Genomic DNA, 50,670 nt, shown 5'->3' on the forward strand with positions numbered 1-50,670 from the left:
TCTGGTTCCCTCCCAGTCCCCAGAGCAACTACCTGCTTCCGATTTTCCCGCCACTAGCCGGCGGCTCCACCTCCCTGGCTCTCACCATCCGACCCGACCCCGCCCTCTCCCGGGCGCGGACTGTGGCTCTCCCCCTTCCCCTCCTAGACTCGAAAAGCCGCGCCCCTTATGCAGGCCCCGCCCCGTCTTAAGACCACGCCCACCCGAGGTCCCCCCGGCACTGGCCCCGCCCCGCCCCTCCCAGCTCAGCCTTCGCGCCGCACTCGCCAGGGGGCGCCCCGCAGCCCTCCGGCCGGCGGGTCCAGCGCCCTTCGCACACACCCCCTCCGCCCCGCGCGCCCGCGGTTCCCAGCCCGCTACGCCTCTGCTCCAGCCCGCCGGGCGGGGCCGGGGGTCCCCGATGGCTGCGGCGGGGCCTCAGAGGCCGAGCGTGTGAGCCGACAGGCGTCATGGAGGCGGAGCAGCGGCCAGCGGCGGGGGCCGGCGACGGAGCGACCCCCGGGCTGGAGGCGGCTCCCCCGGCTGGCCCGGCGCCCGCGGCCTCGGGTCCGACCCCCGGGCCCGCGCCCGGGCCCGAGCCCAAGAGGAGGCAGCTCGGGACTCTGCTTCAGCCCACGGTCAACAAGTTCTCCCTGCGTGTGTTTGGCAGCCACAAGGCAGTGGAGATCGAGCAGGAGAGGGTCAAGTCGGCGGGGAACTGGATCATCCACCCCTACAGCGACTTCCGGTACCGAGGGCCCCGCAGGGAGGGCCGGGGACACAAAGGCCACCCCCGCGGCCCGCCCCACCCTGCACCGCCACTTCAGCGCCGGACCCGGGCGCCCCCGGCAGGGCGAGTCCCGCCCCCAACCTGGGCTGGGAATTCTGAGGCCAGCCTCCCCCCAGCCAGGGGTCCTCGGTGACTTCTCAGGCTGGGGGCCCGGGAGGGCCGGCCCACATTGGACACCTGCAGTCCCCATGGCAAGGACCGGCACCCCACCTGGACCACGGGGACTCCTGGAGTTGGGCAGCCCTGCCTCCTCCAGCCCTGCACGCTGGGGACTGGGAGCTCACGCCACATTTAGGCTCGGGGTCACCAGCGGGGGTAGCCATGCCCCTCTAGCTCCCACCCCACCCCATCTCCTTCCCTCTCCTGCACCTGCTTAGTTCTACTGGGCTGGCTGCAGGGGAGATAGGGGCGCGGGGGCGGGTGTCCTGCCCGCAGGCTGGTCCCTGTCCCTGGTGCTGAAGGTAGGACGTGGCGTGGTTGGGCAAGGGCTGAGCCCGTGAGGCTGCGCTGCAGGGGCGCGGCCACCGCCCAGGTGACTGCCGGAGAGGAAGGGACAGAAGGTGGGGGTGGGGCCATGTCACAGTCCCTGCCAGACTGTGCCTCTACATCAAGGTCGCTAGGGGAGGTGAGCTGGCTGTCCTTGGGGAGATGAAGGACGGCTTTGGGAGGAGGACAGGGTGTGTGTGCAGAGCAGCTCACCTGGGGAGCAAAATGAGCAGAGAGGGAAAGTGAGCCCCAGCTGGAGACCTAGCCATTATCTGAAATCCACCGGCAGAAAAACTCCCTGACTGTCCCTCTTTCTTGCACTGGCCCTTCCACTGCCCCTTCTTTGCTGGCTCCTTCCCTGTCCACCATGCATGCGCCTTGTGTGGTCTTCTGCACAGCCCCTTCTCTACCCTCCCCAACCCACAACCCCCAGATGGAGCCCCCTTGCAAGACCTGTGTCTCCAGTGTGCATCACCTGCTGGGCTTGTGACTGCCTGCGAGTCAGGCTGTGAAGATGCTCTCTGACTCCTCTAGGCAAGCCTGCTTCCCCAACTGCTCTCCTGCTTGCTTACAGTGCCACCATGCTCCAGCGGTAGCCCAGGAGGGAGAAGAAAAAGGCGGCACTAGGATCTGATGTGACACAGTCTGAGGGGGCTCCACAGTGGCCTGGACTGAGGGAGGATAACCAGGCTTCTTCCAGATACTGCAAGGCTTGATGTTCTGGGGTTGGAAGAGGCTGGGTGGGTGTACAATTTTAGATATGTCCTGGAATTAAAAGTCCTATGGGTGGCTGGGCCTCTCAGATGGTACCCTGATTTCTCTCTTGATTTTACCCTGCCCTTCCCCTTTGTTATCTTGTTTATTTTAATGAAAGATATACAGAGGGAAAGATACACACAGAGAGAGAGAGGGGGGGGGTGGTGCAAGGACACTGCTCAGCTCTGGCTTCTGATGGTGCCTGGGATTGAATTTAGAACTTTAGAGCTCCAGGCATGAAAGTTTTTTTGGTGTTTGCTTCTTTGTTTCTGTCACCTTTAAGCTGTCACCCCAATCCTAGCTCCCCCTCTCTCTTTGCATAGCTTCTTTTACAGTGGTGTGATTCTTCCCTGCTTGGGCTCAGCTTGAGTCAGTGTGGGAGTGGAGGCAGGGAAAGGAGTATAGCGCCTTAAGTCTTGCTGCTTTGGACGCCCATGGGTCATGTCTGTGTGTGCACTGCTGTCTGAGGGGACAGATAAACTTAGCTAGGTGGGAGCCAGAGTGGGCCACCACCAGTGTGGGACACAGAGAAGCAGCTCTCAGCAGGAAACACAGGTCAAGCTGTGCTAGGGAGAAGGGTTGGGGTGGTAGGCTGGGGGAGGGTGCCAAGTCCCAGACTAGGAATGGGCAAAAAGCTGGAGATGGGAGTGTGCTGGGCATAAAGGGCGGGTGAGTCACTGTGCCAGCCAGCGCCTTCCAGCACTGTCACATCCATTGTCTCAGGGTGTATTTTTCTCAACAACCCTATGAGATTAGCACAGGGTAATTGTTTGGTTCCTTTTCTTTCTTTTTAAATATTTAATAGTGCTGACATAGATAATATACACACACACATATATATATATATATAGTAAAACTACCATATTATTATATAAATTAAGAATATATAGGAGGTCAGGAGATAGCTCATCTGGTAGAGCACACACTTTACTATGTAGGAAAATTTCAAGCCTATCACCACCACCTGGGAGCAGCATACAAAGGGGAAACTTCACTAGTGATAGAGCAATGCTGAAGTGTCTCACCTCTCTCTCTCTCTCAATAATTTATTTATTTACTTATTTGATAGAGACAGAGAAATCAAGAGGGAAGGGAAAGATAAACAAGGAGAGATCTGGGAGTCAGATGGTGGAGCAGCGGGTTAAGTGCACATGGCACAAAGCACAAGGACCGGTGTAAGGATCCCAGTTCGAGCCCCGGCTATCCACCTGCAGAGGAGTCACTTTACAGGTGGTGAAGCAGGTCTGCAGGTGTCTGTCTTTCTCTCCCCCTCTCTGTCTTCCCCTCCTCCATTTCTCTCTGTCCTATCCAACAACAACAACAACCACAACAATGTTAAACAACAAGGGCAACAAAAGGGAATACATACATATATATATATATATATATAGATGAGATCTAGGGACCAGACAGTGGTTCTTCTTCTAGCGTTTGTCCTTCTTCCGTAGCCAGTCAACAGCGTCAGGTTGAGCCTGATGTAAAGTTTCGAGACCTCCTTTGAATCTGGAGAGGTGGCAGTCATTGACTATGTGGGTCATAGTCTGTCTGTAGCTGCAGGGGCAGTTCGGGTCGTCTCTGGCTCCCCAGCGATGGGACATAGCGGCGCACCGGCCATGGCCTGTTCAATAGCAATTGAGGAGGGCCCAATCATAACATGCTAGGTCAAAGCCGGGTTGACGCTTGCAGGGGTCTGTGACGAGGTGTTTGTTCTTTACCTCAGCTGACTGCCAACTCTGTTTCCAAGAGTCTGGAACAGAGAAGTTCAGTGTAGGCGTAGGAGACCAGATTGGATGACGAGACGTCAAGCGTTGGACAGGGTGGGCGAAGATATCCGCGTATATTAGCAGGTCCGGTCGAGCATAGACGTGGGAAATGAACTTAGGTGATGCCGCATCCTGACGAATATCTGGCGGGGCGATGTTGCTAAGAACTGGCAGCCATGGAGCCGGGGTGGAACGGATGGTTCCAGAAATTATCCTCATGGAGGAATATAATTTGGAATTGAACAAGTGGACATGGGAGCTACGGAACCATACTGGGGCACAGTATTCTGCAGTGGAATAGCATAATGCCAGAGATGATGATCGTAGTGTGGAAGTGCTCGCGCCCCATGAGGAACTGGCCAGTCTTGCAATGATGTTATTCCTCGCACCCACCTTTGCTGTTTTTATGAGATGTTCGTGAAATGACAGAGTGCGATCGAGAGTAACGCCAAAATAGACTGGCTGGGCTTCATGCCGGATTCTCGTATCGTCAAGTTGCACATTAAGCTCACGCGAGGCTGAGGCATGGTGTAGATGGAAAACAGATGATACCGTTTTTGCAGTGCTAGGGATTAGTCGCCATTTTTTACAGTAATCAGATATCAGAGACATGTCTTTCGTGAATGTTTCCTCGAGGATGTCGAACTTGGATGCCTGAGTTGCACAGCAGATGTCATCGGCATAGATGAACTTCCTTGAAGAAGTTTCTGGAAGGTCATTGATGTAAATATTAAATAGCGTAGGAGCTAGAACAGAGCCCTGGGGGAGGCCACTTGAGACAAGTCTCCATCTGCTAGACTTGTCACCCAGATGCACCCGGAATCTTCTGTTTTGGAGAAGAAACGATATAGTGTTGGCCACCCATGGAGGCAGGCATCTTGAGATCTTGACTAGGAGACCACAATGCCAGACCGTGTCATAGGCTGCTGTGAGATCAACAAAGACAGCACCTGTCTTTAAATTATTCTGGAATCCATTTTCAATGTAAGTTGAGAGGGCCAGGACTTGTTCGCAGGTAGATCTTCCTGGGCGGAAACCAGCTTGGGCGGGTGATAGGAATTTCTCTGTAAGAGGAGAAATTTGTGACAGAAGCAGCCTCTCAAGGAGTTTGTAACACACGGAGAGGAGAGAAATTGGTCTATAGCTGGCGGCCAGTGTTGGGTCTTTCTTTGGTTTCAAAACTGCTGTTATCTTCGCACGATGCCAAATTTTGGGCATAGATTCGGATTCCAAGATATGGGACGGGAATGTAGTGAGCCACTTCTTTGCCGCGGGGCCCAAGTTAAGAATGAGTTCTAGGGTGATGTTAACATAGCCAGCAGCCGTTCCCGGTTTAACCCTCTTCAAAGCGTCTTCCAGTTCAGACAGTGTAAAGGGAGAGAGTTTTGGAGATGGACAAGATAACCGGAAGTGGGATGACCCCTCATGGGAAATTTCTCTTTTCCAAACTGGGTCGATCTTAGCACGTCCAACTTGAGTTAGGTGACTGGCCACTGAGTTTGGAGATACGGGAGGATGGGAGACGGGAGAGGGTTGGCTACCGGCACCCAGACTATGAAGAAGCTTCCAGGCCTTCCTACTTGAGTGGGTGAAGTTCAGACTTTCCGTGAGTTGTTGCCAGCGGGCTTGGCGTGCTGCATCCAGGAAGGCAATGAGATGGCCGGCCACATCTGGGTCGCCTGACTCATCATACTGCTTTAGTAGTTGCTTGCATTCAGACAAGGCGTATAGTTAGCACGTCTCCCGTGAGGAATAGCTTGGGAAGCTGCTTTGAAGATGGCTTGGCGGAAGCGCCTGTAGGAATCTTCAGAGGGGATAGAGTTAATTGGAATTGCAGGAATAGATTTGTTGGTAAGATCACTGAACAGACGCCAGTTTGCTTTCCGAAAGTTCCATCTTAGTTTCTCCGAGCACAAAATCAGTGGGAGCTGGAGACCATTGTGGATGATAGCTGGGCGGTGATGACTGTGCGGGAAGTCCTTGAGAACTTGTCTCGTAGCGGGAAAGGCTTGGCCGTTGACTGTGATTCTTCTTCTAGCGTTTGCCCTTCTTCCGTAGCCAGTCAACAGGTCAGGTTGAAAGCTGTCAGGAGCTGCTTGTTGCTGGCTTTGAAAGTGACTGGGATCCATGTGGATTCAGTCGGCTAGGAAGGATCGTCAGTTTCCCCAATAAATGGGTACTCACGGGATGCACCACAAGAAGGTCAATTCAATGCATCCCAGTGGTGCACCTGGTTAAGTACTCAGACTCAGTGAGCAAGGACCTGGGTCGAAGCCCCTCGTCCACACCTGCAAGGGGAAAGCTTCACGAGTGGTGAAGCAGAGCTGCAGGTGTCTCTCTGTCTCTCTCCCTCTTTATCTCCCCCTCCCCTCCATTCTCCTCCCCATTTCTCTCTGTCTCTAGCCAATAATAAATAAACAAACATTTTTTAAAAGAGAGAACGAGGGAGTCGGGCGGTAGCACAGCGGGTTAAGCGCATGTAGCGCAAAGCTCAAGGACCAGCATAAGGATCCCGGTTCAAGCCCCCGGTTCCCCACCTGCAGAGGAGTCACTTCACAGGCGGTGAAATAGGTCTGCAGGTGTCTGTCTTTGTCTCCCTCTCTCCATTTCTCTCTGTCCTAACAACAACGACATCAATAACAACAACAATAATAACTACAACAACAATAAAAAGACAACAAGGGCAACAAAAGGGAAAATAAATAAATAACATTAAAAAAAAAAACAGAGAGAGAGAAAGAGAGGCTGGGTGGTTGCACAGTGGGTTAAGCACATGTGGTGCAAGTGCAAGCACCAGCGTAAAGATCCTGGTTCAAGCCCCCAGCTCCCCACCTGCAGGGTGGTCACTTCACAAGCGGTAAAGCAGGTCTGCAAGTGTCTATCTTTCTCTCCCCCTCTGTCTTCCCCTCCTCCCTCGATTTCTCTCTGTCCTATCCAACTACAATGACAGTAATAACAACAATAATGGCAACAAAAGGAAAAAAAATAGCCTCCAGGAGCAGTGGATTCATAGTGCAGGCACTGAGCCCCAGCAATAACCCTGGAGATAAAATAATAATAGTAACAATAATAAGAGAGAGAGAAAGGAGAGATCTTGAGAGACACCTGCAGCACTGCTTCACTGCTTGAAAGCTTTGCCCCTGCAGGTGTGGTTTGGGGGCTTGAACCCAGGTTGTTGTACATTATAACATGTGTGCTCAAATACCCAGCCTCTTCTCACCTTCTCTTTCTCTCTCTTGGTCTCTTATACTGTATCTAAAACCAAACAAACAAAAGAATCCACCAGGAGTGGTGAAATCTTGCAGACATGAAGCCCCAGCAAAAACACTGGCAGAAAAAATGATATATAGGGATATAAATGTATACATACACATATGTGTTGACATATATGTATGTTTATGTTATAAAGCAAAGCAAATGGTAAAACAGCTCACTTGGATAGTGTGCTGCTTTGCAGTGTTCACAACCTAGGTTCAAGCCTGCCACATCCAAGGAAGCTTTAGTGCTGTGGCCTCTTCCCCTTGCTCTCTACTCTATTAAATAAATAAATAACCCATGTAACAACTCTCTAGGTCAAGTGAGAGAGCATAGCTTTTAGCGCAGAGCTCCCCCCCCCCACTGCTCTCACATTAGTTCCTCAAATTTGCTATTCTACCTTCCATGGGCTTCTGGTTCTCATTTCCTTACTTGTCTTTCATAGTCTTGTCACTTTCCTGTGAGTCCCTAACTTGACCTGCTCCTGAACTTGGTACAAGTGAAGCCATTCAGTGTGTATTCTTTTATTTCTTTTGCCCAACACAGAAATTCATAGGAATTTGCTAGACTGCCAGAACCTGCTTGCAGTTGGGGGACTTCACAGGCGTAATATTCTAGGGCATGAATACATTACAGTGTATCTAACTGCTATATTTAGCTTAGTTATCTGCATCTCCTCCTGGTGGACATTTGGGCTTGTCTCTAGACTGAAGGTTCCTATTCCCGTCGCTGTTTCCTAGAATGGGTATATACCTAGGGATGGGGTTGCTGGGAATGAAAAGATCTAACTCATTTATTCTTATTGTATATGTTTATATAATAATATACACAAAATATATTTCTCTTTACTACTTTATTTGATAGGACAGAGAAAAATTGCGAGGGGTGGGGGAGGGAGAGAAGGAGAGAAATAGGTAGATACCCATAGACCTGCTTCACCACTTGGGAAGCGTGCTCCCTGAAGATACAGAGCAGGTGCTCAAACATGGGTCCTTGCACATGGTAACCTGTGAGTTTAACTGGGTATGCCACCACCTGGCTCCCTATTATATATTTAAAACATTTAAATTTATTTATTAGTCGGAGAGAGAGGAGAGAGGAAAGAGAACCAGAACTTCACTCTAGTACATACATTGTTGAGATGGAACTGAGAACCTCATGCTTGCGCGTCCGAGCTCTGCGCCACCTCTCAGACTCAGACCACTGTCATTATTTTTTAATATTTATTTTATTGTAGCCCAGGAAGCATTGCAGTGGCTAGAATTATGGACCTAAAAGTATGAGATCCGGTGGCCTAGGAGGTGGCACAGTGGTTAAGTTGTTGGACTCTCAAAAATGAGGTCCTGAATTTGATCCCTGGTATCATTCTGATGCCAGAGTGACATCTGAGTTCTCTTTTTATTGCTATTCCCCTGTCTCTCCATTAATACATAAAATCTTTTAAAGAAAAGCATGAGATCCTGAGTTCTCTCTCCCATAATGTATGTGCCTGAGTGATGCGCTGTTTCTCTCACTGTCATGTTTATGAATAAATTTATGTGAGAAGGAGAAAGAAGAGAGAATCAGAGCATCGTTCTGACATATTCAATGGGGGTGGGGGGTAACTCAGGACTTCATGCTTGAGACTCCAGTGCTTTATCTCCTGTGCCGCTACTAACTCACTTAAAACAAACAAAAAAAATTTTTTTTTTCCTTTTTCTTTCCACATCACTGCTCAGCTCTGGCTTATGGTGGTGCTTGGGATTGAACCTGGCACCTTTAGTGCATCAGGCATGAAAGTCTTTTCACATAGCTACTATTCTGTCTCTCCAGCCTCACTCTTTCTTCTGCATCCCAGCGCTGGTGGTCTTGAAGCCAATTCAATGGGGGCATCGTGGCTTGGGAAGCTCAGGCCTCCCTCCCTCACTACTCTTCACAACCACAGGTTCTACTGGGACCTGATCATGCTCCTGCTGATGGTGGGGAACCTGATCGTGCTGCCAGTGGGCATCACCTTCTTCAAGGAGGAGAACTCGCCACCCTGGATCGTCTTCAACGTCCTCTCCGATACCTTCTTCCTGCTGGACCTGGTGCTCAACTTCCGGACGGGCATCGTGGTGGAGGAGGGCGCCGAGATTCTGCTGGCCCCGCGCGCCATCCGCACGCGCTACTTGCGCACCTGGTTCCTGGTGGACCTCATCTCCTCCATCCCGGTGGACTACATCTTCCTGGTGGTGGAGCTGGAGCCCCGGCTGGACGCAGAGGTCTACAAAACCGCGCGGGCCCTGCGCATCGTGCGATTCACCAAGATCCTCAGCCTGCTGCGGCTGCTCCGCCTCTCCCGCCTCATCCGTTACATCCACCAGTGGGAGGAGGTGGGGCGGGGAGGTGGGCAGGGGGGCTCGGACTGGGGAGGTGGGGGCGCCCTGAGGGCTCTAGGTGACTCATATAGTGGGAGGCTGGGAGAGAAGAAAGACCAGCACCAGGTTTAGGGCCGGGGACCCAGAATGTGGGTGGTGGAGCAGGAGGTCGGGGTGCTTCAAACCCTGGCAGCAAGGTGGGGAAAGGGGTGGCTTGAGGGAGGAAGGGGGTGCTGCAGAGGCTGGGGTTCAGCTTCCCCAGAAGTAGAACTCTGAATGGGGACCCAGCATATTCTCTCTCTCATTAATATTTATTATCATCATTATCATCATCATTATTAATGGGGTAAGAGGACTAGAGAATCACTTGGGCACATGTGATGCAATGCCAGGAACTAACCTGGGTCCTCATGCTTGAGATCTACTGTGCCACTTCCCTGCTGGATCTGGCTTTCTCATTGCCTGTGGTCAGGACCCAATTTTTTTTTTTCTCATTCTTTGTGGCTACTAGTAGGTTATAGGATTGTAAGGAAGCTGTTTGTATTATAGCCACCACCAAAGACTCAGGTTTTTTGTTTGTTTGTTTTGTTTTTCATCTGAGCACTGCTCACCTAACTCTGAGTGATGGTGGTGCTGGGGACTGAACCTGAGACCTCAGAACTTCTGGCTTAAAGTCCTTTGCACAACCACTATGCTGTTTTTCCAGCCCAAGGTCACAGTTTTTACTGGTTTACTCTGTGGGATTTGGTTTTGTTTTGCTCTCTGATAGAGTGTCAGAAAAAAAAAAGAGAGAGAGAGAGAGAGAGAGAGAGCCATATATACTAAGATAAGGTGGAAGGCCACATATATAATTATTCATGTGAATAACATGCTTGCTTTGTCATGGGCACTACCCAGGTTCAAGCCCAGCTCCCACCATACTGAAGAAAACTTTGGTACTGGGGGCTGGGCAGTGGTGCACCAGGTTAAGCACACATAGTACAAAACACAAGCATCCTGGTTTGGGCCCCTGCCTCCCCACCTGTAGGGGGGTCACTTCACAAGCAGTGGATCAGGTCTGCAGGTGTCTGTATTTTTCTCTCCCTCTATGTATTTTCCCTCCTCTCTTGATTTCTCTCTGTCCTATCCAGCAACAATAGTCCTGGAGGCAAAAAAAAAAAAAAAAATGGTACTGTGGTGTCTTTCTCTCTTTCTCTGTCTTCCTATATGAAATAGTCAGCCTGGACTTTTTTCTTTTTTTTTTTACAAAGAAAAAGTAAAAAGGACTTGGGAAACAGCATAGTTGTTATGCAAACAGTTTTCATGCCTGAGGATGTGAGTTCCCAAATTCAATTCCCAGCACTACCATCAGCTAAAGCTGAGCAGTACTCTGAAAGAAAAAAAAGTAAGATGAATTAATAAAAATCAAGGTGGAATTGATACCTATAAAACACTAAGAAAAGACCCTGATACATAGTAAGTTCTTGGTAGATGACTTGATATTAAAATATAGATTTATTTCCTTATTAAAGAGAGAACCAGAGCATCACTCTTGCACATGTGATGCTGGGGAACAAATGCAGGACCTCATGCTTGAGAGTCCAATATTCTACCCATGATGGTATTCTACCCATTCTGGGTGCTTTTAACTTTGGGGAGCTGGGGCCAGACAGACATCAAAAGAGTCTTCAAGGCTGGGAGTGGAAGAAGACCAGTAGGGAGGACTTCCCATCCACAGCAATACCCCCTTGGACTCCTCTCAGATCTTCCACATGACCTATGATCTCGCCAGCGCAGTGGTCCGCATCGTCAACCTCATCGGCATGATGCTACTACTGTGTCACTGGGATGGCTGCCTGCAGTTCCTGGTCCCCATGCTGCAGGACTTCCCTGCCGACTGCTGGGTCTCCATCAACCACATGGTGGTGAGAATTCCCCCAGCTCAGCCAAGCTGGATGTCCCATACTTCTCCAAGAGTGGCAGAGAGGAACCCAGGGGACAGGAGGTGGGAGAGGATGGAGAAGCATTCAAGAGAGCAGACAAGAGTGAAGAGCTGGAGAGGGGAGAAGAGATGTGGGAGAGACTGAAGAATTTGCTGGCAGGAGCAGACAGTGAGAAAACAGAGGCAAAAACTGAGACCCCCCCACCCCCCAAGGAAAAAAAAAACAAACTGAAAAGGAGGCTCTGGGGAGCCTAGAACCAAATTTATGTCTTCTGGTAGGCAGATCTGAAGGGGAAATGTGGCACACATTGCCATATGGGAAAACCCTAATTCAAGGTAGGTGAAGCTTCATGAGCATTGAAGCAATATTGCAAATGTCTCTCTTTCCTTCTGTGTTTCTGTCTCTATCAAAAAAGAAAGAAGGAAAAGAGGCCTGGCGTGGGTGCACCCAGTTGAGCATACATGTTACAATGCTCAAGCAGCCAGGTTCAAGCCCTCAATCATCACCTGCAGGAGGGAAGCTTCAGAAGCAGTGAAGCAGTGCTGCAGGTGTCTCTCCCTCTCTCTCTCTCTCTCTCTCTCTCTTCCCCCACTTCCCTCTTAAGTTCTGTCTATATCTAATAAATTATAATAATGAAAATCTTTTTAAAATACAGAAGAAAGAAAAAAGGAAAGAAAGAAAGGCAGAAAACCTGGAAGACAGAAGAAAGGAGGCAGGGGCAGAAAGTGGCTCCTGGTACCTCCACTAACCTCCATGTTGCTCTCTGCTCCTGCAGAACCACTCATGGGGACGCCAGTACTCCCATGCCCTGTTCAAAGCCATGAGCCACATGCTGTGCATTGGCTATGGACAGCAGGCACCCGTGGGCATGCCTGATGTCTGGCTCACCATGCTCAGCATGATTGTGGGTGCAACGTGCTATGCCATGTTCATTGGCCATGCCACTGCCCTCATCCAGTCACTGGACTCTTCCAGGCGTCAGTACCAGGAGAAGGTCAGTGTGAGCAGGAAGATGAGAGGGCCCTGGGTGAGTGTTCACCTTGATGCCCATTCTGATGTATATTTTTGTTGGGTCTGTGTCCTTTCATGTCCTGTGCCTCTGTTTGTTTGTTTGCTTACCAAAGCACTGCTCAACTCTGGTTTATGGTGGTACTGGGGATTGAACCTGGGGCCTTAGAGCCTCAGTCATAAAAGTCTGTGTTCATAACCACTGTTTATCTCCCCAGCCCCATTTCCCTCATTTATACCAACATTCCCATTGCTTGCCACCCCCTTCTCCTCAAATCTGGGGTTTCCTGTCTGTACCTTGTGCCCATCATCATTTGTATGTTCCTCTGTGGTTCTCTGTCTCCATCTGTTTCATGTTTCTCCACCTCTTGGTCTGGCCTATTTCTGTGATTTACACACACACAGAGACCCCACCTGCTGTAAGTGACTCGTGTGTCCTGCTCTAGCCTTCGGGCCATCAACTGCAGTACAAGCAGGAAGCAGTGCATGCCCTCCCATAAGCTTGGGGGGTGAGGCTCCCGGTACTGACCTACCCCTGTCTCTGCCTTCCAGTACAAGCAAGTGGAGCAGTACATGTCCTTCCACAAGCTACCAGCTGACACAAGGCAGCGCATCCATGAGTACTATGAGCACCGCTACCAGGGCAAGATGTTCGATGAGGACAGCATCCTAGGCGAGCTCAGCGAGCCACTGCGGGAGGTGGGCCTGGCTTCTGGGTCTTCAGGGGCCACCCAAGGCCCTGGGCTTCTGGGGTGCCATCCAGAGAGGGGCTGCTGGTCAGCAGGTCCTCCAGTGGGGAGTGGAACTTGCAGAGGGAGGACTTTCCAGGGTGGGGTACTTCTGGAAGGTCTTGGGGAAGTGGCTGGGGGGATCTATGTGGGGGGTCCTATGAGAGCTACAGGAGAGGTTAGCCCTGGGCTGGGGCTTCTAGAAATGGGTGAGCTGGATGGGGGGGAGACATAGCCTGAAGGCACCCCCGCACACACACCTAGGAGATCATCAACTTCACCTGCCGGGGACTGGTGGCCCACATGCCGTTGTTCGCACATGCCGACCCGAGCTTTGTCACGGCTGTGCTCACCAAGCTGCGCTTTGAGGTCTTCCAGCCAGGCGACCTGGTGGTGCGTGAGGGCTCGGTCGGCAGGAAGATGTACTTCATCCAGCACGGCCTGCTCAGCGTGCTGGCGCGGGGCGCCCGGGACACCCGCCTCACCGATGGCTCATACTTTGGAGGTCTGCATGCATGGAGAAGGGGGATGAGTAGCAAAGGATAGTGGGTGCCCCCTCCTGTCTGTGTTCCAGCTCTCAGTTCTCTCAAACCCCCGGGGTCAGACTCTCTGGATCTGGAGCACTGTATTTCTTAAATTTCTTTTTTTTTTTTTTAAAGAATTTATTTATTTACTCATGAGAAAGACAGGAGGAGAGAAAGAACCAGACATCACTCTGGAACATGTGCTGCCAGGGATCGAACTCAGGACCTCATGGTTGAGAATCCAATACTTTATCCACTGCGCTGCCTCCCGGGCCACCTTAAATTTCTTATTAAGAGAGAGAGAGAGAGAGAGAGTGCTTTATCCACTATGCCACCTCCTGCGCCTCTGCTCTATGTTTTAAGTTCTTGAGTGATTCTGATGTACATCTCGCACTAGGCCAGTGGGCCTTCAAGAACCTTTGGCAGTGAAATCCCAGGACCTGTGAGAGGAGGGGAAGATAGGACAGGTGTAGTGCTGTCCCAGGGCAGGTGTTCTGAGGTTCCCTGGCAGCAGAACTCAGGGACCCTGCCTGTGCAGTGGGGGCAGTTCATCCAACTACCCAGAGCAACCTGAAGCTCAGGCAACCCTATAGTCCACCCTCCAGCACTTCCTCTGCCCCCTTCCCCCATTGAACTGCCTTTCTTCTGCAATGTCCTTGGTTGGGATTCAAAGGGTGTGAGGAAGCTGCACACAGAGGGAGAGGTCCTGGGCCTCCCCCTGGGGATAAAGTAATGAAGGTGGGGTGGGGACTAAAGTGAAGAACATGTGGGGGAGGGCATGAAATAACTCACTAGGATAGTGCACTGCTTTGCTATGTGCACAACCCAGGTTTGAGCCCAGCTGCTGCCATATTAAAGGTAGCTTTGGTGCTGTGGTCTCTTTTACTCTGTCTCCCTGCCTCTATCTAAAATGATAATGATATAATAATAAAGAGTAAGAAGAACTAGGAGGCCAGTGAGGTAGCAGGTTCTATCCCTGGCACCACAAGAGAGCAGCAAAGACCAGACAAATGGCACTTTACAAGGTGAGCTATGCTGTGGTCTCTCTCCCTCTCTCTCTCTCTTGCTGGGAAGGTGGCTCGGTGGCAGGAGCTCTAGCCTTGCATATAACATCCTGGGTTGGATCCCTGGAACCAGGTGAAAAAAAAAAACTGGTCTGGGGGCAATGTCTCTGCAAAGATACATTGGGGAGTTACCACCCTATTACTGTGCTCAGAACACATTTTGGACCTGAGGATTCAGCTCCAGGTGCAGTGGTGCTGAAGGCCATCCCCACTCCTACCCCACAGAGATCTGCCTACTGACTCGTGGGCGGCGTACGGCCAGTGTGCGGGCTGACACCTACTGCCGCCTCTACTCGCTCAGTGTGGACCACTTCAACGCTGTGCTGGAGGAGTTCCCCATGATGCGTCGTGCCTTTGAGACTGTGGCCATGGACCGGCTGCGCCGTATTGGTGAGGCCTGGGGGCTGCAATCATTGGGATCCCCCAGCCCACTGTCAGCCCTGTGGATTCCCCCACTTAACGCTGGTCTAACCTGTCCCTAAGCCATCTCTTCATCTCCATCTCCTTGACCTTCACCTCACTGCCTCCCCGCCACCTACTTACTTATCAGATCACTGCTCAGTTCTGACTCGTGGCGGTACTGGGGATTGAACAGCAGACTTCAGAGCTTCAGGCATGAAAGTTTTTTCACAAAACCATTATGCTGTCTCCTGTTTCCTCCACCCCATCTTACCTATTTATTTAGTTTAAAATATATTTCATTTATTTTATTTCTTAATGAGAGAGTGAGAGAGATGCAGAGTGAAAGGTAGAGAGAGAAAAAGAGAGACCAGAGCACTGCTCAGCTCTGGCTTATGGTTGAAGCTGGGACCTCGGAGCCTCCTGCATGAAAGTTTTTTGTTTTTTTTTTTTTACCAGAGCACTGATCAGCTCTGAATTTTTGGTGGTGCGGGGGGGATTGAACCTGGGACTTCAGAGCCTCAGGCACGAGTCTCTTTGCATAACCATTATGCTATCTACCCCTGCCCATGATAGTATTTTTACAGAACCACTATGCTGTCTCCCCAGCTCCCTGCACCCCATCTTGTGAGCCCAAGCTCTGATATCTGGCCTCCCTCCTGACTCCTCCCTATCCTGATCTTCTCTCTCCTGCTCCCCAGGCAAGAAAAATTCCCTGCTGCAGCGGAAGCGCTCGGAGCCCAGTCCAGGCAGCAGCGGGGGCATCATGGAGCAGCACCTGGTGCAGCATGACAGGGACATGGCAAGAGGGGTGCGAGGCCTGGCCCCAGGCACAGGTGCCCGGCTCAGTGGGAAGCCCGTGCTGTGGGAGCCCCTGGTGCATGCACCCCTGCAGGCGGCTGCCGTGACCTCCAGTGTGGCCATTGCCCTGACTCACCAGCGGGGCTCCCTGCCCCTGTCCCCCGACTCTCCAGCCGCCCTCCTGGCTCGCTCTGCTCGGCGCTCAGCGGGCTCCCCTGCCTCCCCGCTGGTGCCTGTCCGAGCTGGCCCTCTGATGGCCCGGGGGCCCTGGGCCTCCACCTCCCGCCTGCCTGCCCCCCCTGTCCGAACCCTACATGCTAGCCTGTCCCGGGCAGGGCGCTCCCAGGTGTCCCTATTGGGCCCACCCCCTGGAGGAGGTCCAAGGCGACTGGGACCTCGGGGCCGCCCCCTCTCAGCCTCCCAGCCCTCCCTGCCTCAGCGGGCAGCGGGTGATGGCTCCCCAGGCCGCAAGAGCTCAGGCAGTGAACGCCTGCCCCCCTCAGGGCTCCTGGCCAAGCTGCCAGGGACAGCCCTGTCCCCTAGGCCACCAGTGCCAGAACCAGCCACCCCCCGGGGCCCCCAGCTCTCTGCCAACATGTGAATCCCCTGGGTAGATTCTAGGGGGCAGTAGTGTGTATCCAAGGGCGAACACCTCTTGAGGGAGGCTCAGGGGACCCTGCAACACTGTCCTATGGGAAAACCTCCCCTTACTGCCAAAAAGGGGGTCCCTGGCCTTAGCCTGCCTCACAGCCTCCTAACCATTCTAGTCATCAACCGTCCCGAGTGCTTCCCATGTTCCAGGCACTATAAGTCCCCACTGCCAAGTAGAAGTGATTTCAAGCCCCCCCCCCCCAGCAAGGGGCCTCCCCCACCCCTGCTGCCATGGGCCTGCAGGCCCAGGCCCAGGCTCCTACCGTTCTAAGCACAAGTACTTGCCACCATCACTGCCAAGTAGCTAGGTGTGTGTTTTCTTGCCCATGACCCTCTGGGTCAGTCTGGGAGCTTCCCTTCTCCAGGGTAGCCAGGCACTGCCAGTCACCTGTGTCTCTCCATCTGGGGTCCCTGTTGTGTACCCTGCCTGTAGCCTGGGGGTGGGGACATGTTGCCAGGCCCCCTATTGTCCATCACCGCTGGATCTTTCTGTAAACTGGGGGCCACCTCCTTCCTGAAGTGCCCCAGTGGTGACCCCCTGGTAGCTAGAGGAAGGTTGGCATCTCCTTGTGTAGCGTGCCAGCCTCAGTTCCCTGGGAGGAGGTCAAGTGACTGAGTCTTTAAGTGACAATTTTATCTTCCCTCCCTATTTATTCAATCATTTAATAATCATATTTATTTATTTATTTGCTATTTTTTGTATGATCAGTTCATTTTAGCCACTTCTATCCACTCTTCTCTCCTCCAGTGAGGAGCCAGGCAACAGCAGGCCCCCTGTGCCGGCCTGGGCCTTGCTCTCTCTGGTGGCAACAGCAGCACTGGGAGGGTGCCCTTTTCTGGGAGAGGCAAGGGACCAACTGTGAGGGGAGGGGACAATTCTTGCTGTGAAGGTTGCTCTTTACATTAGCTATTGGCAACAGAGTAAAAGGCTGGCCAGGCACACTTCCACCTTTTCAGGGACAAGAGAAACTCTCCCCTGTCCCTCCATGCCCATGTCTAGGCCCCAGCATCAAAGAATGTGGGGTCAGGACTTTTAAATCTCTTTTCTTCCTGGGCAGGGTGGGCTGAGGTTCTGAGGATGTGGGGGAAGTTTTCTAAGCTGCCAAACAGCTGGGCTTAAAAAGAAAATAGAGATATTCATTCTGACTGCTGTTGGGGGAGGGGGTGGAGGGAGGGCAATGGGGACTAGCTCCCACACTTGGAAGAAATGCCTAGGTGTAGAGGGGCACCAGGCCATAGGAGCCAGAAAGATGGCATACCCCTTCAAGCAGCAAGGCTGGGTGGGCCAGCCCATATAGGCTGCCAAAACAGTAATAGGTGAGATACCTGGCTCTTAGTTCCCCACCCCACTCCATCCCCACCCTGGCCAAATCAGTCTACCCTAGCTCCTTCAAGTGTCTCTGACAGTTACAACTGAGGCCACCCAGTGTGGTATGCTCCCCACGAATTCCCAGATAAGCAAAAGGGCCACAGATGAGAAGCTATGAGAGATTTTTTAAAAATGTATTTACTTATCAATGAGAGAACCAGAGCATCACTCTGGTACTTGTGTTGTGAGGGATTGAACTCAGGACCTCATGCTTGAGAGTAACATAGGCAACCTGTCACCATTCTTTTTTTTTTTAATTTTTTTTGTAATTTTATTTATTTATTTTCCCTTTTGTTGCCCTTGTTGTCTTTTTATTGTTGTTGTAGTTATTATTGTTGTTGTTACTGATGTTGTCGTTGTGGGATAGGACAGAGAGAAATGGAGAGAGGAGGGGAAGACAGAGAGGGGGAGAGAAAGATAGACACCTGCAGACCTGCTTCACCGCCTGTGAAGCGACTCCCCTGCAGGTGGGGAGCCAGGGGGCTCGAACCGGGACCCTCACTCCAGTCCTTGCGCTTTACGCCACCTGCGCTTAACCCGCCGCGCTACTGCCCAGCTCCCCCTGTCACCATTCTGTGGCTACTGGACAGTGCCACCTGGTTCCCCCTCTCCTGTACCCAGGTGTGGGAAACCTAGGAACACAGAATCAGTCACGTGAGCTGGGAATAAAGGCTCAGAGCTCAGGTGAAAGCATGGCCAGTACTCAAGGACATGGCTTTTCACAGCCTGCTTGAGAGCTGGGAGCTGAGACTTAGACATGGGGCCATGGAGGGGGTGTGGGGGTGCAGAGCTGGGGACCCAGGCTGGCCATGGCTGAGGAATGGCTTCTCAGGGCACACTCAGCACCCTCATGATGTTGGTATAGCCGGAACCAGGTCTCCAGCCAGTCACCACGATCACCAGATCCCCAACTTGGAGGAAGCCACGGAGCTTTCCTGAGGGTGAAGCAGTGGGGGACAGTCACTACCTTGGAGTCTAGGCCAGCTTGGGAATGTTAGCCAGCCACCACCCTCCATTTCTGCAGTCACCCCAAGGAATGGGGGGGCCTGGGGTAGTATGGGCTTTGAAGCTGAACAGTAAAGTGATTTATGCATCAGTAGGCAGCGACAGGAAGTGATCATATGCCAATTGTATATATATATATATATATATATATATATATATATATATATATATATATATATATATATATTAACAGCACTGCTCAGCTCTGGTTTATGAGGGTGCTGGAGATTGAACCTGTGACTTTGGAGCCTCAGGCATGAAAGTATCTTTGCATAGCCATTATGCTGTCTTCCTGCCTCCCTCAATCATGAATTTCATTTAGCTTCAACTGTATCTCACCCCCACCCCCTCAGTTCCCACAAGCCTTTTCTTCCTCATGTCTGGCTGGGTTCCAGCCACTTGGAACAGGAAGCACACAAATTGTTCTTCTTTTTTTTCTTCTTTATCATATCAAAGGACTGCTCACCTCTGGCTTGTGGTGGTGCCATGGATTGAACCTGGGACCTCAGAGCCTCAGGCATGAGAGTTCATTGCACAAAATTCTATGATACCTTTCAGGCTACAGACTAGTTTCTATGGGATGGCTGTGACCTTTCTCCCTCCTCTCACCCAGTCCTCCCTCCTCCCTTGACCTCTACCCTTGTGCCTGAAAGCTAGAGTATCTCTGAGTTTTAGTGAACCCCACAGAGAAAACCTGGGGTCAGAGACAAAAGGCATGGTCCTCTGGGTGGATGTGGGAGTGGAGGGGCATGGGGCACGACACGGAGGAAGTTGCCAGGGCTCACCAGTGTCAATGCCAAATTGAACTCGGCGGTCCACATCGTCAGCCCAGATAGCCTCTGGAGGGTCTCGGTAAAGCAGAGGGAAGACTCCACGATACAGGTGAGCTTGGCGGGCAGCCTGGGCTGAGCGGGTGACTGCGATGACAGCTGCCCTGGGTCGGTACTGCGACAGGAGCTGCGCCGAGCTGAAGGAGGCAGAGAAATCAGGCCAGAACAGTTTCACTAGATTTTAGGTTCTGGTTTTAGGTGTCACCAATATAGTGACTCTGAATCAGTCATCACTCACAGCCGTGGTTTTCTCATGTTAAAATGGGTATAAGAGGGGGCTGGGCGGTAGTACAGTGGGTTAGGCGCACATGGTGCAAAGCGCAAGGACCTGGTCAAGGATCCTGGTTCGAGCCCCCAGCTCCCCACCTGCAGGGAGGTCGCTTCCCAAGAGGTGAAGCAGGTCTGCAGGTGTCTATCTTTCTCTCTCCCTGTCTGTCTTCCCCTTCTTTCTCAATGTCTCTCTGACCTATAACAATAACAGTAACAACTACAACAAGGGTAACAAAATGGGGAAAAATGGGGCCTATGCGGTGGCACAGCAGGTTAAGTGTACATGGCACGAAGCGCAAGGACCAGCTCAAGGATCCCAGTTCAAGTCCTCAGCTCCCCACCTGCATGAGGTCGCTTCACAAGCGGTGAAGCAGGACTGCAAGTGTCTATCTCTTCCCCTCTCTGTCTTCCCCCCTTCTCTTGATTTATCTCTAACCTATCCAACAACAACAATAATAACAAGGGCAACAAAAAGGGAAAAAATAGCCTCTAAGGAGTAGGGCGGTAGTGCAGTGGGTTGAGTGCAGGTGGCACAAAGTGCAAGGACAGGCCTAAGGATCCCAGTTTGAGCCCCCAGCTTCCCACCTGCAGAGGAGTCCCTTCACAGGTGGTGAAGCAGGTCTGCAGGTGTCTCTCTCTTTCTCTCCCCCTCTCTGTCTTCCCTTCCTCTCTCCATTTCTCTCGGTCCTATCCAACAATGATGACATCAATAACAACAACAACTACAACAATAAAACAACAAGGCCAACAAAAGGGAATACATAAATATTTTAAATATAGACATAAAAAATAGCCTCTAGTGTATTCAAACCCCAGCAATAACCCTGGAGGGGAAAAAAATATCACCCTCCGTGATCTTAAAAAAAAAAAGTGGGGGTGAAATAGCCTCCAGGATCAATGGATTCGTAGTACAGGCACCAAGCCCCAGCAATAACCCTGGAGGCAACAACAACAACAACAACAAAAATGGGTATAAGATTGCCTGCCCTTCTTGGGAGTCAGGCTGTAGCACAGCGGGTTAAGCGCAGGTGGCGCAAAGCACAAGGACCGGCATAAGGATCCCGGTTCGAACCCGGCTCCCCACCTGCAGGGGAGTCGCTTCACAGGCGGTGAAGCAGGTCTGCAGGTGTCTATCCTTCTCTCCTCCTCTCTGTCTTCCCCTCCTCTCTCCATTTCTCTCTGTCCTATCCAACAACGACGACAACAACAATAATAACTACAACAATAAAAAAAAGGGCAACAAAAGGAAATAAATAAATAAATATTTAAAAAAAAGAAAAAAAACTTTAAAAAAAAAATTGCCTGCCCTTCTTAACCATACTAGGAAGATACGAGAGGTTGAAAAACTATATCATAAGCTGAGATGAAACTCGAGGCAAGGTAACTCCTCTCTTTCTTATTTGTTTGTTTATTTATTATTATCAGATAAAGACAGAGAGAAATTGAGAGAGGAGGGGGAAATAGAGAGGGAGAGAGACAGAGACACCTGCAGACCTGCTTCACCACTGTAGGTGGGGAGTAGGGGCTTGGACCTAGGTCCTTGTGCACTGTAGTGTGTGTGCTGAACCAGGTGCACCACTTCCTGGCCCTTCTTATTTTTTCTTAAAGACAGAGAAAGTGTGTGTGTGTGTGTGTGTGTGTGTGTGTATGTATGTGTGAATCAAAGAGGTCACAGTATTGAAGCTTCCTCCAATGTGGAATGGGCCAGATTCAAACCAGGGTCACACACATGGCAAAGCAGCACACTATCCAAGTGAGCTATTTTGTTGGTCCAAGACAGTAAACAAACTTACAAGTGTCTTGTCAATTCTTGACACCCATTGGTCCTGTATGATGTAGCCCAGATGTCAAAGATAAGGTTCAGGGAAGAGACTTGAACTTAGGTTCTTCATGAGCTCTGGGCCCTTGTAACAATCAAAAGGTTTGGGTGAGACAGTGGCCCAGGAGTGGGAACAGTGGATATGTCACTGGATTCTCAATACAGGGTCCTGAGTTTGAGTCCCAGCACTATATGTGACAGTGATGCTTGGGTATCCTCTCTCATAAATAAAGCTTTTATAGAATATATATATTTATTTATTGAATATATAGAGAAATCAAGAGAAAAAGAGTAGAGAGGGAGCTTCACCACTTGTGAAGCTTCCTCCTTGCAGGTGAGGACCAGGGGTTTGAACATGTACACTTAACAAAGTACACTGCCTCCCCCCTTTTTTTGTTTTAATCAGCGTTATTGCTGGGGCTTGGTGGGTGCCTGCACTATGAATCCATTGCTCCCAGCACCCCCATTACTCTCCCTTTCTTTCTTTTTTTTTTTTAATTTATTTTCCCTTTTGTTGCCCTCGTTTTTTATTGTTGTTGTAGTTATTATTATTGATGTTGTTGTTATTGATGTCGTCGTTGTTAGATAGGACAGAGAAAAATGGAGAGAGAAGGGGAAGACAGAGAAGGGAGAGAAAGACACCTGCAGACCTGCTTCACCGCTTATGAAGCGACTCCCTGCAGGTGGGGAGCCGGGGGCTCAAACTGGGATCCTTATGCCCGTCCTTGCGCTTCACGCCATGACTCCCCCTTTCTTTTTTTTTTTAATTAATTAATTTATTTATTTATTCCCTTTTGTTGCCCTTGTTGTTTTATTGTTGTAATTGATCTCATTGTTGTTGGATAGGACAGAGAGAAATGGAGAGAGGAGGGGAAGACAAAGAAGGGGAGAGAAAGATAGACACCTGCAGTCCTGTTTCACCGCTTGTGAAGCGATTCCCCTGCAGGTGGGGAGCTGGGGGCTCGAACCAGGATCCTTACACTGGTCCTTGTCCTTAGCGCCACCTGCGCTTAACCTGCTGTGCTACTGCCCGACTCCCTCCCTCCCTTTCTTTCTTTTTTTTTTAATATTTATTTATTTTCTCTTTTGTTGCCCTTGTTTTATTGTTGTAGTTATGATTGTTGTTGTTATTGATGTCATTGTTAGACAGAACAGAGAGAAATGGAGAGAGGTGGGGAAGACAGAGTGGGGGAGAGAAAGACACCTGCAGACCTACTTCATTGCCTGTGAAGCGACTCTCCTGCAGGTGGGGAGCCAGGGGCTCGAACCAGGATCCTTTCGCCAGTCCTAGCACTTTGTGCCACCTGTGCTTAACCTACTGTGCTATCGTCGACTCCCTCCACCTTTCTTTTAAGTTCATAGAACAGATGTAGGGAGAGAGAAGTGGGCTGGGTGGTGGTGTACCTGTTTAAATGCAAATAGTACTATGCATAAGGATCTTGGTATGAGCCCCCACTTCCCACCTGCAGCAGGGAAGCTCCACAAGTGGTGAAGCAGGTCTGCAGGTATCTAGCTTCCTCTCTCTCTACTTCCCCTCTCCTCTCAATTTCTCTCTGTTCTATCATATAAACTGGAAAAAAGGAGGAAACAGTTGTCAGGAGCGGTAGATTTATAGTGCTGGCACCAAGCTCCAGCAATAACCCTGGAAGGCATACATAAATAAATTAATTTAATTAAATAAAGAGAGGGAGAGAGAAACAACACTAATGAAACTTTCCTCCTGCATGTGGGGAGCAGAGGCTTGTTGGATAGGACAGAGAGAAATGGAGAGAGGAGGGAAAGACAGAGAGGGGGAGAGAAAGACACCTGCAGACCTGCTTCACTGCCTGTAAAGTGACTCCCCTGCAGGTGGGGAGCCGGGGCTCAAACCAGGATCCTTTAGCCGGTCTTTGCGCTTTGCGTCACGTGTGCTTAACCCGCTGCGCTACCGCCAGACTCCCCCCCCCCTTTCTTTAAATAAGGTTTGGTAAGGCAGAGGACTTGAGAGGCCAGGTGGAAGCACCCTGGTTGAGCACACATGTTACAATGCCCAAGAACCCAGGTTTGAGCCACCAGTTCCCATTTGCAGGGGGACAGATTTGCAAGTGGTGAAGCAGTGCTGCAAGTGTCTCTCTGTCTTTCAGCCTATCTCCCCCTATCCTCTGGATTTCTGGCTGTCGCTATCCAATAAATAAAAGATAATAAAAAAATTAATTTTTTATGTTTATTTATTTTCCCTTTTGTTGCCCCCTTTTTATTATCGTTGTAGTTATTGTTGTTGTTGTTATTGATGTCATCGTTGTTAGATAGGGCAGAGAGAAATGGAGAGAGGAGGGGAAGACGGGGGGGGGGGGGGGGAGATAGACACCTGCAGACCTGCTTCACCACTTGTGAAGTGACACCCCTGTAGGTGGGGAGCCAGGGGCTCGAACCGGGATCCTTACGCTGGTCCTTGCACTTCACACCACATGTGCTTAACCCACTGTGCTACCTCCCAACTCCCAATAAAAAAAAAATTAGGGAGTCGGGCTGTAGCGCAGCGGGTTAAGCGCAGGTGGCGCAAAGCACAAGGACCGGCATAAGGATCCCGGTTCGAACCCGGCTCCCCACCTGCAGGGGAGTCGCTTCACAGGCGGTGAAGCAGGTCTGCAGGTGTCTATCTTTCTCTCCTCCTCTCTGTCTTCCCCTCCTCTCTCCATTTCTCTCTGTCCTATCCAACAACGACAACAACAATAATAAATACAACAATAAAACAACAAGGGCAACAAAAGGGAATAAATAAATAAAATAAATATTTTTAAAAATTATTAAAAAAAAATTAAACAATGGCAGAGGGGGGCCAGTTGGTGGTGCACCTGGATGACAGCATGTTACAATGCTCAAGGACCCAGGTTCTAGCCCCTGGTCCCACCTGCAGGGGGGAAACTACACGAGTGGTGAAGCAATGTTGCAGCTGTCCCTTGGTGTCTCTCTCCCTCTCTATCACCCCCTTCCCTCTTGATTTCTAGTCGTCTCTACCTAATAAATAAATATAATTAAAGATTAAAAAAAAAGTAAAGCAGAGGACTTATCATTGAGTCCATGGAGCCCACAGGCCTGGCAGTGCCCAGTGATGCCCCCCTTGCCCTGCCATCTCCTCGGAGCTCACTGGCAAATCTCCTGCCTGTCCTGGCCTCAGCTCCTCTCCTCCTGGAGAAGAATGATACTCCTTAATCTTTGATGATGAGACAAGACCCCGTCTAGCCCAACCCAACCCCGCTGACCCACAGGCCCGTCGTTGAGCTCCAGGCGCCCCCTACCGGCCGGTCTTGGTCAGTACGATGATGGCAGCCGCACAGCACTTGAAGGCCGCCTCCACCGCGCCGATGGCAGTGACCTCAGTGGGGTCGCGGCTCAGCGGTGCTGCCCGGCGCAACTCCTCAAACAGCTGCCGGTGATAGACAGCAGCCTCGGCTTCCCGGGCGATCTGCGGGAGCCAGGAGGTCAGGCCGGGCAGGGCCGTGGGGGCCCAGCCTGCCTGCAGCCCGCCTCCGCACCCAGTTCCTACCGCGTGCTGCATCCGGACAGCCTCCACCGGAAAGCTGCCCTTGGCGGTCTCCCCTGACAGCATGATGCAGTCCGCCCCGTCCAGCACGGCGTTGGCCACATCACTGGTTTCTGCCCGCGTCGGCCGAGGCTTGCTGATCATGCTCTCCAGCATCTAGGGGACAACGAATTGTCAGAGCTGTCCCGGAACGAGAGACAAGGCCCAGGCCACTTCTCTGAATCCACACTGGAGTCCGTTCAGTTGCTCATCTCAAAATGGGGGTGACAGTTGCTCTTTCTTTTTCTTTTTTTTTTTTTTGAAGTGACCTTTTTTTTTCTTCTTTAATTTATCTATTCCCTTTTTGTTGCCCTTGTTGTTGGATAGGACAGAGAGAAATGGAGGAGGGAAGACAGAGAGGGGGAGAGAAAGATAGACACCTGCAGACCTGCTTCACCGCCTGTGAAGCGACCCCCCTGCAGGTGGGGATCTGAGGGGGCTTTTCTTTTTCTTTTTTTTTTTTTAAGAATTTATTTGTGGGGCGGGGGAGACAGCATAATGGTTATGCAAACAGACTCTCATGCCTGAGGCTCCTAAGTCCCAGGTTCAATCCCCCGCACCACCATAAGCCTGAGCTGAGCAGTGCTCTGGTGTTTCTCTCTCTCTTCTCTCTCTCTTCATCTCTCTCAAAAATAAAATTAATTTAAAAAATAAAAAAAAAAAGAATTTATTTGTGGTCTGGGAGGTGGCACAGTGATAAAGCTTTGGACTCTCAAGCATGAGGTCCTGAGTTTGATCCTAGCAGCACATGTGCCAGAGTGATGTCTGGTTCTTTCTCTCTCCTCCTATCTTCCTCATTAACAAATAAATAAAATATTTTTTAAAAGATTTTATTTATTTGTTAATGAGGAAGATAGGAGGAGAGAGAAAGAACCAGACGTCACGCTGGTACATGTGCTGCCAGGGATTGAACTCAGGACCTCATGCTTGCGAGTCCAGTGCTTTATCTACTGTGCCACCTCTCAGACCACACAGTTGCTCTAAGTTCATTCTTTGAGGCCCAAACATCAGACAGCAAAAGGTGCTCTAAGTCTGGGCCAGAGATAGGGTGTACATTTCACCATGTGAAACGAGCATGACAGGGGAGATGCAATACCACTGGGGTGAGCTCTTTGTTTCTATCTGAATGAAAAAAAGCCTATAGCAGTGGAGTTGCTAGAGCACTGAAGTATAGGGTCAGTGGCAGGGAGATGGTGCAGTGGATAAAGCATTGGGCTCTCGAGCATGAGGTCCTGAGTTCAATTACTGGCAGCACAAATATCAGAGTAATGTTCTGACCTTTTTCTCCAATCTCTCTCATTAAAAATAAGAAAAAAAGGGGTGGGAGTGGGGGGAATCGGGCTGTAGTGCAGCGGGTTAAGTGCACATGGAGAGAAGTGCAAGGACCAGCATAAGGATCCCGGTTCGAGCCCCCAGCTCCCCGCCTGTAGGGAAGTCGCTTCACAGGCAGTGAAGCAGGTCTGCAGGTATCTATCTTTCTCCCCCCTATCTTCCCCTCTTCTCTCCATTTCTCTCTGTCTTATCTAACAATGATGACATCAATAACAACAACAACAAAAACTACAACAACAATAAAAAACAAGGGCAACAAAAGGGAAAATAAATAAAACACATAGTGGTTATGCAAAGAGACTGTTATGCCTTAGGCTCTGAAGTCCCAAGTTCAGTCCCTCGCACCACCATAAGCCAGAGATGAACAGTTCTTTGGTGTTTCTCTGTGTCTTTCTCTCTCTGCAGCTCTCTCAAAAATAAATAAAATACTTTAAAAAAAATTTTAAAAGGGGGGTGCTGGGGAAACAGTATAATGGTTCTGCAAAAAAACTTTCATTCCTGAAGTTCAGTCCCCAGCACCACCATATTCCAGAGCTGAGCAGTACTCTGGTGTTTCTCTCTATCTTTCTTACTAAAATAAAAAACTAAAAAAAAAAAAAAAAAAAAGGATGAGGTCCAGGGGCAGGAAGACAGCATAATAGTTATACACTCAGGTCCTATGTTCAATTCCAGCTCACCATAAGCCAGAGTTAAGCAGCACTGTGGCTGAAATAAAAAGATTTTTAAAAAGAGAGAATTGGGGGCCGAGTGGTAGCTCAGCAAGTGAAGCGCACATGACTTAAAGTGCAAGGACCGGCATAAAGATCCTGGTTCACGGAGTTGGGCGGTAGTGCAGCAGTTAAGCGCACGTGGCGCAAAGCACAAGGACCAGCGTAAGATCCCCATTTCGAGTCCCTGGCTCCCCACTTGCAGGGGAGTCGCTTCACAGGCGGTGAAGCAGGTCTGCAGGTGTCAAAGAAAAAAAAAGGATCCTGGCTCAAGCCCCCGGCTCCTCACCTGCAGGGAGGTCACTTCTAGCGTTTGCCAGGGAGGTCACTAATCTTTACTATTACTAATCTTTTGTGAAGCAAGTCTGCAGGTGTCTATCTTTCTCTCCTATCTGTCTTCCCCTCCCCTCTCCATTTCTCTCTGTACTATCCAACAACGATGGATGACAGCAATAACTACAACAATAATAATAATAGAAAGGATGAACAAGGGCAACAAAAGGGGAAAAAAAGAGAGAATCACTAAAAAGAAGAAGAGGAGGGAAGAAAAATGGCATTCAGGAGCAGTATATTTGCCAAGCTCTAGCAATAACCCTGGCGGCAATAACATTTTAAATATATATTTATTTAATAAATGTAAGGAAGTGGTCCAGGAGGTGGCACAGTGGATGAAGCATTGGACTCTCAGATGTGAGGTCCTGAGTTCAATCCCTGGCAGCACATGTGCCAGACTGATACCTGTTTCTCTCTTTCTCTCTCTCCTTCTGTCTTTCTATTTTTATTGTCATTAATAAAAAGTAAAATCTTAAAAAGAGACTCACACAGAGAAAGAGACATCTCTAGCACTGTTTCACTGCTTATGAAGCTCTCTCTCCATCCCTACAGATGGGGAGCAGGGGCTGTAACCTTGGTCCTCTCACATGGCAATGTGTACATTCAACCAGGTGCGTATTCCCCCCAGAATACACACACACACACACACACACTCACATATTGCAGCTCCGGGATGTGGGACAGTGGATGAAGCATTGGACCCTCAAGCATGAAGTTCTAAGGTCAATCCCAGGTTTCATATGTGCCAGAGAGACAGCTCTAATTCTCTCCTCACTCATGGATAAATAAAGAAACCTTTAAAAATTGGCCTGGAGCAGAAAAATCATGCACAGGCAAGGCCTGGGGAAAAATTAAATAAAAGCTCTAAACCCAAGGTTTGGTGTTCACCCTCAGATGACCCCAAAACCTGCAGAACGCCCCAGCCCTAGGCTCACTCCAGACCTGTGTGGCACACACAACGGGTTTGCCAACCAGGTTACAGCGCCCAATCATCATCTTCTGAGCCAGGAAGACTTTCTCCGCGGGGATCTCAATGCCCAGGTCGCCCCGCGCCACCATGATGCCGTCGCTGACCTCCAGGATCTCATCAAACCTGAGTGGGTGTGGGAGTCAGGCCTAGGGAGCGGGGAGGGGAGACCGGCCGGGAATCGGGGACACAGGACAAGGACCAGGCCTCACTTCTTCACACCCTCGTGGTTCTCGATCTTGCTGATGATCTTAATGCTTTGTCCTTCGGGGCCCAGGGCGGCGCGCACGGCGGCCACGTCGCTGGCCTTCCGCACGAAAGAGGCGAAAATGATGTCCACGCCATGCTCCACGCCGAAGCGCAAGTCCCGAGCATCCTGCTCCGACAGCCCGGGCAGGTCCACCTGGGCCCCCGGCAGGTTCACACCCTTCCGGCTGCCCAGGATGCCTCCGTTCTCCACCAGGGTCACCAGCCCCTTGGGGCCTGCAGGGAGGGTGGGAGCCAGCCTAATCAGGGGTGAGGCGCCTGGAACCCCGCAATGGGCCCGGAAGGGACCAGGTGCGGTCTAAGCACGACGAGGGCGTCCGAGGACGTAGGACTAACCGACCCGCCCCGCCCTAGCCAACCCAGGAGGAAGGAGACCGCCGCGGGGCCTGGGAGGCGGTGGCCCGACCGCAGAGCGAGCGAGCGAGCGCCCCGCATCTGCCCGCCGGCAGGGGGCGTACGCACCGATTTCCTGCACCACCAGCGAGATGAGCCCGTCGTCTATGTAGATGTGGCCCCCAACAGGCACGATCCGGACGATGTTGGGGTAGTCCACCCACACGGTGTGCGCGTCCCCCAGCGTCCGGAAAGCCGGGTCCACGGTCACCAGCACCCGCGAGCCCTTCGCCAGCTCCACTTCCGCTTCGGGGCCCTGCAGGTGGAGCCCCGACAGTCCAGGGCTCCCTCGGGCCGGCTCCTCACCAGCCCCGGCCCCTGCCTGCCCTCTCCCGCTCTCCTCCACAGCCCCGCCCCTCGGGGCCCACGACCATGTCCACCCCCGCCCCGCAACCACCCGCACCAAGCCCACCCCAGCCCGCCCCTCTAGACCTCCATGGCCCCGATTCGACTGCCTCGCCCCTGGCCAACCCACCCTATGCACCACCTCCAGCCCCGCCCCCGACAGGCCGGCGAACCTCACCTCCTGCAGAAGCCCAGTGCGGATCTCGGGCCCCTTAGTGTCCAGAGCGATGGCCACCGGTCTGTAGCCCAGTGGAGACGACGCGAAGCTCTCCACCGCCTCCCGGATGTTGGCGATGGAGTCGGCGTGGTACTGAGGGCGACATCGAGCGGAGTCTCAGGGCTGGAGGCCGGGGAGAGGATGTTTTGCTCCACCACCACCCGTGCCCTGGCCCATCCCAGACCTTGTGGGAGCCGTGGGAGAAATTGAGGCGCGCGATGTTCATGCCGGCCTTGATCATCTCCTTTAGGCGCTCCACCGAGCGTGATGCAGGCCCTGCAAGTAGAGATGCGCTCCACCTCTGCGTCCTCTAAGCCCCCAGCCCGGCCCCTCCACACAGCCCCCTCCTACAGTGCCCCCGTGCAATCCGGGACAGGTGCCAGGCTGCACATTGAGGCTAGGGCCTCATGTGGGGCCGAGCTCTACTGAGTGGAAGCTCTAAAACCAGTTCTTCCAGTTGTGTATCACTAATTTCCCTTCTTCCTCACTCGCTCAAGGCCACGGATTCTGCCATCCTTAGGCCTCTCTGCCAGCCATGTGTCCTTTCTCATTGACTCACTCCCATCAGCGCCTAACCCTACTGTCAGTTCTTTGGCCATAAAATCCCCTTAATCCAGATCACAGTTCAGTCTCTCCACTCAGGCAGATTCCGCTCCAGGGGTGTCTAGGTGTCTACACCTGCTGCTCCAGCTCCCTCCCCTCTCCCTCCTCTCCTAGGTAGGCATACCAGTCAGGCACTGGCCCCATCTCCCCACCACAGTGATTCTTGTCAGGGAATCAAGAACCTGTGTTGTGATCCTGGAGGTGATGCAGTAGATAATGTTGAGAACCTCTCAAGCATGAGGTCCTCAGTTCAATCCCAGGCATTGCATGTGCCAGAGTGATGCTCTGCTTCTCTTTCGACATCTCCCCAATGTATATCCCAATTCAGTCCTCTCTCCCAAACCTAGAGCTATATGTCTGTGTACTAAATCACTCATCTGAAACTCAACATGTGCTCCCCCACACCAAAACAATTCATTTCCTTCCCAAGCCTTTCTCCCACAGTCTTTCATGCCAATAATGCATCCTGCAGGGGACAGGAGATAGCTCATCCAATAGACGGCAATACACGGGAGCACCATGCAAAGGGGAAGCTTCATGAGCAAAGAAGCAAGTGATAGTGTCTCTCCTCCTTTCTTTCCCTCTCTTCCTTCTTTTCTCTCTTTGATGCTCACCCTCTATTTGAAAACAAAAAGTCAAAAAATAAAAAGAAAAAGAAAGAAAAAGGGAGTCTGGCTGTAGCGCAGCGGTTTAAGCGCAGGTGGTGCAAAGCACAAGGACCGGCATAAGGATCCCAGTTCGAACCCCGGCTCCCCACCTGCAGGGGAGTCGCTTCACAGGCGGTGAAGCAGGTCTGCAGGTGTCTATCTTTCTCTCCTCCTCTCTGTCTTCCCCTCCTCTCTCCATTTCTCTCTGTCCTATCCAACAACGACGACAACAATAATAACTACAACAATAAAACAACAAGGGCAACAAAAGGGAATAAATAAATAAAATAAATATTTAAAAAAAAAGAAAAAAGAAAGTCTGTAGGACCAGTGAAATCACACAGGCATGAAGCTGTGGCAGCAAGGGAAAAAGAAAAAAAAAATGTAAAGTGTCCTTCCAACTTTTCATGCCAAATTTTTTTAAAGTATTTATTTATTCCCTTTTGTTGCCCTTGTTGTTTTATTGTTGTAGTTGTTGTTGTTGTTGTTGTTGGATAGGACAGAGAGAAATGGAGAGAGGAGGGGAAGACAAAGAAGGGGAGAGAAAGATAGACACCTGCAGTCCTGTTTCACAGCTTGTGAAACGATTCCCCTGCAGGTGGGGATCCAGGGGCTCAAACCAGAATCCTTACACTGGTCCTTGTGCTTAGCACCACCTGCGCTTAACCTGCTGTGCTACCGCCCAACTCCCCATGCCAAAAATTTAGAGGCAGCTGCAACCTTGACTCCTTTGTCCCCCAACAAGCTTCCCACACTGGTGATACCATATCCAATCTTTCAGGGAGTCTGGTCACCACTTGGCCAGAGCTGGAAGTACCCAGGAACAGCTTTGGTCCCCACATCCATACACCCATGGTGTGTGTGTGTGTGTGTGTGTGTGTGTGTGTGTGTGTGCGCGTGGTGGTGGTGGTGGGGGGTTTTGAAAATGTAAGTTCCTGGTTCGGACCCCTGGCTCCCCACCTGCAGGGGAGTCACTTCACAAGCGGTGAAACAGGTCTGTAGATGTTTATCTTTCTCTCCCCATCTGTCTCCCCCTACTCCATTTCTCTCTGTCCTATCCAAGAACAACGACATCAACAATAACTACAACAATAAAACAACAAGGGCAGGGGAGTCGGGCGGTAGCGGAGCAGGTTAAACGCATGTAATGCAAAGCACAAGAACCAGCATAAAGACCCCAGTTCGAGCCCCCAGATACCCACCTGCAGGGGAGTCATTTCACAGAGGTGAAGCAGGTCTGCAGGTGTCTGTCTTTCTCTCCCCCTCTCTGTCTTCCCCTCCTCTCTCCATTTCTCTCTGTCCTATCCAACAACGATGACATCAATAACTACAACAAGGGCAACAAAAAGGAATAAATAAATTTTTAAAAAGGTATAATTTTAAAAAGAGAGAGAAAAAACAACAAGGGCAACAAAAGGGAATAAATAAATAAAAATATTTTAAAAAACAAAATAAAGAAAATGTAAGTTCTGGGATCAACTAGGAATACCAAAGGAGACCACTTGGGACTGAAACAAGACAGGACTAGAATGACTTCAGGAACCCACTAAATCACCAGTGAGTGCAAACACGTGTGGTTGGTGGACAGAGAGGAGCCGAGGGAGAGATTAAGTGGCTGGTAACAGTTCAGCAGTTTATCAGACACCACCTCCAGTCTGTTCCACCAAAAAGGGGATGGCTGAAGGGAGGAGAGGACTCCCCGGAGACTCACCAAGTACAACTCTGAGTCTCCATTGCTACTGCCCTCAGAATCTGGAGCAGTGGCAGGGAGGGACACCAGGGGACAGAGATCTAACCAGAAAACTCAGGAGAAGATCTATACCTTGGTGGCATAGCAGTGGGCCTGTGAAAGTCTCTTTGCATAACCACTGGATTATTTCTGCCATACCCTGCTTTATCTCTTAGTCAGGAGTCAGTGATTAAGCCAAGAAGCCTACTTAGAGTTTAAAAGCCCTCAGGCTCCCATAGCCTACAGGGAAGAAAAATCACAAAAAAGGCTTTTAAGCCACTAAGCTCCAAATCAGGGATAAAAATACTATTAAAACAATTGTTAACTTCCACCATTGTGAACCCTTTAATTACGTTACTTAGACACAAGTCAATCCAGGCAATAGTGATCAGTAATTTGAAAAGTACTTAGAGAGGGAACTCATAACATAATATATAAAATGGTTAAACCAACAAGAAGAAATATTGGAGAAATGAACCAGGACAAGAGTCCAGCTAAAAGACCCCCAAAGGGTGAAGCACAAAATAATGAGGTCAACATCCAAACATTAGCTAAGGAAATAGTCACAGGAGTGAGTAAAGAGTTTGAAAGAATTGTTATCAGAAATACAGGAGCAACAAATGAGACTCTGGAAGAAAACACTAGTTGTCTCAAGGTTATTAGAGAGCTGAAAGCTGAAATAGCTGAGCTAAGAACACAGCTAGCTGAATAAGCTAAAACAGTATCATAACAGGGTAACATAATAGATGAACTCCAGAAAACAGTAGAGGGGAGAGAGAATAGAATCAATGAGGCTGAAGACAAAACTAGCAAGATCTCAAAAAGAGATTAAGAGATACTGAAAACTGTTGGTATGCTTCTGGATTCTGCTTGTGAAGCCTTCTATTTTTATCATCACATTGGGTTCGCTTGTGTTGCTTGCTATGTGTTCTGTTTGCATGTCCACTGTTGGCTGGGCACCCCCCTGCCTCCAGGATATTGGTTTGGTCTTCCCCCCCTCCGCCTCTGGGACATTTGGTTTAGTCATTGCTGGTTTGTGCTTCTTCCTTCTCCCCACCACCTATCCTACTTATTTCCTTTTTTCCTGACTCTTTGGCCGGAGGAGAGAGATGCAGGACAGAATTGGGTTGTAATTAGATTAGATTAGTTTGTTGAACCACATCCCCGCTCGTGAATAAAGATTGAACTACGTTCTCAGCTCAGCCATGAGTCTCTGGTCGTCTCTGTCTCCTGCCTGCAAAGCCAGGACAGCAAAAACGACAGCAAACAACAACGGAGTCCTATGGGATGACTTCAAAAGAAACAATATATGAATTATTGGCTTACCAGAGGAAGAAAGAGAGGGAGAGGAAGAAAGCATTCTTCAGGCCATAATAGCTGAAAACTTCTCTAGTTTAGACAACATCAAAGACATAAAGATCCAAGAAGTCCAGAGGGCCCCAAACAGAATTAACCCAGACTTAAAGACACCAAGACACATAATATTTAGAATGCAAAGGAATAAGGATAAAGAAAGGATCTTGAAGGCTGCAAGAGAAAAAACAAAAGAGTCACCTACACAGGAAAACCCATAAGATTAGCAGCAGACTTCTCCACACAAACACTACAGGCCAGAAGAGAATGGCAAGATATCTACTGAGTACTCAATGAGAAAGACTTTCAACCAAGAATACTGTACCCTGCCAGACTGTCATTCAGACTAGATGGAGGCATAAAAACCTTCTCAGACAAGCAACAGTTGAAGGAATCAACTATCACCAAGTCTGCCCTGAAAGAAGTTCTGAAAGGTCTCCTATAAACAGTCAGACCACCACAAATAGGACATATATCAAAACACTCTAAAACTCTACAAGAATGGTGTTAAAATATCTACAATCTTTGATATCAATAAATATCAATGGCCTGAATTTACCTATTAAAAGACACAGAGAGAGAAGCTGGCGAGTACCGAGCTCAGTTGAACCTTCAGCCCCTGACCTCCCGCCACCATGGAGTACTTCATCGGCATTCAGGGGTCTGACTATGTCCTTGTCACCTCTGACCGCATGGTCACTAGCAATATTGTCCAGATGAAGGACGATCACGACAAGATGTTTGAGATGAGTGAAAAAATCTTACTCCTTTGTGTTGGAGAGGCTGGAGACACTGTACAATTTGCAGAATACATTCAGAAAAATGTACAACTTTATAAAATGCAAAATGCAGCTAATTTTACATTCCAAAATCTGGCTGACTGTCTTTGGAGTCAGACCCCATATCATGTCAACCTCCTGTTGGCTGGCTATGATGAGCATGAGGGTCCTGTGATCTACTACATGGACTACCTGGCAGCCTTGGCCAAGGCCCCTTTCACAGCCCACATCTATGGTGCCTACCTGACTCTCAGTATCTTGGACCTATACTACACACCAAATATCTCTCCTGAGAGTGCAGAGGAACTTCTTAGGAAATGTCTAGAGGAGCTCCAGAAATGCTTCATCCTTAATCTGCCAGCCTTCAGTGTTCAGATCATTGACAGAAATGGCATCCATGACCTGGACAACATTTCCTTCCCTAAACAAGGTTCTTAACGACATGCACTCCCTCCCACTTGCCAGGGGATTATTTTTGATGGGCTTCTTAATTTTGATAGATGGTTAATTCATAAAGTCTGAATATGACTAAATTGAAAAAAAAAGACACAGAGGAGGAAGATGAATCAGAAAATACAACCCAACAATATGCTGTCTATAGGAAACCCACCTAACTCAACAAGACAAACACAGACTTAAAGTGAAAGGATGGAAAACTATCATACAAGCCAATGACCCACAAACAAGGGCAGGAACAGCTATTCTCATATCTGACATGATAAACTTTAAAATAGATAAGATTAAAAAGATAGGAATGGACACTACTTAATGCTCAGAGGATCAGTCAATCAAGAGGACATAACAATTATTATATTGTAATAATTATAATATTACATTATAATAATTAATTATGCACCCAATAAGAAGCCATCTAAATACATCAAACATCTACTGAAAGAGCTACAGCAATATATTAACAGCAACACAGTCATAGTAGGGGACTTCAACACCCCACTCTCTCAACTTGACAGATCATCCAGGCAGAAAATCAATAAAGACATAAAGGAGCTAAATGAAGAGATAGATAAACTAGAACTATTGGACATTTTCAGAGTCATTCATCCCAAGAAACTGGAATACACATTTTACTCAAGTCCACATGGGACAGACCATATGTTATGCCACAAAGAAAACATCAGCAAATTCAAGAGCATTGAAATCCAAAGCATCTTCTCAGACCACAGTGGAATTAAATTAACACTTAACAATCAACAAAAGATTAGTAATATTCCCAAAATGTGGACACTCAATAGTACACTTCTTAACAACTTCTGGGTCAAAGAGGAAATAAAGGAAGAAATCAAAATGTTTCAAGAGTTCAATGAAAATGAAGACACGAGCTATCAAAATATTTGGGACACAGCTAAGGTAGTACTGAGAGGGACATTCATAGCCATACAAGCACACATTAGGAAACAAGAAAAAGCACAAGTAAACAGCCTGATTGCACATCTTAAAGACCTAGAAGAAGAAGAACAAAGGAACCCTAAAGCAATCAGAAGGACAGAAATCATTAAAGTTAGGGCAGAAATCAATAACATTGAAAAGAAAAAAAAAACAGGAAAAATCAAGGAAAGTAAATGTTGGTTTTTCGAAACAGTGAGCAAAATCAAAAAACCTTTAGCCAGATTCACAAAACAAAAAAGGGAGAAGACCCAAATAAATCAAATACTAAATGAAAGAGGAGATATCAGCCCTCACACCTATGGACATCTAATCTTTGACAAAGGGGCTCAGACTATTACATGGGGAAAGCAGAGTCTCTTCAACAAATGGTATTGGAAAAAATGGGTTGAAACATGCAGAAGAATGAAAATGAACCACTATATTTCACCAAATACAAAAGTAAATTCCAAGTGGATCAAGGACTTGGATGTTAGACCACAAACTATCAGATACTTAGTGGAAACTATTGGCAGAACTCTTTTCCGCATACATTTTAAAGACATCTTCAATGAAACGTATCCAATTACAAAGAAGACTAAGGCAAGTATAAACCTATGGGACTACATCAAATTAAAAAGCTTCTGCACAGCAAAAGAAACCACTACCCAAACCAAGAGACCCCTCACAGAATGGGAGAAGATCTTTACATGCCATACATCAGACAAGAGTTTAATAACCAACATATATAAAGAGCTTGCTAAACTCAACAACAAGACAACAAATAACCCCATCCAAAAATGGGGAGAGGACATGGACAGAATATTCACCACAGAAGCCAGAGAAACACATGAAAAATGCTCCAAGTCTCTGATTGTCAGAGAAATGCAAATAAAGACAACAACAAGATACCACTTCACTCCTGTGAGAATGTCATACATCAGAAAAGGTAACAGCAGCAAATGCTGGAGAGGGTGTGGGGTCAAAGGAACCCTCCTGCACTGCTGGTGGGAATGTCAATTGGTCCAACTTCTGTGGAGAACAGTCTGGAGAACTCTCAGAAGGCTAGAAATGGACCTACCCTATGACCCTGCAATTCCTCTCCCGGGGATAGATCCTAAGGAACCCAACACAGCCATCCAAAAAGATCTGTGTACACATATGTTCTTGGCAGCACAATTTGTAATAGCCAAAACCTGGAAGCAACCCAGGTGTCCAACAACAGATGAGTGGCTGAGCAAGTTGTGGTCTATATACACAATAGAGAACTACTCAGCTATAAAAACTGGTGACCACCATTTTCAGCCAATCTTGGATGGACCTTGAAAAATTCATGTTAAGTGAAATAAGTCAGAAACAGAAGGATGAATTTGGGATGATCTCACTCTCAGGCAGAAGTTGAAAAACAAGATCAGAAAAGAAAACAGAAGTAGAACCTGAACTGGAATTGGAGTATTGCACCAAAGTAAAAGACTCTGGGGTGGGTGGGTGGGGAGAATACAGACCCAAGAAGGATGACAGAGGACCTAGTGGGGGTTGTATTGTTATATGGAAAACTGAGAAATGCTATGCATGTACAAACTATTGTATTTACTGTTGAATGTAAAACATTATTTCCCCAATAAAGACATTTAAAAAAAAAGAAGAAAAAAAGAAAATGTAAGTTCTAATGGCTCAGTAGGTGGCACAGTGAGAAAAGTATTGGACTCTCAAACATGAAGTCCAGAGTTCAATCCCTGGCAGTGCATGTACTAGAGCAAAGTCTAGTTCTCTTTCTCTCCTTCTTTTCCATAAATAAATAAATAAATAAATAAATAAAATCTGAAAGAAATAAAGAATATAAGGTTTAGGGAGCTATGCGATAGAGTGCTTGTGTTACCATGTACAAGGACTAGGGTTCAAAAATCCCCAGTCCTCACCTATAGGGAAAACTCATGGAGTGGTGAAGCAGTGCCGCAGGCCTCTCTCCCTCTCTCTTTCTATTCTCCCTCACCCCCTCAATTTCTCTCTATAAAAAATAAGAAAGAAGGGGGAGTCAGGCGGTAGTGCAGCGGGTAAAGTGCAGGTGGCACAAAGCGCAAGGACTGGATTAAAGATCCCAGTTCAAGCCCCCGGCTCCCCACCTGCAGGGGAGTCGCTTCACAGGTGGTGAAGCAGGTCTGCAGGTGTCTGCCTTTCTCTCCCTTCTCTGTCTTTCCCTCCTCTCTCCATTTCTCTCTGTCCTAGCCACCATCACCACCAACAATAATATCTACAACAACAAAACAAGGGCAACAAAAGGGAATAAATAAATAAATAAATAAACAAACATTTTTTAAAAAAATAAGAAAGAAGAGGGTCGGGCAGTAGAGAAAGGGGTCAGAAGGTAGCACAGCAGGTTAAGTGCGCATGGTGCAAAGCACAAGGACCCTGGTTCAAGCCCCTGGCTCCCCAAGTGCAGGGGGGTTACTTCACAAGCAGTATAGCAGGTCTGCAGGTGTCTGTCTCTCCCCCTCTCTGTCCTCCCCTCTCTCTCAGTTTCTCTCTGTCCTATCCAACAACAATGATAGCAGCAACAACAATAATAACAACGATAAACAACAAGAGCAACAAAAGGGAAAAAATAGCTTCCGGGAGCAGTGGATTTGTAGTGCAGGCACTGAACCCCAGCAATAACTCTGGAGACAAAAAAAAAAAAAAAAACAAGAAAGAAAATTTAAGTCCTGGGGGCCAGGCAGTAGAGCACCCAGTTAAGAGCTCATAGCACTACGTGCAAGGATACATACAAGAACTCAGGTTGTAGCCCCTGCTCCCCACCTGTACTGGGGATGCTTCATGAATGGTAAAGCAGGTCAGTAGGTGACTACACACATAGTGCGAAGCACAAGGACCTGTGTGAGAATCCTGGTTAGAGCTCCCGGATCCACATTGCAGGGATCAGGGTGTCGCTTCACAAGTAGTAAAGCAAGTTTGCAGGTGTCTATCTTTCTCTCCCTTCCCCACTCCCGCATCTCTCCCCTTCCCTCTCAATTTCTCTCTGTCTTATGAAAAAAAAAAAAAAGGCTACCAGAAGTGATGGATTTGTAGTGCCAGCATCAAGCCCCCATGACTGGAAAAAAGAAAGAAAAAAAAAGGAAAACTAGTGGTCCAGGAGGTGGCACAGTAGATAAAGCATTAGATTCTCAACCATGAGGTCCCAAGTTCAATCTCCAGCAGCACATGTACCAGAGTGATGGCTGGTTCTTTCTCTCCTCCTATCTTTCTCATGAATAAATAAATTCTTTAAAAAAATTTTAAAAAAGGAAAATGAAAAAGAAAATGTAAGTTCTTAAATCACCTCCATACAGGGTCACTATCCAGAGGACTTGGTAGAAAACCCAAAGGGTCATCTTGGGGAATGTGGGGACAGGTCACTTGTATTTCCCCCCTTGTCCTTGGAGGTCATGTTCTTCCCTGGATAAGTGGCTGTTTCTATCTTTGTGAACACAAAAATCACATTTGCTTTCTGCAGCTTTCTATTAATGGCAAAGGAATGGAAGCAAGGAAAGTCATACTGATTTTTTTAAATTTAACACAGATAAGGGGAGAGGGAGGAAGAGAGGAAGAAAGAGAGAGAGAGAGAGAGAGAGAGAGAGAGAGAGAGAGAAGGAAACCACGGCATGATTCTGGCACAAGAGATGCCAGGAACTTGGGACCTCACGTCTGAGTCTAATGCTCTAGCATTGTGTCACATCCAAGCAAGGTTTTCCTCACTCTCCATCATATTCGATCTTTTTCAGAGATGTAGTAGTAGCAGTAGTAGTAATAGTAGTAGTAGTAGTAGTAGTAGTAGTAGTAATAGTAGTAGTAGTAGTAGCAGTAGTAGTAGCAGTAGTAGTAGTAGCAGTAGTAGTAGTAGCAGTAGTAGTAATAGTAGTAGTAGTAGCAGTGGTAGTAGTAGCAGTAGTAGTAATAGTAGTAGTAGTAGCAGTAGTAGGAATAGTAGTAGTAGTAGTAGTAGTAGTAGCAGTAGTAGTAATAGTAGTAGCAGTAGCAGTAGCAGTAGCAGCAGTAGCAGTAGCAGTAGCAGTAGCAGCAGCAGCAGCAGCAGCAGCAGCAGCAGCAGCAGCAGCAGCAGCAGTAGCAGTAGCAGTAGCAGTAGCAGAAGCAGAAGTAGTAGTAGTAGTAGTAGTAGTGGTACCAGAACACACAGTTCTGGCTTATGGTGGTATGAGGGATTGAACTTGGGACTTCAGAGTCTCAGGCATTAGAGTCTCTTTACATAACCATAATGCTATCTACCCCCACGCTATTTAATCATTTTCAATTTTAGGAGACTATGTTATGCCGATGACTACTTTTAAAAAATATTTATGTATTTCCTTTTATTTCCCTTGTTGTTTTATTGTTGTAATTATTATTGTTGTTGTTATTGATGTAGTTGTTGGATAGGATAGAGAGAAATGGAGAGAGGAGGGGAAGACAGAGAGGGCGAGAGAAAAATAGACACCTGCAGACCTCCTTCACGCTTGTGAAGCCACCTCCCTTGCAGGTGGGGAGCTGAGGGTGCTACTGCCCAACTCCCTGCTGATGACCTCTTATAGCCTATGACTTCCCCCTCCCTTGTCTCCAACAGGCGTCATTGTTACTTTTACTAGCTTACTCTCAGGCCTCCAAACATTGTATGCCAAGCTCTCCACAAATGTTTGTTTGAATGAATTGATCTCCTTTCTAAGAGCAAGTGAATCCGGGATTGGGGTAGGTGGGACACTTAACCAATGGTGGCGATAATGCTGGTACTACGGGCGGCCACGGGTTCCGAGTCGATGTCCAACAGGCACAGGTGCTCCAGGAAGGTGTCTGCCATGGCAGCGGGCAGCTGCTGCTTCTGGAAGAAAGCCGTGCCCAGCTCCTGGGTGAGCTGGGTCACGCTGACCCGCCTCAGGTATCCCGCTGGCCCTGCAGGAGGAAAGAGCTGTGTGTCCATCATGTGCATCTCCTCCCCCTCCCTCTCAGCATTCCACTCTGCCTCCCCTGGCTCCTAGAGGGTCGTGAGGGGGACTGAGTCTTTCTTATAAGGTGGCAGCCAACAAACTTGCTCCTGTTTAGTTATGGGACCCTGGAAGCTGACTTTGCTAAATGCTCCGTACCACTGGGTTTTACAGATAAACAGAAACCGAGATAAAAGAAATTGACCGGGAGTCGGGCTGTAGTTCAGCGGGTTAAGCGCAGGTGGCGCAAAGCGCAAGGACTGGCGTAAGAATCCCGGTTCGAGCCCCCTCCCCCACCAGCTCTCTAATTCCCTGTGACCCTATGTTGCCCAAGCCCAGAACCATGCAGCTTCCTCTTCTAAGGTTCCTGTTTTCTTCCTTCAAATCCCTGGCAATGAGTTAGCCCCCCATTCCGATCCCCTGAGTCTCTGCAGCTGACTGAGTACTACTCCAGGTCCTGGGGTCCCTGTAACTTAGCTCAGACCAGAGGAATCCCTAGGTCCCAGTCGCACCCTCCATGCCACTGCATGCACGCCTGCTTGCTCTCCAGGGATCTCCCTGTGCTCCAGCTAGAAAAGGCCTAAGTCATGTGTGTAAGTTAAAGTGTCACCAGTGCTTTACCTGTGCCAGGGGCCAGAGTCCAGGAGACATGGGACTGTCCCATGGCCCCATTGTGCTCTGCCCTGGGGCCAGGAGCAGAGGCCCAGTGCTGGGACTACAGCTTAACGCTGGGACAGAGATGGGGGTGTTAAAGAAGGTCTGGCAGTGTGGTCTGGGAGGTGGTGCAGTGATAAGGCTCTGGACTCTCAAGCATAAGTTCCTGAGTTTGATCCCCGGCCGCACATGTGCGGTTCTTTCTCTCCCCTCTTATCTTCCTTATTAATAAATAAATAAAATCTTTAAAAAAAAAAAAAGAAAGAAAGAAAGAAAGGTCTGGCAGTTTCCAACAGATTGCAACATCAGCCCAAGGGCAAGACCCACAGCCACAGCCACCCAAGTGCCAAGTGCTTCCGAGGAGGGGCTGATCACACGGGGATCAGTGGAAGAGCACATGTTAGTTGTATGAGGCATTGGGTTGAATCCCTAGGATTCCCACAACCCCAACTTTAAACTTATTTTAATCTTATTATCATTTTAATGATGCTTTTATATATTTTAGGGAAAGGTTTATTTTAAAAGCATTTCATTTGTTTTATTTTAATGAGAGAGAAATACAGAGAGGCCAAGTGGTGGCACAACTTGTTAAGCACACACAGTACAGTGTGCAAGAACCCAGGTTCAAGCTCCTGGTCCCCACCTGCAAGGGGGAAGCTTCAAGAGTGCTGACGCAGGGCTGCAGATGTCTCTCTGATTCTCTCCTCTATCTCCCCTTCCCCTCTCAATTTCTCTCTGTCTCTAACTAATAATAAATTAATTAGTTAAATTAAAAATAAACAAAGAAAATTTCTAATAAATAAAGATGCAGGGAGAGAGAGAGAGAGGAAGAGAGAGAGAGAGAGAGAGAAACAAGAGCGCTATTCAGCTCTGGCTTATAGTGGTGCTGGGGATTGAAATTGAGACTTTGGAGCCTCAGAAATGAAATTCCTTTTGCAGAACCAGTATGTTACCTCTCCTGCCCAAAGACACACACACACACACACACACACACACACACAGACTGAGACTAAAGCACACTGCTCAGCTCTGGCTTATGGTGTTATTGGGGATTGAACCCAGGACCTCAGAGCCCCAGTCATAAAAATCTCTTGCAGAACTACTGTGCAGTCTTCTCAGCCAATAATAATAAAAAATTATTATTAAATAAAATAATAAAAGTACATTAAATAATAATAATTATTATTTTGAAAAGTGATTGGCTCTGGAATATAGCTTACTTGGCAGAGTGCACACTTCAACATGTCCAAGAACCCTGGTCACTACAGGAAAGTACCATATATAGGAAAATATTTGTGAGCTATGGAACAGAGCTGAGGTTTCTCTCCTCTCCCTTTCTGTCTCATTCTTCTTCTTTTTTTAAAAGAATTTATTTATTTATTCATGAGAAAGATAGGCAGAGGGAGAAAGAAAGAACTGGACATCACTCAGGTACTTGTGCTGCCGGGGATTGAATTCAAGACCTCGTGGTTGAACATTCTGTGTTTTATCCACTGTGTCACCTCCCGGACCACCTGTCTCATTCTTTAAAAAAATTTTTTTGGGGGGAGTCTTGCTGTAGCGCAGCAGGTTAAGGGCAGGTGGCGTAAAGTGCAAGGACCGGCATAAGGATCCCAGTTGGAGCCCTGGCTCCCCACCTGCAGGGGAGTCATTTCACAGGCAGTGAAGCAGGTCTACAGGTGTCTATCTTTCTCTCCCCCTTTCTGTCTTCCCCTCCTCTCTCCATTTCTCTGTCCTATCCAACAATAACGACATCAATAATAACAACAATAATAACTATAACAATAAAAAACAAGGGTAACAAAAGGGAAAATAAATAAATAAATATTAAAAGTTTAAAAAAATTATCTTTATTTTATTTGTTGGGTAAAAACAGCCATAAATTGGGGCTGGGTGGTGGCACACCTGGTTGAGCGCACATGTTACAGTGTGCAAGGACCTGGGTTTAAGCCCCTGGTCCCCACCTGCAGGGGAAAAGCTTTACAAGTGGTGAAGCAGTACTGCAAGTGTCTCTCTGCCTCTCTACCTCTCTATCAATCCTTTCCCTCTAGGCTTCTCGCTGTTTCTATCCAATAAAGATATATATATTTTTTTGCCTCCAGGGTTATTGCTGGGGCTCAGTGCCTGCACCATGAATCCACTGCATCTGGAGGCCATTTTTCCCCCTTTTGTTGCCCTTGTTGTTGTAGCCTTGTTGTGGTTATTATTGTTATTGTTGATGTCGTTCCTTGTTGGATAGGACAGAGAGAAATGGAGAGAGGAGAGGAAGACAGAGAGGGGAAGAGAAAGACAGACACCTGCCGACCTGCTTCACCACCTGTGAAGCAACTCCCCTTCAAGTGGGGAGCCAGGGGCTCGAACCCAGATCCTTATGCTGGTCCTTGCGCTTTGCGCTACGTGTACTTGACCTGCTGCGCTACTACCCCACACCCCCCATAAAGAAAATTTTTTTTTAATTAAGAAGAAAAAAAAAGAAATAGCCAGAAATTGAGAGCGAATGGGGATGATAGAGAAACAAAGAGACAGAGACACCTGCAACACTGCTTCACCAGTTGCAAAGGCTTCCTCCTGTAGGTGAGGACTGGGGGTCAAACCCAGTTCCTTGTGCTTTGTAACATGTGCATTCAACCAGGTGCACCACCACCCAGCCCTTCCATGTCTCACTCTCTAGAAAAATAATAAAAATAAAATAAAATAAAATGTCTCTCAGGAGCAGTGGAATTGGGCAGGCATGAAGCCCTGGAAATAACCCTACTGGCAAAAAAATAATAATAATAAAATAAAAACCATTGTGGTTAGAGATGGCAAAATAGCTCACTTGGACAGTTCAATGCTTTGTTATGTATGTGATCCAGGTTTTAACTTGGCTCCACTGCACTGAAGGAAACTTTGGTGCTGCGGTCCTGTCGTCTTTTTCACTGTCTCTACTTCTGTCTCTAATATATATTTGGAGAAAGAGATATAGCCTGTAAGAGTGTACTGGATAAGGTGTTGGACTCTCAAGCATGGAGTCTTGAGTACAGTCCCTGCCACTGTATGAGCCAGAGTGATGCTCTGGTTCTCTCTTTCTCATAAATAAATAAATAAATAAATAAATAAATAAATAAATAAATAGCCGAGCAGTGGTTCACCGAGTTAAGCACACATTGTACAAAGTGCAAAGACCCACATAAGGATCCCAGTTCTAGCCCTGGGCTCCCCACCCGCAGAGGGATCACTTCCCAAGTAGTGAAGTAGGTCTGCAGGTGTGTGTCTCTCTCCCTATCTTCCCCTCCCCTCTCAATTTCTCTCTTCTTCCTTATCCAAGAAAAAAAAAATGGCCATAGAAGCAGTGAATTTGTAGTGCAGTCACTGAGCCCCTGCAATAACCCTGGAGGCAAATAATAATAGTAAGTAAATAAATATTCAAGAGAGAAACTGGCTAGTATGAGATGGGGGTTGGTGCCTCAAAGCACCAACTGCTGAACACAGTTCTGGTTCCTACACTCCACTGCTGATTACCACCCTCATTTCCTCTTCTCAGTGGCACTTGGTGCCTCCTCTTACCTCTTGGAGCCCCAGCTAGGATGGACTTTGTGAAGTCCCTCTGGGGCTTAGAAGCCCGTGACCAGAACTTCTGGGACTGTAGGTTCTCCTGGACTGACATGCTTCCAAAGAGTGGGACCCAGGGGAGGGGGGAGGAAGGCCAGTACTACCAGACTTATCTAAGAGAGCCAGAGAAAAGAAAAGGGACACACCCAGTGGGCCACCTCAGTTCCCACACAGTGCCCCTCCTCCCCAGGCCGGCAACTGCCCGTTTACAGGCTGTCCTCCACTCCCACATCTCTCGCCAGGTTTTCACTCCATTCATAACATTCACCCCCCTAAACTGACATTTCTTTCTTTCTTTTAAAAATGTATGGGGGGGAGGGTCAGGCAGTGGCTCAACAGGTTAAGAGCACATGGTGCAAAGTTCAAGGACCAGTGTAAGGATCCCAGTTCCAGCCCTCAGCTTCCCACCCACAGGGGAGTAGCTTCACAGGCGGTGAAGCAGGTCTGTAGGCGTCTTTCTCTCCCCCTCTCTGTCTTCCTGTCCTCTCTCTCTCTCTCTCTCTCTGTCTGTCTCTCTCAATTTCTCTCTGTCCTGTCAAACAACAGCTATAACAACAATAATAACAACAACAACAAGGGCAACAAAATGGGAAAAATAGCCTCCAGGAGCAGTGGATTCATAGTTCAGGCACTGAGCCCCAAAAAAGCACATGGCACTAAGTGCACGAAGTGCAAGGAATGGCATAAGGATCCCAGTTTGAGCCCCCAGCTCCCCACCTGAAGAAGGGTCCCTTTACGGGTGGTGAAGCAAGTCTACAGGTGTCTATCTTTCTCTCCCCCTCTCTGTCTTCCCCTCCTCTCTCCATTTCTCCCTGTCCTATCCAACAACAATGATAAACAACAAGGGCAACAAAAGGGAAAAAAAATAGCCTCCAGGAGCAGTGGATTTGTAGTGCAGGCACCAAGCCCCAGCAATAAAAAAAAAAAAGGAGGCAAAAAAAAAAAAAAAAGGAGTGGGAGGGGGAGGGTAGCGCAGCAGGTTAAGTGCACACTTGGCCCAAAGCGAAAGGACCTGCATAAGGTTCCCGGTTTGAGGCCCGTCTCCCCACCTACAGGGGAGTCACATCACAGGCGGTGAAGCAAGTCTGCAGGTGTCTGTCTTCCTCTCCTCCTCTCTGTCTTCCCCTCCTCTCTCCATTTCTCTTTGTCCTATCCAACAATGACGACATCAATAACAACTACAACAATAAAACAACAAGGGCAACAAAAGGGAAAATAAATAAGTATAAAAATTATAAACAAAAAGAAAGATAAAAAAATGTATTGGGTGAGGGAGATAGCATAATGATGATACAAAAGAACTCTGGTCCCTGCGATTCCAAAGTCTCAGATTCAATCCCAGCATCACCATAAACAATAGCTGAGTAATGCTCTGGTAAATTGGGGGAAAAAAACTGTATTTGCCGGGGGGTTGGGTGGTATTCCAACGTGTTAAGAGCACATGGCACAAAGCTCAAGGACCAGCATAAAGATGCTGGTTCAAGCCCCCGGCTCTCCACATGTATAGGGGTAGCTTCACAGTAGTGAAGCAGGTCTGCAGGTGTCTATCTTTCTCCCTGTCTCCTCCTCCTCTCTCCATTTCTCTCTATCCTATCCAACAACAATGATATCCATAACAACAACAATAATAACTACAACAACGATAAAACAACAAGGGCAACAAAAGGGGAAAAAATTGCCTCCAGGAGCAGTGGATTCATGGCGCAGGCATCAAGCCCCAGCAATAACCCTGGAGGCAAAAAAAATGTATTTGCTTATTTATGAAGAGGGGCAACCAGAGTATCACTCTGGCATATGTAATGCCAGGGATCAAACTCAGGACCTAACACTTTTATTTACTGAGTAATCTCCTGGGCCTCTTTTTAAAAAATATTTATTTATTTTCCCTTTTTTTAAAAAATATTTATTTAATTTATTTATTCCCTTTTGTTGCCCTTGTTGTTTTATTGTTGTAGTTATTATTGTTGTTGTCGTTGTTGGATAGGACAGAGAGAAATGGAGAGAGGAGGGGAAGACAGAGAGGAGGAGAGAAAGATAGACACCTGCAGACCTGCTTCACCGCCTGTGAAGCGACTCCCCTGCAGGTGGGGAGCCGGGGTTCGAACGGGGAACCTTTTGCCAGTTCTTGTGCTTTGTGCCACCTGCGCTTAACCCGCTGCGCTACAGCCCGACTCCCCTTATTTTCCCTTTTATTGCTCTTGTTGTTTTTTAAAGATTTTATTTATTTATTTACTTATTTATGAGAAAGATAGGAGGAGAGAGAAAGAACCAGACATCACTCTGGCACATGTGCTGCCAGGGATCAAATTTGTGACCTCTTGCTTGAGAGTCCAAAGCTTTTTTTTTTTTTTAAGTTGGAACCTATTAACAATCTTCCAAGAAACAGCTTTTGTTGTCTTTGTTGTTTTTCATTGTTGTTGTAATTATTATTGTTATTGATGTCATCGTTGTTGGATAGGACAGAGAGAAATGGAGAGAGGAGGGGAAGACAGAGGGGGAGAGAAAGATAGACACCTGCAGACCTGCTTCACAGCCTGTGAAGCGACTCCCCTGCAGCTGGGGAGCTGGGGCTCGAACCGGGATCTTTACGCCAGCCCTTACACTTTGTGCCACATGTGCTTAACCTGTTTCGCTACCACCCGACTCCCGGGATTATATATATATATATATGTTAAATGTTTAATTATTTATTCCCTTTTGTTGCCCTTTTTTATGTTGTAGTTATTATTGTTGTTGTTATTGTTGTCGTTGTTGGATAGGACAGAAAGAAATGGAGAGAGGAGGGGAAGACAGAGAGGGGAGAGAAAGACAGACACCTGCAGACCTGCTTCACTGACTGAAGCGACTTCCCTGCAGATAGGGAGCTGGGGCTGAAACCGGGATCCTTATGCTGGTCCTTGCGCTTTACACCACCTGTGCTCAACCTGCTGCGCTACCGCCCGTCTCCCGGGATCATATATTTTTAAAGATTTAAAGAAAGAGGTGGTCCGGGAGGTGGCGCAGTGGATAAGGCTTTGGACTCTCAAGCATGAGGTCCCAAGTTCAATCCCCGGCAGCACATGTACCAAAGTAATGTCTGGTTCTTTCTCTCTCCTGTCATTTCTCATGAATGAATAAATAAATAAAACTTAAAAAAAAAGATTTAAAGAAAGAGCTTCAAGGGAGTCGAGCGGTAGCGCAGCGGGTTAATTGCAGGTGGCACAAAAGGCCAAGGACCGGCATAAAGATCTCTGTTTGGGAGTTGGGCAGTAGCGCAGCGGGTTAAGCGCAGGTGGTGTGAAGCACAGGGACCAGCCTAACGATCCTGGTTCCAGCCCCAGCTCCCCACCTGCAGGGGAGTCACTTCACAGGCGGTGAAGCAGGTCTGCAGGTGTCTGTCTTTCTCTCCCCCTCTCTGTCTTCCCCTCCTCTCTCCATTTCTCTCTGTCCTATCCAACAAGGACGATATCAATAACAATAACAAAAGGGCAACAAAAGGGATAAATAAATAAATAAATAAATATTTAAAAATCATTTTAAAAAATCCCTGTTCAAGCCCCTGGCTCCCCACCTGCTCCCCCTCTCTGGCTTCCCCTCCTCTCTCCGTTTCTCTCTATCCTATCTAACAACAACAACATCAATAACAACAACAATAATAACTTCGGGTGGAGACCAGGTACTCACACCCAGGTTTGAGTGAAGCAATGTGAAAAGGTGAAGCAATGTTGCAGGTATCTTTTTGTCTCTCTCCGTCTCTATCCCCCACTTCCTTCTTGATTTCTGGATATCTCTATGAGATAAATACACTATCAAGTGAGGGATTTCATTGGCCCTCTTCCCCTTTTCACTCAAACAGTTGTAAGGAGGAAGGAATGGGGCTAAATTGTAAACACTTTTGGCCTTCAGCTATGAAAATAACTCAACTGGTAGGGAACAGGATATGTGTGCCTAAGGATCCTGGTTCCATCCTGGAGTCACATGTGCCAGAGTAATTCTCTGGCTTCTCTGTGTGTCTCATGTGAAGGTCACACAGTCTTGCTAATGCAATAAATAGAATAAACTTCTAGGCGCCGGATGGTGGCGCAACGGTTTATTTAATTAATAAAATTCTTCTTCTTCTTTTATTTTTGCTTCCAGGTTTACCACTGGGACTCGCTGCCTGCACTACAAATCCACTGCTCCTGGAGGCTATTTTTTCCCCTTTTGGTGCCTTTTTTGTTGTTGTTGTTGTCATTATTATTATTGTTGTTGCCATTGTTGTTGGATAGGACAGAGAGAAATCGAGAAAGGAGGGGAAGACAGAGAGGGGGAGAGAAAGATAGACTCCTGCAGACCTGCTTCACCGCCTGTGAAGTGTCCCCGTGGGCTCAAACCAGGATCCCTACGCTGGTCTTTGGCTTTGGGTCCTATGTGCTTAACCCTTTGTGCTACCACCTGCCCCTCCCCCTTTTCTTTTGCCTCCAGGGTTATCACTGGAATTCAGTGCCAGCACTTCAAATCCAGTGCTCTTGGTGGGCATTTTTTCCTTTGTATTGGATAGAACATAGAGAAATTGAGAGAAGAGGGAGAGATTGAGAGGGACAGAGAGAGAGAGACACCTGCAGACTTGTTTCACGGCTTGTGAAGTATCCCCTCCTGCAGGTGGGGAGCCAGGGGATGGAATATCTATACATTTTTTAAACCATAACACTGTTCAGTTCTGGCTTATGGTGATGCGGGGACTCAAACCTGGGACTTTGGAGTCTCAGGCATGAGAGTCTGTTTGCATAACCATTATGGTATCTACCCTCCGCCCAGAACCTAGATCTTTGCATAGATTATTGTGTTTCATACTATGTGTGTAGGTGTACCACCACCCACTCCCCTTTTGTTATTGCCATCATTGTTATCGTTGGGGTTCAGTGCTGGCACGACAAATCCATCACTCCTGGCTGTCACTTTTTCTATTTGTTTTCTTTTTTTTTTTCCTAAATTGTATTTATTTTCCCTTTTGTTACCCTTGTTGTCTTTTTGTTTTGTTGTTGTAGTTATTGTTGTTGTTGTTATTGATGTCATCGTTGTTGGATAGGACAGAGAGAAATGGAGAGAGGAGGAGATGACAGAGAGGGGGAGAGAAAGATTG

General features: G+C 48.4%; 3 protein-coding genes across 8 annotated transcripts; 2 read left to right on the forward strand and 1 right to left on the reverse strand.

Annotated features, from left to right (window-relative positions):
• Window positions 1-284: 284 nt before the first annotated feature.
• On the forward strand, window positions 285-17,408 carry HCN3 (hyperpolarization activated cyclic nucleotide gated potassium channel 3). Of its 2 annotated transcripts, none has more exons than XM_007525319.3 (8): window positions 285-727; window positions 8,954-9,383; window positions 11,111-11,272; window positions 12,066-12,284; window positions 12,851-12,997; window positions 13,291-13,531; window positions 14,840-15,004; window positions 15,715-17,408. In XM_007525319.3, the coding sequence occupies exons 1-8, from the start codon at window positions 450-452 to the stop codon at window positions 16,413-16,415; spliced, it is 2,343 nt and encodes a 780-aa protein (XP_007525381.1). In that variant the 5' UTR covers window positions 285-449; the 3' UTR covers window positions 16,416-17,408. The 2 variants fall into 2 exon arrangements, with proteins under 2 accessions (XP_007525381.1, XP_060057583.1); XM_060201600.1 differs by lacking the exon at window positions 285-727 and adding an exon at window positions 912-1,230.
• A 546-nt stretch (window positions 17,409-17,954) lies between these two features.
• PKLR (pyruvate kinase L/R) lies at window positions 17,955-45,624 on the reverse strand. Of its 5 annotated transcripts, none has more exons than XM_060201603.1 (11): window positions 45,525-45,624; window positions 41,110-41,292; window positions 30,066-30,157; window positions 29,843-29,974; window positions 29,389-29,575; window positions 28,872-29,142; window positions 28,635-28,785; window positions 25,285-25,437; window positions 25,037-25,203; window positions 19,625-19,806; window positions 17,955-18,769 (listed from the first exon to the last, which is right to left on the reverse strand). In XM_060201603.1, exons 1-11 carry the CDS (start codon window positions 45,622-45,624, stop codon window positions 18,663-18,665), a joined length of 1,725 nt encoding a protein of 574 aa, XP_060057586.1. In that variant the 3' UTR covers window positions 17,955-18,662. The 5 variants fall into 5 exon arrangements, with proteins under 5 accessions (XP_060057586.1, XP_060057590.1, XP_060057587.1 ...); XM_060201607.1 differs by lacking the exon at window positions 45,525-45,624 and adding an exon at window positions 41,809-41,870; XM_060201604.1 differs by lacking the exon at window positions 45,525-45,624 and adding an exon at window positions 41,837-41,868.
• Window positions 34,775-35,481, forward strand: LOC103115556 (proteasome subunit beta type-2-like). Its single transcript, XM_060200974.1, has one exon. It carries the CDS (start codon window positions 34,849-34,851, stop codon window positions 35,428-35,430), a length of 582 nt encoding a protein of 193 aa, XP_060056957.1. The 5' UTR covers window positions 34,775-34,848; the 3' UTR covers window positions 35,431-35,481.
• Window positions 45,625-50,670: the final 5,046 nt, after the last annotated feature.

The sequence above is a fragment of the Erinaceus europaeus genome, chromosome 11 (genome assembly GCF_950295315.1).
Source record: "Erinaceus europaeus chromosome 11, mEriEur2.1, whole genome shotgun sequence".
NCBI lineage: Eukaryota > Metazoa > Chordata > Mammalia > Eulipotyphla > Erinaceidae > Erinaceus > Erinaceus europaeus.

Bases quoted from the DNA above. Each gene is read 5' to 3' on its own strand.
- HCN3 (XM_007525319.3), top strand. From the start codon at position 450: ATGGAGGCGGAGCAGCGGCCAGCGGCGGGGGCCGGCGACGGAGCGACC. The intron at 728-8,953 runs GTACCGAGGGCC...TCACAACCACAG, and splicing joins CACCCCTACAGCGACTTCCG to GTTCTACTGGGACCTGATCA. The intron at 12,285-12,850 runs GTCAGTGTGAGC...TCTGCCTTCCAG, and splicing joins GGCGTCAGTACCAGGAGAAG to TACAAGCAAGTGGAGCAGTA.
- LOC103115556 (XM_060200974.1), top strand. From the start codon at position 34,849: ATGGAGTACTTCATCGGCATTCAGGGGTCTGACTATGTCCTTGTCACC.
- PKLR (XM_060201603.1), bottom strand. From the start codon at position 45,624: ATGTCAGTCCAGGAGAACCTACAGTCCCAGAAGTTCTGGTCACGGGCT. The intron at 29,975-30,065 runs GTCTGGGATGGG...TGTCGCCCTCAG, and splicing joins TCTCCCACGGCTCCCACAAG to TACCACGCCGACTCCATCGC. The intron at 18,770-19,624 runs GTGAGCCCTGGC...CTTCACCCTCAG, and splicing joins TCAATTTGGCATTGACACTG to GAAAGCTCCGTGGCTTCCTC.